The 72,089-nt window shown below is 44.6% G+C and overlaps 1 protein-coding gene across 1 annotated transcript; it reads right to left on the minus strand.

Annotated features, from left to right (window-relative positions):
* Positions 1 to 7,756: 7,756 nt before the first annotated feature.
* Positions 7,757 to 40,130, minus strand: LOC147668678 (uncharacterized). The gene is made up of 4 exons (XM_086948526.1): positions 39,925 to 40,130; positions 38,593 to 38,648; positions 34,345 to 34,361; positions 7,757 to 8,421 (listed from the first exon to the last, which is right to left on the minus strand). The coding sequence occupies exons 2-4, from the start codon at positions 38,600 to 38,602 to the stop codon at positions 7,978 to 7,980; spliced, it is 471 nt and encodes a 156-aa protein (XP_086804652.1). The 5' UTR covers positions 38,603 to 38,648; positions 39,925 to 40,130; the 3' UTR covers positions 7,757 to 7,977.
* Between the last annotated feature and the right edge of the window lie 31,959 nt (positions 40,131 to 72,089).

Here is a 72,089-nt window from a genome sequence, read left to right on the forward strand (position 1 = left end):
ACTCAGTCACGGTGTGGCACGTTGCAAATAGGCCCCTTGGATGGGAACATAAGCTGACACTCACCACCCCCCCTACGGGATTGTGCACAACTGGGTAATCTGTGAACATCAAAGGGATTTGATAAGTGGGACTTAATTTGCATCTTACAAATTAAAGATATTTGGGACAGGGAGGGAGTGAAATGTTTTGCCACTCTCCAGAGTCAACATGACCTAGCTGACACTGAGCTTTTCCACTACAGACAGATTAGCCATGCACTACATTCCCTCATCCCAAAGAACACATCCCTTCCTGAATCATCCCCGTTGGAGGATAGAATACTGGATGGCCACATCCCAGATAAGACTATTTCATTAATTTATGATGAGGAGTGGCAGGAGGCGATATCTTACCCCCGGGTGGTGGCCATTCCAGCCCGACTACGACTAGTTCAGCTTAAGATCCTCCAGAGGATATACATGACCGGCCCCCGGTTGGTGCTGAAGGGTAGTGCAAAATCAGGGGACTGCCGCAGAAGATGCGGACAAATTGGTACATTGATGCACATTATATGGGAATGCACTCTCATTCAAATGTATTGGAGGGAGGTACATACAGTAATGAGAGCGGTCCTTGCTGTGGACCTTTTCCATTTTCCCTGAAGCACACAGATGCTTGTTGAATATATGGGAGCCGGCTGATCTTAACACTTATCATATGCAATGGGCTACTTTGGGATTCTTAATCGCCAAAAGAAATATTGCACAGGCCTGGGGAGCGGCAGCCCCCCACTCTGGAGGTATGGGAAACAAGTATGGACTGGTGTATGTTCAGGGAAAAGGCAGTGTATACTGCCCAAGGCTGTCCTAAAAAGTGGTACCCGCATATGATCACCGTGGAACTCGTATCGGGGAGACATTTGAGCCCCCCACAGAGTACTGAATCAGATGATTTGCTCCCACCTTATAAAGGCCCATACTGTGTGCAATGTGAAGAGATACTCCGGCAGTGAGGCAGCTGCCCTGAACAGGATTGGTTCGAATCTCTCTGTGGATGACCTTAGGGCACCTATTCTCTACATTTTGGAAATCTTTTCGGGATACGGGTAATTCAGGCAATGTAGGACTAGTTCTTCCAGTGTAAGAGGCAGGGCTGCTCTAGCTGTCGGGAGTCAAAGTCTTCCTCCTGCTTCCTACGGACTACCTTTGAAGTGTCATTAGGCCTCATGGCAGGCTTTTTGTAAAGAAGATCCAGTATATAATTGTTAGGTCATCTAAGTACATCACTAAAAAGTTCCCTTGGTCTAAATGTCCACATTTTCCTACAGTCTGACGTAGTTCCTGTTTTAAGAGCATGTCTAGTGCTACTTAGATTATCCTAGAACTCTTTTCAAATAAAAATCCTGCATGGCTTCAGGCACCCTCTGGCAATTCTTCTGCCATCCAGATTCACCTACTGCTAAACAGTTCAGCTGAGCCTACTTTAAAGGCATTTTAGGTTCTACTGGCCTTTCCACATAATGCTCCACAGAGCAGTGGAGATATAGTCTGGAATTAATCCCCTTGTGAAAGCTGATGGCACAGTTAATCCCTAGGACATTTGAGGGCAGCAAACATTTTCACCACTGCCTTTCTTACTGGGCATTGTGAGTGTTCCACATCAAATGCCAGGATTCTAACAGTGTAGGCAGTAACGCTAAGAGGCATGAACAGATGGGAAGCCATTTAGTCATACATTTTAATGCTTAGATATCTTATTAAGCTGGCCCAGTTATACAATATTCCACCTCTCATAAGTACCAAAACAACACCAGCTATCTAATGACTTACTCCATATTTTATCTTTTGATCTTTTTGGGCCAATATGAGATTCAAATTTTTTTATTTCTAGCCTTATGAAAGAGGAGTACTGCAACTGTTAGCGGTCGAGAAAGCGCTCTAAGATGCGTGACATATATTATGAAGTATGGAAAAAATATAATGCTCTACAATTTCAAACTTTTCCAAATGGAACATGTAGGGTGCCCTAGTAATTTAATGTTGCCTTACAATAAGCTAGTGATATCTTTCTATTTCCAAGTGGCCATAAGAAGCAGTCCAATCAATGCTACAATAGCATGGACTGTATTTCAAGAAAAAGGCATTCAGTTTTAGCACAGTCCTCCCCATCCGAAGAACGACCTCTGGCAACAGATCCTTCTCCCACCTCGCCGCCAAGACCTGGAACACCCTCCCTACCAACTTACGGCAGAACCAGGACCTATTAGCCTTCAGAAGACTCCTCAGGACCTGGCTCTTTGACCAGTAGAAGCACCCCCCTCTCCCCCCCAGCGCCTTGAGACCCTCACGGGTATGTAGCGCCCTTAACCCCTTCGATGCTCATGACGAGCTCAGCTCGTCATGAGGCACGGTTGAGCTGTGCTGATGATGAGCTGTGCTCGTCATGAACAATGGGAATAGAGATCATGCAGCACAGGAGGGGAATTGCTGCAGCAGCGATGGTGTTAACAAATGTCCCGATCAGGGCCGGCCCTAGGCATGTGCAAAGTGTGCACCTGCACAGGGCCGCCAAACCCCAGGGGCCGCCACGACGAGGATCGGATCGGAAGGATCTGATAATCGTGGCAGTGGCGGCCCCCGACTCCTGATGGTTTTGTTCCAGGCAGGGTGTAACACAGACCCCCGCAGTGCGGGTGGCCCCGAACTGAAGGGGGCCCCTCAGCACAGTACTCTCTTCCGAGAGCTGACGGCCTTAGCCTACCCAGAAGCTAGTGTGTGCACGGATGCCTCTGCCACCTGTGTGACGTGCGTCGGCAGGGCCACAGCAGACTTAATTTGCCAGCAGACTCAGATGTATGTAACAGTTAAAATCCGATGTGCACTGCTCTCAGTGCTACAATGTTACTTTATATCTGCCCTGCCTGCTGCGTGGAGACCCGGGCGGGGCCTGCCAGCCGCCTGGCTGCCGCAATTAAGTTATGTGGCAACTTGGCCGTGGCGCTGTGTGGGGACGTGACGTCACGTCCTGCTGACAAGGTTCGCGCCGAGAGTTAAATTGTATGAAATTGGAGGTGGAGGCCGGCTGAAAATGGTTAGCGCCGCGGCGGCGCCAGAATCATGGGGCTCGGCTGGTTGCAACCGTTGATCATCGCACACGCTGCACGGCCGGGCCCTCGGCACTGTGGGGCAGAATCATTTTATGGCTGCCAGCGAATACTTATTTCCGAGCAGGGAGCTTGCTGCTTGGCCAGGCCGAGTGAGAGTGCTGCCACCTGAGCCTGTGACCTTCACATCACGGAGTTAAGGAGAACCGATTGCAGGGGGTACAGGCAATCGGAAGAATCTGACTACTTCTTTGTTCGAGTTCGAGCTGTCTGGCCGCTCTCTGCTCGGACCAATGGGCTGCCGGGGAAAGCAGTAGTCACAGGCACAACGCAAAAGGCTGCTCACACAGAATGAGAAACATCAAGATAAAAGATCAGCAGGACCAGCTGGGTGAGTCCGCTCCTCCCCGTTCCCACTCCCAGATTCACTGGCAGTCTGTGTGCTAACCAATTACATCCCCTTACTTCGTTCGTACATATGATTTTTATGAAAAATCGTATCGGTTAGTACTGCCACTTTTGCCTTCCTTTTTCAAAGATATAATAATTTGTTTTCAAGCAGAGTTCAAAATAAATCTAACTGATCTGTGTAAATATTGAATTTAGAAAGACCGATATTTTTAAATCCAAAACGCTGTCATGTTTGTCTCAAAGTCTGTGGAGGACTCGGGAGGCGGGCGGCAAACCCTCGATTGGCATGGTGGTAAAGTTGAAGTGTGTTCAAGCTGTAGTACTAGCCATCCAAGTCTGTTTTAGTTTGCAGTGACTCCCTCAATAACTTCGCTTTCTGCAATTTTCAGGTTTGGGTTGAGGTTTCAGCAGGGATGGCTGTTCCTTTCATCCTTCTGATGACATTTTAACTCAGCACTATTGTTGAGATTGGTATGTGTGCCTGACTCAGTGCCCGGCGCATAAGTAGTTGGTCCGTTGGGCTGACTTAAAGACACGTTAGAGCTAACGTTTAGCTTGGGGCTCGCACTGTCACACCCGGTATTTATGTCCTACTGCCTCCTTCCTGGGTTGGGGATGTAGTTTATTTCACTTGGGCCCGGGTTCTGTCGCAGGCAAAAGAAAGCATACATTATTATTGGTAGCTGTGTCAGCCCGTGTCTTATCAGCGCTCGTGGCTGCTCAATTGGTTTTAAGATAGTTGCCATCTCCTGCAGACCGTGCCAGACACATGTAGATCAATGAGGCAGCACCTTTGCTTGGCTATATGTTCTGGCAAGGCGTCTGCCCTGTAACTACGCTGCACGATTATTTAGATTTGCCACGAGGTAGAATTTACAGCAGCCCTGAGACGGCCCTAAGCACAAGCATCACTGCGACGTCACCAGTGAAGCACTGTGCCAGGCAGACTCGCTCCTCCAGGCACTTGTGAGCTGGCTGCCTGGGGAAGGTGTGCACTAAGTTTCTCTGAACTCTGATTCTGTACTGAAGTTCACTGTGAACTGAACGCTGCTGGCATATATTTAAACAGTAGTAGTAGTAGGCCATAATTCCAATTAGTTTACACCAAAATAAGTCGGAGAGATAGTTTTCTTAGTTTATATTTCACTCATTTGAAACCAAAAAAAATGTCATGCGTGTAGGTTAACTTGTTACATCCACAAAGAGTGAATGAAGGCATGAAATAATTTGAGATGACTCATGTTCAGTGACCTCTTAAAGTTTCTTGTTGCTCAAATGGGTGTAATTTCTGCTATTTATGTGTTTCATTTGCTTGCGAAAAAGTGTCACTCATAGTCATTGAAATGTCACTCATAATTACACTGAAATTATGAAAATGTCACACATAGTCATCTGAAACCTTGGCAGCTATGCTCGAGCTGGGGGCTGCGAGGAGGGTAGAGAGCAGGTGGACGTGTCCTGAAATGAGCAGGTGGAGAGGACGAGGGGCAGAGACAGATCGGGGGCGAAGCCTTGGAGGGGGAGAAAAGGATAGGAAAGTCTGAGAGGGGAGAGGAGGTGATGGTGAAAGAGACAGACTGGGAAGGGTGATCAGTGAACAGAAGGCAGGTCACAGAGGTCCCGAAGAGCATGAAGGAGCTGATTGACATAGAACGAGAAGGGTAAGAGAGTCGAGGAGAGAAAGATGGATGGAGAGGAGACAGCAACACAGAGAGAGAGGGAGTGGCCGCCCATTACAGAAGTCACTGTAATTGTATTTATATAGCGCTTACTACCCCTGACGAGGCACCGCCGCGCCGAATAAGGAGATCGGGGAAGAGTAAATAAAAAAAGATACTCAGGAAAGATGTGCTGAGAAAGTGAAGAGAGTGTTGTAGAAAGGACAGAGAGAGAAATAAAGGTCGACACTCAAGAGCTGATAAAGGAGAAACAGATAGAAGAGTTGGCACTGATGAGAGAGTGTACAGGACGAAGAAAGAGATGAGGGAATAAGACTACAGATAGAGGGAATGACATAAAAAGCTGCGAGGGCACCGAAGAATTGGGACTGGGAGAGAACAAGGAGAAGTGAGGGACTCTGAAAGAGAGACGGAGAGGGATGGATGGAGACAAACAGGGAGTGTGAGAGGAAGTGATTGAGAAAAAGACGATTGAGTACAGGGTGGGTGGAGGAGACAGACTAGAGGGAGTGATGAACAGAGAGAGGCAGCAACAGAGAAAGAGAATGATGGGGACAGGAGTGGACATAAGTGATGGAGAAGAGACCTTTGTGTGGTCAAGAATGGAAAGAAAAGAGTGCGAGAGATAAAGATGGAAGGAAATGACAAAGCGAGAAACAGGGAAGAGTGAGTGCGTGATAAAAAGGAAGTGATGGAGAGACTCAAGGAGATGATCTGATGGAGACACACAGGGCGGAGAGTGAGTGATAAAGAGTGAGCGATGAGAGAGACAAAGAGGATAATCTATGATGGAGACACAGGGAGCAGAGTGCTAGAAACAACAACAATATTGTCTGATGGAGACACGCACAGAGAAGAGTGAGTGATAGATAATGTTTGATGGAGAGACAGCGAGGATATTTTGTGATGGATACACACAGGAAAGTGAGTGATAGGGTGGAAGTGATGAGAGACTCGAAGGGCATCATCTAATGGAGACTCATAGAGAGTAGAGTGAGTGATAGAGAATGAGTGATGAGCGAGACAAAGAAGATATTATATGATGGAGACACAGTGAGGAGACTGAGTAACGAGAGGAAGTGATGAATAGAGAGACAACGACAATATTGTGTGATGGAGAGACACAGAGAGTGAGTGATAGAGAGGAAGATATGGAGAGAGACTTGAAGATAATCTGATGGAGACATACAGGGAGGAGAGTGAGTGATAGAGCAACAGAGTGAAGGAGGGAGAGAGACCAGTTATTGTGTGATAGAGACCCACAGGGAGTAGAGTGAGTGATAGCGAATGAGTGATGGAGAGAGACAGGGTATTGTGTGATGGAGACATAAACAGAAGCGAGTGAGTGATTGGGCGAAGTGATGAGATTGTCTGATGGAGACACGCAGGGAGGATAGTGAGTGACAGACACAGTGAGGTCAATCATCTAACGACTTTTCTGGACATATTATTCAAACACCTTCCTGAGCTCCGCCCCGTCCGGACCCCCTCTTCCGGGGCCCCCACCTACGCTCCCTGCACAGGGCCTCCATGAGCCTAGAGCCGGCACTGTCCCGATTGATTGATTGATTGATTGATTTTTGGCAGTGTTTCAACAGAGATCTTGCCACAGGATATGACAAGAACCCAGAAGTCCAAAACGAAGAAATATAATGAAAAATAGACTAAGCAGCTCAATTTCTTACACATTTCTCTCTTTCTCTATTCTTTCTGTTTAACTTACTTCCTTTTTGAGCTTGTCTTGTTATTTTTACATCACTTTCCTTATATCTTCCATTTGAATGCTGCTACATTCTTACCCTTTCATCCTGTATTGCATGACACTGTTGGTGGAGAAAATAAGGGAGTTACTAAGGCCACAGAAGCCCACCACGTTACATGGTATATTGATCTGTTTAGCACACCAACCGCCCAAGAGGTTATCCAGGCACTTGGGTAGATGCATAGGCTTGTGGTCCCCAAGGGTTGTATATGAAGAGCCAGGTCCTCATCTTCTTGAGGAACTCAAGAAGTGAGGAGGAGGCTCTGATGTGTTGAAGGAGGTTGCTCCATATTTTGGGTGCAATGTAGGAGAATGAGCAAGCTTCAGTTTATCTCTTGTGTACACAGGAATGTGCTTGTGTGAGACAGAGCATAGGTGTCTAGTGGGTTGATGAAAGTGCAAGCAGCTGTTCAGATATTCTGGTCCTGTGTTGAGTATGGGCTTTTTATGCGTGCATGAGAAGTTTGTATTGGCTGCACTTATATCATGTCCATGACCTATGGATTTAAGAGTATATTTTGATCCAGTGATGAGAGAGACAGAAGCCATAAAACTAAATTTCTCTCAAATCAAAAGCATTGTCTTCCCAACCGCTTGAAGTGAACCATGGTGTGGATGAAAATCATCCAGGTAGATCTGATTTTGATGAGTCTTAGTTTTCTGGACTATTGAAAGGAAGTTAAACCCATCTTAAAAAGTAAGCAATATGTTCCATGTGTTGACAATGCAATTCTTTGCTGTAATGCTCTGCATCATTGTAGAAAGAATGTTTTTACAAATCAATGATAATGTATTTTTTGCACAAAATGCACTGATGAGGTGATTATTGAGTCATGCATTTATTTTAAAGTATACATTGCAACTGTATTCATTTTAACAATCTCAAATCTTAATACCAAGATAGAACAGGATTGCATAGTTTTAAGGCTGTTTAATTGAAGAGAGGCATATTGAATGCCTATGTGGTACAACATGCATTGATAGATGAAGGCTTTTGTTTTCTGGATCACTTGTCACCTTCCCTTCTTAGAAATTTCCTTAGTTACTTTCCCTGCTTTTGACCCTTGTCTTTACCCTGGCACTTTCCTTCTTGTTCATGTTCTTGACCCTTACCCTTGTCATCTGCTTGGCCCTTTCCTACTTTGTCTCCATAGCCTTGCATCTGGTCAGCTTTTCCCCGACCATGTCCCTGGTCTTTCCCCTGGTCTTTCCCATGTCCATAACCCTCGTCTTTTCCCTGGTCACATCCTTCATTTTTTCCCTGACCATGTCCCTGTGCTACTCCTTGGCATGTTCCTCGAACTCCTTCTTGCCCCTGTTCCTGGCCATGACGTTGGCCTGCTCCATGGTCTTTTTCTTTGCCTGGACTGATTCCTTGTCCTTCTTGATGACCATGGCCCTTATCTTGTTCTTTGTCTTGTCCATGGTCTTGCTTTTGTCTGAGGAGGTCTTTTCGAACTCCACCCGTTCCTTCACATTCTTTTCCCTAGTGAGAAAAGAAAGAAAACAAGATGGAGAGATGGTCAGTTTATGGTTCACTAAAACAAATGAAATCTGTTTAGTGTAAAGCCCAGTTATTTAACAAATAGAAGCATCCACAATGGACATGCAGAATGCACAATCATCATGTTTATCAGGTGATCAGTGACGTAATGACATGCACAATACAGAACCTTTAAAGAACAAGCATGTGTCTCATTTGAACCACACCAATTTCTGCACATTTCGGCAGTTCTAGTGCAAGGATTCTCAGAGCTTTAGTTAAAATTATATTTTCCTACTTTGGGGCTCCCTCTCCTGTAGCAAAACTGTAATTTGTGAGATCTCTTGGTATAATTCAGCACCCTCAAATGGCAATTGTGATGGCACAGTAATGCAAATGCCCCTACTTGTCTTAATGTAGTACTGGCCCTGAATTTGGGAAGAGTAACAGCATGCAAGAGAATACCATTTTCATACATCTACATGCAGCGTATGAACAGTTAAATGACATGAAGGGTTTGTCTTTTAGTTTTTCATGTTTTTTAATTTCATATTCCCATAAACAGGTTACACCGTTTTAAGCACAGCTACTATTTTCCAAGTTTTGCAACACCAAAAATGTTGGCATTGATGACACAGTTGATGCCCTGGTCAATGAGATCAGAAACCACATAAGGTGCCATAGATCTAAGCAGATCATTTATGGGTGCTGTGTCCTCAACGCTAAGCCTATTATGCTCACAAGGGTGCAGAAGGGAAAAGTTGCTCTGACAACACTTATTAACCCCTTCACTGAGGCTATTCCGCCGCAATGCTAAGGGGGCGGGGCGGCCACGCGGCGGCCGCATGCTGGTGACGGAACCGCTCCGTCACCAGCGTCGGTGGCGCTGTGCTTATGACGGAGCGGTTCCGTCATGGCCCGCCCCGCTCAATAGAACGCTCAGCGCAGGCGCGGAATTCACGCAGCGCATGAGCAGCGAGCGGACCATGACGGAACCGCTCCGTCATCAGCACAGCGCCACCGCAGCTGATGATGGAGCGGTTCCGTCATCAGCAGACAAGGGGTTAAATAATAGAAAGAGCTGTAAATGGTTGCATGTACTTTCTGTTATTTACTAATTTCAATGTATCTAGAAGCTAAGTTTCTCCTGTTTATGTATTTCCGTTGCAAGAATATTATGAATGTTACTTAATAGTACTGAAAGTACAAACTGGGACAGATATTAAAAACAACTCTTATAACTCAGTGAGGATATTATTATTAACATTGGAGTAAACATGTCATTTTTGGTAATTAACTAAGGTTTTCAGGAGTACACATGTGAGGCAGAAGATATTTGTGATTTCTTGTTTACTAATATGAGACAGTAGTTCTACATCCATACATATGCATAGTATACAATTTCGCACAGGCAACTGTCTCGCATGAAAGCATCTGCACTTTCAAAAATGTTTGTGCCCATTGGGAGAATATTTCTCCTTTGTGAGAAGCCCCTATGCCTACATTCCCAGCCGTTTGTAGAAGTATTGCTCTATTACTATACCCATCCAGTGGTGACTTATAGGTAACGGTGGTTAGGGGGGCAAGGTCAGGGAGGGTTAGAAAAAAAAGATTTACCTGCTCGTTGCCCTTAACCAGCCGCAGCCTCTTCTTCAACCTTGTTGTTTTGCTGGCTCCGTACAGCAACCAGCTTCCCAAATTCAATCACAATGCTGCTGGCACCATGGCAGCAGCCTCGCAACTGATATGAGCACTGTGGTTCGGCGCTCAGACAGGGACTGACAGCCTGTGCATGTTCTCCACCCAGGCTGTGTGGAGGACATGCAAAGTGCGCATGACTGTTTGGCCAGTCTAATATGGCCAGGCAAACAGTCATGTGCACTTAAGGTGCAGTAACTAGGGGGCGTGACCTGACCAGCTACTGCAATGGGCACTTGGACTGAAGCTCCATAGAACCCCTGTGCATCGTGCATGAAATGCGGCATCAAAACCATACAAATGCCTGAAAACAGCAGTTGATCGCAAGTCGGAACAATCGGAGCACCACATGATCCCAATTATGCCCCACAGAGTTGCTCCAAAGCCTGTTTGACGACGAAAGCGTCCGCAAGCAACATGGCACCTGGGGTGCGGCAGGCTCTTTCCAGGGCGTAACATCAACTGGACTGCCACATTCAGAATCGGTCTGCAGGAGCATGCAGTGATCGGTAAGTGTGCAGACCAGCCCCGCCTCTCTGATTCGAGAGCTGCGATGCACCGGCAGGCGAGAGGCCACCCGCTGTGCACTGAGGTGTAAGACACATGGGGTTAGGAGAGCGACGCTCTTAGAATCGGAGGCCCTAAAGAGTGAGCTGGGGGCGGAGCTGATCTGCAGCGTGACAGGGCGCACATGAACTATTCTCCACGCATTACAAAGAAGAGTGGAACTGCACTGTCCCACAATTGAGGCCCCTAGTGCATGCTTAGCCTGTGACAACTCCACACAGCCGCTCACGCAATTCAATAAGCACACTGCCGCACACGCACTGAGGCATGGCCTGAGGCAGCAATTTACACCCGGAGGGGATGACGCGTAGAGACAGCAAACAGCTGCAACTGAAATTTGATGCACCAAAGGACCAAGGCATCGCACAAGCCAGCACAATGGCAGAAAGCGCATCCTCCGGTGCACAAGGCAAGGACAACCCTGCCAGACACCAATGCCCTGCTGCTGGAGCTAAGGTCTGGCTTCAAGATGGTAGACAATCGATTTGACCCCCTGGACAAACGACTTGATGGTCTGGGTGAGCGCATGCACAGCCACAAAGCTCTGTTAGACATAGCAGACTGGCGTATATAGAACCTTAAGCATGGCATAGCTCAGGCAACAAAATGGATTGAGCCGCTGGAAAGAGTCATGAAGAAAGTTGGCACTAAAAATGAAGATTTGGAAGCCAAAAGTTGCAGAAACAACATGCGCATAATGGGTGTTCCCAATTTCACCAACATGGGAAGGCTCGATCAGTTCACCGAGAGACTGCTGACAGAGTTGTTCGGAGCCGAAGCAATTTCCATCTAGGTTCATAGTAAAGCGTGCACATAGAACACTGGGGCAGAGACCCAACCCTGGCTGCCACGAGACCCATCATGGCTAGGCTCCTGAACTTCAAAGACCGGGACACGGTGCTACGACTCGCCAGGGAAGTGGGAAATTTGTCTTTGCAGGGATCAACCATTTCCATCTATCCAGACTTCACCGGGCTCGTGCAGGAAGCCAGACGCAGATTCACGGGACTGAAAACCACACTACATAACTTGGGCCTGCGTTACGGGATGTTATACCCTGCATGACTCAAAGTTGATGTCAACGGGAAAACAAAGGTGTTCGACAATCCTATGGATGTACAGAACGTTTGCAAGCAGTATTCCAGAGGAATGATTTGAACTGTGGAGCCTCTCCTGGCATAGCCTCACAGGGTGCCCAATCGGGTGCAAACGCGGATCTTTTCTCAGCCAGCTGAGTTCCAATTTGATTGAACTGAGAACCTATTCCAGCGACGAAGCTGTAAGCACTGAACTCTACAGGAACTGTACGTTGAAATATTGTTCAAATGTTGGACAATAACGTATAAGCTTGGATGAGGACACAGTTGGGCTAGATTTATAAAGAGAACGGATGCGTGGGGGGACCACGTGGCATTGCCAACCCCACAGTGGTTTCACAATGACATTCGATTGGGGTTGTTCGCCACGTTGGCACAGTATGAATGAACAGTTTATTCTACAAGGTAAAGGGAGTAAACCTAGCAGACAGCCTGTAGGTTTGAGTGGGGTGGGGGGGTAAACTAGGAGTTCGAATGTTGGACGTTATTGTTCTGTTTTGTATGGTCGTAACAGCACATTGCTCTAAAGGCTCGCAGACGCTACACTATTTACTAACGCATCAACAATGACACATTGGGTAGACACCTGTCGCTGCATGACAGTAACCCTGTTGACGTGGAATATAATGGGTCTCAATAATCAGAAAAAGGGTAGGCAGGTGATCCAATACATGCAACAGCACAAAGATGACATTGTTTACTTGCAGGAAACACACCTCTCACCAGCCCACCCACCGAGATTTGCAACCTCCTGGGGTCCCCACTGCTTTTTCTCGAGTTATAGTTCTTACACTTGTTGAGTGGCAATTTTGATAAATAAAACATTGCCTTTTGTACATACCTCCTCAGTTACCGATACAGAGGGACGCTTTATTTTGGTAGTGGGAAGACTGGTGGGTCACGAGGTCCTTCTAGCTAATGCTTATTCCCTGAACACAGATGACCAAGCCTTTTACACAACTTACAGTCTCAGATAGACTCCATAGATGCCTTACACCTTCCTGGGAGGAGACCTAAATATCCTACTAGACCCCAAACTTGACAGTACTGCTATGGCCCCAGTAAACATGCCCGGTCACTCATGCTGCTAAAAGAAATCTGCCATACCTATGCACTGACAGATGCCTGGAGGCAATTGCATCCGAGGCACGGATTACACACATTATGCGCAGCAATACAATACGTGGACGAGACTGGACTATTGGTTGCTATCAAATTCAGCTATACCATGGGTCCAATCAGTCACACATCTACCTCACGCGCTGTTCGACCACTCTCCAGTGCTCCTAACAATACACGCTCCGGGAGAGGAAGGCTTTGAAAGACAGTGGTGATTTCCCACCATGGTGCTGCGATACACAGTCTTCAAGGCCGAACTGCGCACTGCAGTAGTGAAATACTTTGCCCACAACACAAGATCAGTTTAATCACAGGCAGTCCTGTGGGACACCTTTAATCAGTGCATTAGAGGGATGAGGATTACTACCCACACTGGAGTTTTGAGACGCAGCCTTGCAAAATTAGAGGGCGAGCATACTAAACTAGACAGGGAAAATATGGTGGGAGGGGATGGAGACTGCCCTACATATTTGAGCCGCAGAGTGGACTTGCTTGCAGAACATGCTGAAGCTGCAGAGCGGGAAGCCTACTACTTAGGAAAATACATGAAATACACCCCCTTTTGTACCGCTTTGTTCGCCATAAGTTGGCAGGGTATGCTTAGACGTGAGTCCCTTGCTCACTTTGCCACTGGATTCAAGCAAGCCTGGCTGAAGACGGCTGTAATGCCAGAAACCGGTCCTAGGAAGCTTGAATCCGCTCCAGGGAAGGCATGGCTTGGCAGTTCGGGCTGAACTGTTCCCATGAGGCACAGGGTCAGACTGATTTGCATATGGCCATGTCTGAAATGGGGTGGCAGAGTGGGTAAAGAACGGTGATGGATTAAACCCAGATCTGTTGACTGGGTGTGAGTGTTTGATTGGTTCAGATGCTCCGGCCATCACCATCCCCTTTTGTACCGCTTTGTTCACCATAAGTTGGCAGGGTATGCTCAGACGTGGGTCCCTTGCTCACTTTGCCACTGAATTCAAGCAAGCCTGGCTGAAGACGGCTGTAATGCCAGAAGCCTACTACTTAGGAAAATACATGAAAGCCAGACAGTAAGGCGAGGGAGAGTGCTCTGGGGGCACACTCACGCGAATAATCTGACCAGATGGCAGCCAGAACTGCGTCACCAAGTCGCAGAGACAAGATGGCATGGCGGCAACTGGTACTTCAGCCATAGGGCAAGCACTACTGCAATAATACACTGACCTTTACACTATGAGAGCCATCGACAGTCAGGGGGAAATTAAGACATACCTAAATGAGATAGCTATGGTCTGGCTACCTGATGCCCATCAACAATTCCTAAGCAAACCCTTCTCCACCAATGAGATAGAGCAGGCCATAGACGACATGGATGGTTTCAAAGCTCTCAGCCTAGATGAATTTCCCGGAACCTTCTACAAAGCCTATAAAACTGTCTTGGCCCCCCACCTCCTGGAGCTATATGCGGAGGCGCTGGACAAGGGAATTCTACCCCCCTCGTTCAGAGAGGCGGTAATTATCCATATACCGAAACCAGGAAAGGATCCGGCAGTTGTACCCACGCTGGAGTTCTGGGAGATCTGTGACGCAGACTTGCAAAATTAAGAGGGCGAGCTTACTAAACTAGACAGGGAAAATATAGTGGGAGGGGATACAGATGGCCCTACATTTTGAGCCGCAGAGTGGACTTGCTTGCAGAATATGCTGAAGCTGCAGAGCGGGAAGCCCACTGCTTAGGAAAATATGCAAAATCCCAACGGTAAGGCGAGGGAGAGTGCCCTAGGTGCACACTCACGTGACTACTCCGACCAGATCGTAGCCAGAGCTGCATCACCAAGTTGCAGAGACAAGATGGCACTAGCCACTGGTACTTCAGCCATAGAGCAAGCACTACTGCAATACTACACTGACCTTTACACTACGAGAGCCATCAACAGTCAGGAGGAAATTAAGACATACCTAAATGAGATAGCTATGGTCTGCCTACCTAATGCCCAACAACAATTCTTAAGCAAACCCTTCTCCACCGATGAGATAGAGCTGTCCATAAACGGCATGGACGGTTCCAAAGCTCCGGGCCTAGATGGATTCCCCAGAGCCTTACAAAGCCTATAAAACTCTCTTGGCCCCCACCTCCAGGAGGTATATGCGGAGGCGCTAAACAAGGGAACTCTGCCCCCTTCGTTCAGAGAGGCGGTAGTTATCCGTATAGCAAAACCAGGAAAGGATCTGGAAAATGTGTCTCATACCGCCCGCTCTCATTGCTAAACTTCGATTACAAAATATTAGCCAAGATGCTGCCCACTCGGCTGGTCCTACTTATGGAGCAGATTATAGCACTAGTAGACCTGATTTATAAAACATAGGTCCACAGCTCTAAACTTGAGGACCTTCTTCTTGGTAGTCAACAGAATAGACCCAAAAGTCTGGACGGATGTTGCCTTTTTGGATTCTTAAAAAGCTTTGATTTGGTGGAGTGGCCCTTTTTGCGCGCAGTACTGGACAAAATGGGCATACTGAAGGGCTTCATTGCATTGATCAAACTGCTGCATGTAGCACCTTGAGCCCGTATCTGGTATAACAGCACAATCATGGAGCCTTTCCCTATATCTCAAGGCACAAGACAGGGTTGTCCATTATCCCCATTATTGTTCATAATCGCAATGGACCCTTTGATTCGTTACTTGCAAAAAGACATCTGAATAGTGGGCTTCTGTTTAAGCATGGCCCGCTGCTGGTAACCTTATATGCTGATGATGTGGTACTGTACGTTAGGTTGCCGGCCACCAATCTCCCACTAATACTGGTGGAAATTGAAAGGTTTGGGACTTTGTCTGGGCCCCACATCAATTGGGAAACGTCAGGGATATTACCTTTGATGCAAGTACATAACAGCAAAAACAACAGGTGATGGACAGAATGCAGAACAATGTCATACGTTCACCTCAGTACAGAGATCTGGGCCTAAATCCATCGTTTTTTTGCTCACCATGCCATTCCAGTTTAAACCCAGCCATATGCAAATCAGTCTTGACCCAGTGCCCCATGGGAACAGTCCAGCCCGAACTGCCAAGCCAGGAAACAAGCATCCAAGGACCGGTTTCAGGCTTTCAGCCCTCATCAGCCTGGATAGCTTGATTCCAGTGGCATGGAGAGCACAGGACTCACGTCTGAGCATACCCGTTCCACTCGGGGTGACAAATGCAAAACAACAGGTGATGGACAGAATGCAGAACAATGTCATACATTCACCCCAGTACAGAGATTTGGGCCTAAATCCATCGTTTTTTTGCTCACCATGCCAATCCAGTTTGAACCCAGCCATATGCAAATCAGTCTTGACCCTGTGCTCCATGGGAACAGTCCAGCCCGAATTGCCAAGCCAGGTCCTCCCTGGACTGATAAAAAGCATCCAAGGACCGGTTTCGGGCTTTCACTGGTTTTGGGCTTTTGTACCGCTTTGTTCGCCATAAGTTGGCAGGGTATGCTCAGACGCGAGTCCCTTGCTCACTTTGCCACTGAATTCAAGCAAGCCTGGCTGAAGACGGCTGCAATGCCATAAACCGGTCCTAGGAAGCTTGAATCCGGTCCAGGGAAGGCATGGCTTGGTAGTTCGTGCTGGACTGTTCCCATGAGGCACAGGGTCAGACTGATTTGCATATGGCCATGTCTGAACTGGGGTGGCAGAGTGGGCTAAAGAACAGTGATGGATTAAACCCAGATCTGTTGGCTGGGTGTGAGTGTTTCATTGGTTCAGATGCTCCGTCCATCAGCACCCCCTTTTGTACCGCTTTGTTCGCCATAAGTTGGCAGGGTATGCTTAGACGTGAGTCCCTTGCTCACTTTGCCACTGGATTCAAGCAAGCCTGGCTGAAGACGGCTGTAATGCCAGAAACCGGTCCTAGGAAGCTTGAATCCGCTCCAGGGAAGGCATGGCTTGGCAGTTCGGGCTGAACTGTTCCCATGAGGCACAGGGTCAGACTGATTTGCATATGGCCATGTCTGAACTGGGGTGGCAGAGTGGGTAAAGAATGGTGATGGATTAAACCCAGATCTGTTGACTGGGTGTGAGTGTTTGATTGGTTCAGATGCTCCGGCCATCACCATCTCCTTTTGTACCGCTTTGTTCACCATAAGTTGGCAGGGTATGCTCAGACGTGGGTACCTTGCTCACTTTGCCACTGAATTCAAGCAAGCCTGGCTGAAGGCGGCTGTAATGCCAGAAACCGGTCCTAGGAAGCTTGAATCCGCTCCAGGGAAGGCATGGCTTGGCAGTTCGGGCTGACTGTTCCCATGAGGCACAGGGTCGGACTCATTTGCATATGGCCATGTCTGAACTGGGGTGGCAGAGTGGGCTAAAGAACGGTGATGGATTAAACCCAGATCTGTTGACTGGGTGTGAGTGTTTGATTGGCTCAGATGCTCCGTCCATCACCACCCCCTTTTGTACCAGAAGTACATAACAGGGCATGTGGGGAGTTCCCAATCCAGTGGTACGAGACAGAGAACAAATACTTAGGCATGCACCTCCACAGGGCCAAGGAGCAGATACTGAGGCTGAATTATAGCCCAGCAATGGAAAAACTCCAAACACAGGTGGAGCATTGGATTTAATTGCCACTGTCCATGGCGTGGCGCATAGCCATTATCAAGATGGTGGTTCTACCCCGTCTGCTCTACCTTTTCCAAAACATTCCCATTCCACTTCTGAATGCATTCTTCATGCAGATATGTATGTTATTGATAAAACTGGTGTAGGGTGGGAAACAACACACAGTAAGCTGGAACACACTGACTTTGCCATACGAAAGGGTATGATTTGGGATGCCTGATGTACAACTGTATTACTTGGTGGCACAGTGTGCTGCTCCTGGCTCTGGTACCACCCTGACGCATGTGTGCCACACGCGAAGCTGGAGAGGGACTTGGCCGACCCTACCCCATTAAACTCACTGTTGCCAACTGGTTGTCACGAGACCCCCACGGCATTCAAACAGTGAACAATACGTGCTTGGCATGAATGCGGCTACTTAGAAAATTAGAAGAGATAACGCTGTAATCTCCAATGCTATCAATAATTGCCAACCCATAGCTCTCCCCTACATTAGACATGCTAACTAGATGCACCCTTTAGCGATTGGGTAGAAGTACCATTGGTGACTTGTTCCCTAATGGACATGCATTCTCCCGCACAGAAGACCCCCGGTTTTCAGCAGCTTTGTTCATGGACCACTTTATCCTGGCCCATATACAGGGAGCGCTTAGAGATGCTATACCCACTTATCCCATCGAATCAAAGGAACTCACACCACCTACACTAGTAATTACAGACCACAGTGGAGAGCACATCATTTCCCTATTATACAAAGCCTGTTTGGCGCTCATGCCACAGCATAACACCAAAGTAGGGGACACTTGAGCTGTCAATCTGGGGCAACCACTCACTGACAAAATTTGGAAAAGTTGCTGCAAACAAACAAAGCTAGTCTCCGGCAACCATAGACATACACTGATTCATTTTAGGATCCTAAAAATGGCCTACATCACGCCATGGCAGATGGTCCATATACACAACACTAGATTTGGACACTGTACTAAGTGTAACTTGCACGCGGCTTCATTCACACACATGACATCGACGTGCACCATAATAGCTTCATACTGGCATGACATATTAAGGGAGGAGCAACAGATGACTGAGCTACATCTGACTCGCTCCCCATTAATAACCTTACTAGGTTATGCAGAAAAGATACCCAAGAGAATGCACAGATTCATAGCAATGGCAATGCTACTGGCTAAAGGTGAAATAGTCATGTGATGGGGCAGTGAACAGAAACCCATGGTCAAAAGCTAGGTTAAGAGCATGATGCACAGTGACTCCACAAGTGAGCTATTCGCAGAACTCCAGGCCATGATATCTTGCCCAAAAGACATATGGTAACCACTGAGGGAATACCTATGGCAACAGGATGGCCCTGCCACACAAGCAAGTTAGGAGCAAAATGTTGCACTACACAGCGCAATAAGGTACATTATCACAACATGTAATATGTGTCATTACGCTGAACACCGTGGAATATGGTTGGGGTTGAGACATGCTACAGAGGGCAGGGAACGCAACAGGAATGTCAAAAGTGCAGCATGTGTAAGGGTAGGCAGACAAAATATAGATTTTTTAATATCGACCTACAATAATGTCCATGTTTTAATATCGAAGGGACAGAATATAGAAGGTAAGTCATATCTATTTTTTTAATATCGAGGGACAGAATTTCGAAGGTAAGTAATATCGATTTTGTTACTATCGATGTTAGTAATATCGATGTTACTAATATCAATTTTTATATGATTTTTATGTATATTATTCTGTATTTAATATGTTTTTTTAATGTAATTTAAGTACATTTTGTATTTTAGTACCGTAGCGGGTTGTGGATTTATAGGGGAATTGGGTGGGAAGTAATTTAATTATACTAAATGAATTATTAATTTTTAGGAATCATAAATTCATTTTAATGAATTGGTAATTCTTTTTTATTAATTGGTAATTCATTTTAAATAATTGATTAATTGATAATTATTTTCTGTAGCAGGTTATGAGTTCATAGGGGAATAAGGTGGGAAGCAATTTAAATGTAATTAAGTAATAATTAATTTTTATTAATTGTTTTTGCTAATTATATTATTGATAATTAATTGTTAATTGGTAATTGATTTTTAATAATTGGTAATTAATTTTTATTAATTGATTAATTGATCATTATTTTCTGTAGCGGGTCATGGTTTATACGGGAATAGTGTGGGAAGTAACTAAATGTAATTGAGTAATAATTTATTTTCATTAATTGTTTTTGCTAATTATATTATTGTTAATTAATTACAATTTAGTAATTCATTATTATAAATTGGTATTTATTATTCATTTATTGTTACTTAATTATTCATTGGTAATTATGTTTTTAATAATTATGTATTGGTATTTGTAAATAGTTTAATTTTATTTAATAATTATTTTTTTCAATAGTTTAAAATATTAATTTATTTATAAGTATGTTATTTTTAACTTCTACGCTATCCAACACTTTCCCTACTGTTGCACTCTCTGGAGTTGGAATAGTAATTTTTACCCCTACGCTATCCGATACTTTCCCTACAGTTGCACTCTCTGGAGTTGGAATAGTAATTTTTACCCCTACGCTATCTAACACTTCCCTACTGTTGCACTCTCTGGAGTTGGAATAGTATTATTACCCTTACACTATCCATCAGTTTCCCTACCGTTGCACTCTTTGGAGTGGGAATAGTAATTTTACCCCTACGCTATCCAACATTTCCTTACTTTTTTAAATTTGTTTTACATTTTTATTAATTTGTATTTATATTAATATTTTATGTATAAAGATGTATTTTTAATTAATAATATGTTTTATTATTTATAAGTTATTATAATAATTATTAAACGGTATTATTAAGTAAGTGTATATTATGTATTATATGTATATGTGTAATTAATTTTTTTATTAAATGATGTATATTAATTATTAATTTTAAATATAATAACATATTTTTAACTATGTTTATTACTTTTAAAAGTATTATTTAATTTATTTTACATATTTTTTCAACTAAAAAAACAATATATTTTAATTACAATACTTTTGACATCGATATTTTTTTCTCAATATTTTTGTACTTAACTTATTGAAGATATGATGTTGATATTGTTGACATCGATATTTTTGTTGCGAAATTTTCGTATGCCGATATTTTGTATATCAACATTTTGTCAGACATTCATGTGTAAGATATACACTGATGTTGTTATGTTGTGCATGCTTGTTGAGCCAAAAGAGGCAAATGGTTACAAAGGTGATAAAAATCGTGCAGTTGTGATATAAATGTTTTGAAGATGTCAATAAACATAATTTTTTTTTTAAAGTGCAGTAATCTCTCCTCCTTCCTCAACATTACAGGAACCCAGCCCCGCCTTGCCCTAACCTGACTGGAAAATACTAAAAATAAAATGATAATAATTTCTGTTATGATCATTTTATTTTTCCTTTTACACTGCTCTATGAGCAGTGGGGGAATGCTCCTCCACCTTAGCGTAGGAGACACCACTGTTCCTATCCTGGAATGGATTTACTAATGCTCTTGTAAATCTCTGACCTTTTCCTAGGGTAGAAGTTGGCTGAGGAAATGTTTGTGAATAGCCACAATGACATATATTTTAGAATGCTCCCAATCTGTGAGGGCTTTCCCACATCTCATTCTCAGTAAAAGATTTACTTGCTAGGAAAATTTAGCGTTCAGTTTTTTGTGCCTATAAAACCACAGTTTGCGAATCACGAAAATGGCTTTACACTTAAAATTGCTGCTCAATGTTTAAGATGCACTCTAATATGCAAATAGCAATGGCCGTCATTTAGGGGTCACCAGGGGTCACAGCTACAACCCCTGGCTTGATCCTTGCAACCCCTGGCACTGCCTTTGCGACACCTGGGTTGAGAGATCACAAATACAGTGGCAGGAACAGAAGGAAAACTGGGATCATATCAGCCCCTTTTCCTTGTTGATGCTTTTTCAAAACTGGGATGTTTTGATTAATTTATTTGTATCCGAAGTGTCTATAGACGGTATTGTTAGGAGGCATCCAAGGGGCTACAGATAAAACCTCAGTTACCACACTACATTAACTACCAGCACATGTTAAAAAAAATTAAGTACATGTCCACCTTTTTAAATATACTGCGCCCTGTCCACTATGCTGTAGGCCCACTAGGTTTGGGGCTGGCAAAAGGTTTATTTTGCTAGGTCACAATGGCAATTTAAAACAGCGCACACAGGCTGCAATGGCAGGTCTGAGACATGTTTGAAAGGTCTACTTAAGTGGGGAGCACAATAAATGCTGTAGGCCCACTAATAGCACTTAATGTACAGGCCCTGGGACATTGAGTGTCACTTTCCTGGGGACTTACAAGAAAATACATGTGTCAAATGGGTGAAAGTCAATTATAACATGTTTAAAGGAGAGAGCACAAGCAGTTTAGCATGGGTTAGCAGTGGTAAAGTGTGCAGAGTCCAAAAACCCAACGCAAATGGGTTATGAAAACAGGACCAGAAGGCAAAATGTTTCACGATGACCCTGCAGGAAGGGCTAAGTCTACAAAACCATTCTACTTTCTGCTATTCCACTGTACTCAACTCCACTCCACTCTGCGCCATTCAATTCTACACCCCTCCAGGGTACGCCGCTTCACTGAACCCCACTTCACTCTGCCAGTGCATTATACGCTATTCCTGTGTGTGCAACTACAGTCTAAGACACTATTATTTATGCTAGTCCAATGTACAGCACTCCGCTTTACCCAACTCTGCATGCTACTGCACACCATGCTGTTCCAATCTACTACACACCACTCTACACCATTCCACTCTATGCTATTCCACTCTATTCTATGACACTCTACATCACAACAATGTTCACCACTCCACTGTACACTACTGCAATGTATGCCACTCAACGGCATGCCAATCCACTCCATGCTAGTTCACTGTATGGTACTCTACTGTACACTACTATAATATATGCCACACCAGTTTATACCACTCCACTCCATGCTATTCCGCTGTACTACACCACACTCTATGCCACTCCATTCTGCGCTATTCCACTGTATAGGACTCCACTCTATGCACTAGACTGTGCACCACTCCAATCAACATTATTCCATTGAATGCCATTTCACTCTACTCCAATCCACTGTTCACTATTGTACGGTATGCCACTCCACTGTACGCTACTACAGTGTCCACCACTCCAGTATAGAACACTCCACTCCTCCCCACCTCACTATTGTATTGTACGCCACTTCAGTTTAAACCACTAGACTCTATGCTATTCCATTGCATGCCACTCTATTTTACACCACTTCAGTGTGTGCCAGTGCACTATAGGCTATTCCTTTGTATGCCACTACATTCTCTAGCACTCCACTATACGCCTCTCCACTTTACCCTATTTAATTTTTTGCCACTCCACTCTATGCCACCCCAGTCAACACTATTACACTCCACGCAGCTCCAGTCTACGCTACTCTACTGTCTGCTTTGTTTGGAATTTTCAGTTGCACGAACATCATTGATGTGGGGTGAGCAATACTAATTGATTTGGGAAGATCAATACTATTAATTTGGGAATAAGCAATACAGGCTAATAAGAGATGCGTAATACAGGCTGGAGTACTGGCAATATGCACAGATGGTGGGTGAGCAATATTGGGTGGCATATTGACATTACTGGTGGAAGGTAGTTATGTAATACTGGCTGATGGGGATGAACAATACTGGCTTAAGCATTGGCAATACTTGCGGATGGTGAATGAGCAATACTGGCAGCTAGGATGACCAATGCTGGCTGGAGTACTGGGAATGCTGGTGGATGTTAGATAAGTAATACAGGCTGATGGGGAGGATGAGCAATACTAGCTGGAATATTGCAATTCTGGAGGATGTAGTTTTAGCCACATTGCTTGATGGTGGATGAGCAACACTAGCCTTGTCTAAATGTAAATGTAAATGTATGTATACTTGTAAAGTGCACTGTTACCCCATCACTCGGGGCATCCTGGCGCTGTATACCGCTGGGGAACCCGTCCTGGCTTTCCCTGTGAGATGGTCCCTCCTGGGCACCCCCAAGGTGAAGCCAGGCATCCCCGGGCCTATCAGGGCCGTAGTGGAGATTAAGCAAGCTATTGCCCAGAGTTGCACCCATGGTTAGCGTAGGCACCTAGGCAAGAATTATCGAGTCCGCGAACATTGACCTAAGACCCTGCCGCGTCGGGAATTGAACCCTGGTCCCGGGCCGACCTCTGCTTCAGGGTCTGCCGCTTTTAACCAGTGAGCCACACTTCTCCAGGATGAATAATGACTGCTGATGGGGAGTGACAATACTAGCTGATGGAATATACAAAACTAGATGTTTCAGAATTGAAAATATCTACTGATGACCAATATGATCTGTTGATATCTGCACAGCACTGTCTATTGAGGGATGAGAATTATTGGGTTTGATGAAAAAGCACTAATGGCAGATATTGGCTAAGCAAATCTGGCCAATGGGGGTGACCAATACTGGCTGTTGGAGTAGCAGCACTATTGACTGCCGGAGTAATGGGAGTATTGGTAAATCGGGGATGAGCATACAGGCCATGGAGGATTGGCAACTAGAGGCTGCACCGTATGGGCTGATGTGGCGTTTTGTTAGAAATATGCTTATTTGGGAATCAACTTCATAATGCCGACAGGAAATCCCTCTCAAAATAAGCAAACAGTGGGCACCTTATTTTTCACACTCTGGTACCCTGGGCATTGAGCTTTAAAGGCTGTGCTGAAGGAAAATGTGTCAAAAATACTAAGTGGGCTTTGTAATCAAAATGACAATTTCGGATTGCTTCATCCTACAGATGCTTCTTTGCCAGCCAGTGTTTGCCCGGTGGGCTCATCCACAGCTCTTAGAATGAGCACTTGTTTTGTAGGCAAGAAAGGTCACTATCATTTAAATGTGTTTTAAATGAAGGGCATTTGCTTTTCTTATTACCTATGTTCATCCCTGTGTATACCGAGTCAAAGATACTGATGGGATACACAGAGAATAAGAACAGCTCCTTTATCTCATGTTCGTGGTCAAGGTTTTCCTGCCCTCCAATGCTGTGCAACCTTGTCACAGGGCTCTTGTCAGGACCTAATGGGCTCTCCCATTTGGCTACATCCAGCCTACTGAACCCTTTATTATGAGATATGGGTGGTAGTAAAAATGAAACCTGTCAGACAGAATAATAAGAATCTTAGGATACTCTGTTAAACTACATATTTATTAGGCTAAATAGGCTGGAGGCGGGACCACCAAACACAGCACATTATTCAATGAATGGGGACTTTTGCAGACTACCAGTGGGCAACCTACTTTCCCTCACAACAGTTTCACCATGTTCATTCATGGTCACAGGGAGGTAGATCTGTGGGTGCTCTATAAAACCCTTGCACCTCAATATTGTATGTGTGGTACGTTGGGCTCCCATAAAATATTTGTGCTTCAAGGAGAGTGGAGGTTGACTGATTCTTCAGAAGAAGGCTGTGTAATATGGGTATTAGCGGGACATTATTTCACAATAAAATAATCTCCGCTGTGATACTGTTGTGGGGCCTGACCATTCCATAACAAATGGAACTAATTATGTATGAACAAGCTTCTACTTAAATTAAAGACAGTGGTCATGCAATGTTTTTTAATGTTACTGTATACAACCAAAGCTTGTGCGTGGTGCCAATACACCATACTATCATCATCAAGAGGATATTTAACATCTCACTAAGTGTGGTGGCCCTAGCATACTATTTAAGGGCACTTGTGAAATGGCAAACCGTGTCTCCATAGACTGAGCACTTTGAACATGTACCCACGTTCCTGAGATGTAGATCTCTATTGCTTTGCAATGCCCCTCCCTGGGAAGACAAATACTAATTGCAGCACTGCGTCTTAGTCCTGTTCCTCCTGTTCTAGTAGAGGTATTAGTCTAAGGGGTATAATGCCTTATACCTGGTGGGTTGTTTGTGGCCTTTATGTTCATGATGCTAAGGCTTTAGTTGAAGTGTAAGAAGAAAGCTTTTTACCTGAAATATACATTGTAAGCTAGGGCATCTCCTCTATTGGGGTATTGAAGGTAGAACCCACCAGAAAAAGAAGAAAGGAGGTGGTTGCTGAAGTGCTCTATTATATTCTAACTGCTGAATTTCACATACAACAATGCCCTTCTCCACCCCTCCCCTATGCACACCATAACTTCAATTTGTCACTAACAGCCTGATTCATCAATCTCCCGTTTTGCGAGCCCCTAATATCGATTCATAAGGAATCGCTATTAAGGACTTGCAAAACGGGATTCATGTAGGAATTGCTAAATAAATAGCGATTCCTACACAATCCTTATTTCCGAGTAGCAAATTGCTAATCGCAAATAAGGAATAACTCCCCATTCAGTCCTATGGGCCAAAGGACACCCTGTAGCACCCCTTAAATGCAAATTGAAACAGGTGTTGCGCACACACATGTCCTCTCGATAAATAGCGGCCCGAAATTGCGAATTAGCAATTTAAAAATGGTTGATGAATTGCATTTAAGGAATCTCAAATAGAGATTCCTTAAATGTAATTCCTCGCAATTTAGCGAATTAGCAATTACCGATTTTTGCATTTGGGATGATGAATCCCAAATGCAAAAATAGCGCTCGCAAAGAGCCAGATTCTCAGAATCTGACCCTTTGCGAGCTGATTTCGGCTTGATGAATCAGGCTGTAAATTCACAAGTGTATTTGCGTGTTTGAAGGCATGGATAAGGGCAAGGCAGTCGTGAAATACTCAGATCTCTCCAGCTTTGCAGTAAGCCTTGGCAACAGTTCAGCAGAGCACAAAAGCCCCCTATTGAATTCTCCTGGGACTGCACGGACGTTTCACCAACTCCAGTCCAGGAGTCAGAAAAGCAGCCTGCAGCCCTCCTACTTTGTAGCCCAAGGCAGGCTCTGCAGCACTTAGCCATTTGGTTGGGTGTGTCCATAGTTTATGGGAATCTCTCATCCCCTCTGGGGCCAAGCTATCTCATGCGTCTGAGCTTCAGAGTGAGCATCTCAAAAACATCTGCAAGTGACAACTAGTAAAGCAAAATGTGGGAGAAAATGTTGGATATACGATGCAGTGTAGATGTTTTTTGCTCTGTGTTTATATTGATCTGCATGTGCATATGTGTATGGTGGGCATCTCTTGTATTTAATGTTGGCATCTCTGACATCTACTCTACACCTTTCATATACAGTGGACAACTGACATGTACGATGTAGGTCTGGGGCATCCTTGGTGTGGTTTCTCCTAAAATTTTACCTTCAGATCTCCTGTTTTTGCTGACTTTGTCTTTGCTGGCCTTTTGATTCTGAGCCCTTTACCACTGCTGACAAAGTGCTAAAGTGTTTGTGCTCTTTCCCTAAACATGGTAACATTGGTTTATCCACAAATGGCATCTCTAATTTACTGGTAACTCCCTAGTAAAGTGCACTACATGTGCCCAGAGTCTGTACATTAAATGCTGCTAGTGGGCCTGCAGCACTGTTTGTGCCACCCACTCAAGTAGTTCTTTAAACATCTCAGGCCTGCCACTGCAGAGCCTGTGTGTACAGTTTTAAACTGCCATGTCGACCTGTCTAGTTAAACCTCTTGCCAGGCCCAAACTTTTATTTTTATACATGGAGGTCATTTGTAAGGTAGGCCCTACACAGACCAAGGGCAAGGTGCAGTGTATTTGAAAAGTTGGACGTACTTTTACGTTTTACATATCCTGGTAGTGAAAAAACCCTTTTTTTAAATTTGTTTTTCACCACTGCAAGGCCTATCTCTTCCAGAGTTTAACTATGCAATTACCGTATTACATTTTGTAAGAGTAATTCCAATTGGAAACAGATAAGACCCCAAGTTTGATGTCACTTGAATCACAATTTAAAATCACAATTTATGGTGAAGTCGGATTTATTTTTAAATTGCAATTCTGAAAATGCCACTTTTAGAAATTTTGCATTTTTTTGGGTTTAGCCATTTGGTGCCTCCTGGGTCTGTGGCAGTGGGGATCCCAGCTGAAGACTGCCAAAGTCATCATAAGGCCTTGAGTCTTTCTTCTGGGTGTGCTGATCTTTCAGTGTCCCACTTATGATGACCACCCTCCTTCAGGTCATTCCAGCCACTGATGCCTATTAACAAACTGCATTCTGTAGTATATGTAGTAGCACTACAGTGATAGTACTCACATTCTACAACATGCTATTTCTAATGTACGCTTCCTACACTATGAGACCTCCGCTTCTGCCTCTCTGATCTTTTCTATGAGAAGATCTCCGCCAGCGTGGCAGAGATCTCTGAACATGTAAGTGTATGATTTAGGGGTTAATGTGTGAGGGACAAGGAGGAATGGTTGGAAAAAAGGGAATATCTGCTCCTTAATAGGAGGGGTTTAGGAAAATATAAAGAGCAATTAGGCATATACAGGCAAATACAAATGCACATCCACAAAAGAGTAAGACTATAGCCATCCACAAACTCCCTTCTAAACTTACTAAATTACAAAAAGCCACCAAACAGAATTTAATGTATTCCAGCCCACCCTTGGAGTAAGCATCACAAATGGCCAGTCACTGATACTGCAACACACCCCCATAGAAACAAATGCGGATTGTGACCTAAAATACCTACCCATGGGAAATTATGTCAAAACAATTACATTATTTCAACTTTTCAATTAAAAAAATAATTGAGTGTTAACAAATATACAAAATGGATACTTGAATATTTTTTTATTTACAATTTACCTTATATAAAAAAAATATTTTTTTTATTTTTAAACTTGTTTTAAAATTAAAAAATAATTTACATTAGTTAAACATATTTATTATTTAATTTCTTAACCGCATCCGCGCTCAGAGAATTCTGCTCGCATGCTCAGATTTTCAAAATCCCATGCTTCATGACGAGCTGGGCTCGGCATCAGCGTGCGAGGAGGCTACGCCATGACGAGCCCAGCTCGTCATGAGCGTGGAAGGGGTTAAATATTTATTACATATACTTAAGCTACTTAAGGATAGAATTTTTTTTATTTTGGTAAAAGATAATATTTATAAAATAAAGAATGTGGGGGCATGTCTATGCCTGCACCCAAGATGGCTGCACAGCGTTGAAGGTCCAGCCTCCGACTTCCTCCTGATATGGATTTTGTCCCGCCATCCGCAGCCATCGTAGGAGTGGCGACCCCCATCAAGATGGAGCAGCACTGCCCACAATGAAAATTTGCAGGATTGGAATGAAGGAGGAGGTGGTGTGCTGCTCTGCGTGGCGGGTAACCCGACTTGAGCCTCAGAGGCCACGTGGTGACAGGGACTGGGGGTGAGCAAGAGGCCTGTGGCTGACACTCGGGCCCATATACCATTGACTATTCCTTACTTGCTGTTGCTGATGCTGGGCCTGCGCACCTCTCCCACCGGGGGATTGCGTGGGAGCTCTGCCTGATGCCTGTGTAGAAGAGCGGGCCTGCCCTTGGCCCGTCTACCTTTATTCAGTAAAATTGGCGGCTATATTGGGCTGAGACCATGACACTTAGAAGCAGGGCTCAGACTAAACTGTGATGACCCCTTCAGACTGTAGGAGTCCCTTGAGCACCGACCATCCTCCCTTGTTTGGAGAAGCAGTCTTTTTGGCCTGGCTCCTTCTCGCTGGTGCTGCTCGGGGCCTTGTGGGCTGCCAGCCAGGGTAGTGGCCTACATTGCAGCCTATATTGGTGGCTGTCTCTGCCCAACCTTCCAGCTGGGGACGGAGTAGTGGGCCTGCCCACCGGCGCCTAAAGCAGCATTCTTGGACTGCAGGAGTCCCAGGCCCAACTACCCTCTGTATCCTAGTGACAGCACGGCCGGTATGCCTTTCTCCCTCCTCCCAGTTGCTGCCTGTGATCTCGCCTTTGCCAACCTGGGATCCTGCTGGCCCGTTGCCTGTTGCTGTGTGCAGCCTCTTTCCTCACCCGCGTGGGACCCTTGGGACATTTTGTGCTGGGCAACAGGTTTTCTGCCCAGAACAGGGTCTGTTCTGGGCAACAGACCCTCCGCACACCATCGACCATGACCCCCTGCTAGCCTGGGCCAGCGTGAGCGTCGATGACACCATCAAAACCATGAGCACAATCCACTGCATCAGATCCATTCCCACACCACGTCTTCAACAAAGCAAGCAGATCTATCGCACCCCACATGCACAACGTCATCAATCTCTCCCTCGAGACCGCGACCTTCCCAGAGAGCTGGAAAAACGCAGAGATCAACGCCCTACTCAAAAATCCTAAGGCAGACCCAAGAGACCTCAAGAACTTCCGGCCCATCTCTCTGCTCCCCTTTCTGGCCAAGGTCATTGAGAAAATCATCAACAGACAGCTAACCCGATACCTCGAGAAAAACAGAATCCTGGACCCTTCCCAGTCAGGGTTCCGGAGTAACCACAGGACCGAGACTGCCCTCATCGACGCCACCGATGACATCAGGACCCTGCTGGACAACGGTGAGACCGCAGCACTCATCCTCCTAGACCTCTCCGGTGCCTTTGACACCGTCTTCCACCGCACTCTACGCACACGCCTGCACACCGCAGGGATCTGAGACAAGGCTCTGGAGTGGACCAACTCCTTCCTCTCCGGCAGAACCCAGAGCGTCCGCCTCCCCCATTCCATTCCAAAGCCTCCGAGATCATCTGCCGCATACCCCAGGGATCCTCCCTCAGCCCGACACTGTTCAACATTTACATGGCCCCACTCGCACTCGTCACCCACCAGCACAACTTCAACATAATCCCCTACGCCGAAGACACTCAACTGATCCTCTCCCTCATAAAGGACCCCATCACTGCCAACTTCCACGAAGGAATGAAGGCCGTCGCCGACTGGATGAAGATCAGTCGTCTGAAGCTGAACTCGGACAAGACGGAGGTCCTTATCCTCAGCTCCAACCCTTCCGCCTAGGACGACTCCTGGTGGCCGACTGCACTGGGGGCAGCATCAACACCCACCGACCATGCACACAACCTGGGAATCATCCTCGACTCAACGCTCTCAGTGACCAAGCAAGTCAATGCCGTCTCCTCCTCCTGCTTCAACACCCTCCGCATGCTCCGCAAGATCTACAGATGGATCCCGAACAGGTACAAGAAAGACAGTCACCCAGGCCCTCGTCAGCAGCAGACTTAACTATGGAAAGGCCCTCTACGCCTGAGCCCCGACCAAGCTCGTCAAACGACTACAACGCATTCAAAACACCTCAGCACGACTGATCCTTGACGTACTACGACACAGCCACATCCCCCCACTTGAAAAACATGCACTGACTCCTCGTCAACAAGAGGATATCCTTCAAGCTCCTCATCCATGCACACAAAGCACTCCACAAGTCCGGCCCAGCCAACCTCAACAGACGGCTCTCCTTCTACATCCCCAATCGCCAGCTACGCTCCGTCGACCTCTCATGCGCCACCGTCCCGCGCTTCCGAAGAACAACCACCGGCAGGAGATCCTTCTCCCACATTGCCACCAAGACATGGAACAGCCTCCCACTGAGACTACAACAGACCCAAGACCTGCTGACCTTCAGGAGGATACTCAAGACCTGGCTGTTCGATCAGTAGTGCCCCCCTCCCCAGCGCCTTGAGACCCTCACGGGTATGCAGTGCGCTTTATAAATGATTGATTGATTGATTGATTGAGTTGTGCTGCTGTGCCCCTCCATTAACAGCCCCTGCTCACCTTCGCAGTGCTGTGCTTCTTTGCCCTAACCAAGGCCCTGCTGTAGGGTACCTATGTGGGGCTTTCTGACCTCTCTCGAGTCGGGGCCCGGGACAGATGCCGCAGCACTCGTACATGCTGTAGTGGAGGATACCTCTTTCTTAGATATTTCCCAGAGCCGGCTGTGTTCTGGACCCTCGACTGGGCCCTAGGTTGGCTGCAGTGCGTGCACTGACATAGGCATTTCGCCCTGGTGCCATGTCACTCTTTTTGGGGTCTCTACACTCACACTTCTGGGATCTTTCATCATGGTGGTACATCACTTGTACCCCCTATCACCCCTATTAACTCAGTGAGTCAATCACTGCTGACGAGCTCATCAAAGTTATTACTCCCTGGATGGCTCCAAGGTCCCCTGCCTGGATGGGCTTATGGGGTGTTTTATAACACATACAAGCACCTCCTCGCACCCCACTTTCAAGCCATGTTTGATGAATCATTGGAGGTTTGCACCCCACCACCATCTCTACACAAAGATGTAATCGTCCTCCCTCCAAACCAGGCAATGACCCCCTATACGCTCAATCTTACAGGCCTCTTTCACTGTTGAACTTTGATAATTAGATTTTGGCTAACATACTTGCATCCCTCCTGCGCGCTTAGTTTTCAAGCCCTAATGGAGTCTCCCCTCCCGTTCCAGCTGCTATGGCACTTCTTGATGCGGAGAAGGCCTCTGACTCCCCTGAATGGCCTTTTATGCTCACTACGTTGCGGAAAGTGGGCCTTCCAGATAGATTCACTTCCCTTATCTGGCTTCTTTACTCTCACCGTGTGGATCACATTCGGGCCAGTGGTTCAATTACCACACCATTTCTGATTACAAGGGGGATGCAGGGCTCTTCTTTATCGTCCCTATTTTTCATATTAGCTATGGACCTCTTGGTTGAGCAACTGCAAGAGAGGCACCTCCACCAAGGCCTACAGTTCATGACTGACCCCTTGCTATTTTCATTATTTGGCGATGACATCTTACTGTTTGTGCGACACCCCACGGAAAATTTGCCCCCTCTCATTTGCAAGATCACAATATTTGATCAGTCCTCTGGACTCCAAATAAACTGGGGAAAGTCTGAGCTATTCCTGCTTAGTGCAGCTACAACTCCCACATCGTGCAAATACCCCCTTCTGTGGTGCGAGGAAACAGTTAAATATATTGGCATCCATGTACACCGCAACAAGGAACAGGTCCTGCATCTTAACTGCGGTCAGGCAATTGAATGCCTAATAACAGATTGAGGTTGGATTAGTCTGCCTCTGTCCATGGCGGGCCACATCGCCATTGTCAAAATAGTGTGCTCCCTCATTTTTGTACCTATTTTTTTAATATCCCTGCCACTCTTACAAACACATTTTTTGCAATGCTGAAGAGCTTGTTACTTGTTCTTGTTTAAGTTGATCTGGGTTGAGTTGAAATGTTCTCTCACATGATGAAAGCATGCATTTTGCTAGGGCTACCCCTATGGACCACTTTGTTATGCGGCTATTATATAGCTCACTGCACACACAGCTCTCTACTTATCCTCATGCCCCTGATGAGTTTGTTCCTCTCACCACATTGATAGAACACGCAGATGGCGGATACTTAGTTTCTGTACTCTATTGTGCCAGCTTGACCCTACTCCCTTTAAGAGATGGCTGTCTCAGAGACCTGTGGGAGTGTGAGTAAGAACGTCCTGTGCCAGATAAAATATGGTAGTTTTGCCGCCTACAAACCAAATTGATTTCTCCCAACCACAGACATAAATTGATTCACTTCAAATTCCTCAGATGCACCTACACTACACCTAGTCTTTTGGCTAACCTGGAACCCTCCAGGTTCTCACACTGTCCTAGGTGCTGTGATATTGATACCTCACTTTGCCTACATGACCTGGGCATGTACTCACTTTGGTGAGTTTTGGATTGCTGTGTTTGCCCAACTCTCCCTAATGGTGGAGTTTACTGTGACACCCATTCCACTTATTGGGCTATGTGCATGATGTTCCTAAGGCGGCCTGTAGGTTTTCCGCGATGGCTCTTCTGCTGGCCAAATACAAGATTGCTCTACATTGGGGCAACTGGCGCACATCGATAGTTGATGAATGGCTTTGAAGCCTCACCTTTTGCGACATTACTGATTTGATTTGGTTATTTCGAATGCACAACTATCAGTCCGAAAGGAGCCTCCTGGTGCTGTGCGGGAGAGGGAAAAGGAGGACAGGTCCCTCACTTATATGAGAGATGAGCAGAAGGTATCTAAGGTTCCAAAGATCCAAGTCTTCAAGGACTTTCTGACTAGTACTAACACCTAGTTGCCATAGCTCGCCCCCCCAGACATAGGTGAACAGGCCTTTGTTGTCTGTTGTTGAGCACTCACATTCTCCCACCATGCTTGTGGGGAGCAATACCTCTTTGCTTACCTGTTGTTTTTTCCTTGTGGTATGGGATGCTCAAATGTGCAGTATATGTTGCAATGATGAAAACATTATTGGGCAGGTCTTTCCGCTATTGTCAAATTTTCTTTAGTACATATTTTTTTCCCACACCGTGGGCTGCTATGTATGTCATAAGTGTATTAAAAATGATAAATAAAACTTAAAAATAATACACAAATTATGAGTTCATGTCCTGTAACATTGTATTGTATTAGGTTATAAATAATTGTTTGAATTATTTTATGTTTGTAGTTTCCATTAAAATGTAATTTTAGGGGGTGTCAGGGGCTTACTATGCACGTATTTATGTGTAACATGTTTTACTTGGTTTCTTCCTATGGGCATACAGAAACGCAAATTATCCTGAACTATAATGTGTATGTATATGACCTACGTATGGAAAGTTACTAGTAGGAGCTCTAAACTTGTACATTCAGTATTAGACGTCTCCACTCCTTGATTTCAGAGGATGGAGACATTCAAGTCTACACTTAGGTGAAAATCTGCAGTCGGAAGTTGTGTCGAAATCTACTCTTCTTTTGAATCATTTTACACACTGTAGAGTGAAGGTAAATGGCATCATTTGAATCTGTTTGAGTTTTCATTTTAGAAAATTTGCACCATCTTAGAAGTAAACTGTACAATATCTTACCTGCTTCTGCTTTTGCGCTGCAAATTAAAAAGACAATGTTGGATTGAATTAATATTTGAATTGATGTTGTGTTTGAACAAAAATTCCATTGGTGCAACATGTTTACATAATGCATGTTTTCTTCTACTATTGGAAAGTGAGACCTCTGTGTGGTGATGACACCGAAGTGTTTCTAGTGAAATATTCATTTTTTTTATTGAAGAATGAACATTTTTATCAAAGAAAAGAAATATAATTTGAGAGCAGGTATTCATCAACTTGTGGGAAATGAAAATGCATAGAATGTGCTAAAAACAACTGCAGAAACATTTTCAGAAGTGGCAGAACACCCATTTCTTCAGGACCAGAAATAGTCTAAGTCTAAGGCCAAAGTAAAAAGGCAGTGGCAGTGAACAGTTAATATATTGTCATGAATTGTTCATCACTCTATTAAGGTTGAAACATGTAGACCATCTAGATCAATTTTTTCTTACAAATAGCCGCATTCATTTTATAACCATGTCCCAGGACCCCAGTATGAAAACATTTCTCTCCAGGCTTGGAGGGGGTCCTCAAGACAATTTTAACTTTTCTCTTTTTCCACTCCTGTCACTGAAATACCTGCTCTGCTGTAATCAGGCGTTGAAGCACACCTAGTATGCACTCGGTACCCTATGTGGAAACCCAATGAGGGTTTTCTATATGTTTAGTCTGTAATTCTATCAGGGATGCTAAACACTGCTGGTGTACACCTTTATATAATCTGGAAATTCAAAAAGATGATGACAAGAGACTCTAGCAGAGGGATGGTTATGCATTATAAACAGTTCTAAATAAATACATCTATGAAACACAGCTGCATTAAGCAATGATGTGCAATGGGAATCCATAAATATTTTATTTTGTTGTATATGTTGAAAAGATAGGGCATTAGAGCCAGTTAATCAATGTTTGAGGTGTTTACTTGCTACTGTCTTTTTTATGAAGTTTAAAAAAATATATATTTTGTAGAAAAAAATGACATTTAAGTTTATGTGTTGAGCAACAAACATCTTGTTCCTCCCTTCACTATGGATTTTAAATCAAGACGTTTCGAAAGGCTCAATTCATGACAATATATTAACTGTTTACTGACACCGATATGGTAAAGCACTCTATGAAACTTATCAACAAGTGATTAATAATAGCTAATGTATCTTTCAAGTAAATTGATAGTTTTTTCACTTTTTGAAAAAGTAAAATGCGAGTAGATGTTTTTCTTACAGCACAAACTAGATGAAAGGGGGAGTCTTTTATAGCATTATAGCCCGCCGTAGTGGGTTTTACCGGCTATTAAAGGCCCGCTCCAACGTTAAAGGCCCGAGCCGAAGACGAGGGACTTTAACAAAGGAGCGGGACTTTAATAGCTGGTATAGCCCAGTTACGAAGGGTTATAAGGCTATTAGAACATTCTGCCACTACAGGGCAGAATTTTCTAACAAATTAAACAAAGGCTTTAGGGAGCCCGAGAGGATTGAAATCCCCTCAGGCTCCCTGAAGCCTTTGTTCACAGACACAGTTGTGAACAAAGAAGCATTTCAATGTTGGAGCTCTGGGCGTATACCAGCCATTATAAGCCCGGAGCTACTCCATTGTTTTCAATGGAGCTTCCAACATTCCCATATTCTAATAATATATATGTCCATACTATGATGCATTTGTTACTTATGACATATATGCTTCATGTGGCAGACTGTGTTTGTGTATTGGAGGCTGATGAAGATGGCACTGGATTGGGAAAATATTCTCCCAAATGCTTGTTGATGACAGTGTTGTGACATCACAAAGGAACTACCCTCTGTGTGCTACAATCAGACATTGTACAGTAATTAGTCATTTTTAAGAGAGGCACTAGAGAGGTACCTGCAATTACTGTATCTTAGCACTAGTGAGTCCTTGGAGAGAATACTCCATAGTCATTTAGAGGAATGGGAATAGAGGGCTGACTCTTTGTCATTGAATCAGTGACGCTTTCTGTGGGGCGAGTCAATAATTCATGGTGTATCTGCAATACCCCTACTGGCTAGAAAGAGTCTGACCAGGAAGGGAAAACCCACTCTCCTGCCAATTTGTGGACTATTTGAGCAACTTTGAAACTGACATTTGTGATATCAAAATGGGTAAAATTGATTGTATTGAACACCCATTGGCCTATTGCAGAGTTTGGCTCGAAGATTAATGATCGAGTCTTTGATTGTGCTTCAATTTTGTATAATCCGTCTGTAAGGCTGCAATGATTTGAAAGTAAACCTAAAGTCCTACAAAGTCGTTACAAAAGAAGAGCAGAACTTTGGCTATTGCACTAAAACCCTCATTCGCTGAATGCTCATCAGCATAAATGATCATTCATCTTGACACTGTGTGAGCACACTTCCTATTAACCCTGCATTACTACCCTGTTTCTATGATTGTATTGTAGAATAATCAAATAAAGTTAAATTGTTGCTGGATTCAGTTCAGTTCATAAACTTTATTCAGCTGAAAAACGATACAGCCATATAAGTGCATAAATAAAACACATACAAATGCATAGATACATACAATAAAAATCCACAGGCAAATCATCCAAATCTCCAAATTGTTTAGTACGTAAAACACAGTAGAGTATACAGCCCCTGTCCTAGTTCAACAGCATAGTATATAAAAAGTACAATGTGAAACCACCTAAAATTCATATATACGATTATTCTAAAATATTCTATGGAACAATCATTAAAATATATCAATCGAAAAGGTCAGATAGGTCTAAGAAACAATAAAAAATACATAGTGCTTAATTCCCTAGCTGTCGCGATATGCTTTTTTTTTTACCTTAATGCCATTCAATATAAAAAGGGCAGCATTGTAACACACAAAGGGGTCACATGATGTCACCATGTACTTCATTGCAACTTTGTGAGATCTGATAGTCTGGGCATTAAACATGGGTTTCAAATAGAGGACCTGAAATCCTGATACAGTTTGCAGAACAATAGAAAGTGCAATGTGCTGTATTTGCTTTATCCATCACAGAGGCAGGTAGTCATATTGGAGGGGCAAGACCTCGTGTGAGGGAAGGCAACTAAATGATGCACAATACCACATTGCAGCCTCGCCAGCACAAAACGGTGCTTCATATTAGTTACTTCTAATAGGTTATTGTTGGCCCTCTCTTCCTATCCAGTAACGAATATTACTGACGATTTTTTCTCATCTAGTTCACGTTTATCCAACCAAGTTTGGAAAAATATGTCTTTAATCCTATTCGTGGTTAGTGGTGTAATCTGGTTAGGGTCAGATCAGATTGACAAATTGAACAATTTACCAAGAAGAGAGGTATTATAAGATAGCCAAGCTATACTTAGAGCCTTATCCAAAGCTAGACAGTCTGGGATAATAGTTCTAATGAAGCTAATTTCTTCCTCAGCTAAGAGTGATAAACATAGTAAAAGAGGTCTCACCAAAAGGTGGTCTTCTTAAAACTGCAGGCCAACCTCTTTATGAACAATAGTATTTTGTGCACAAAGTGGCAAACATAAAAGCCGTTTTAAAACGTGTCTTCCTCTATTTGCAGATCAAAGCCATTAACATGGCCCCCAAAGGCCTACCCCTGTTGGTAGCAGTAGTCAAGCCCTTGGGTTATATATATCTACCATTTTCTTAATGGGTCGGCTACCAAGTTTAGAGGCACATTTAAAAATCCCCTGGGAGACTCTACTCATTTTAGCTCTAGTATTCAATACATGCTATGTCCATGAGCCATTGCCTGCAAATATAATCCCCAAGTAGCAAAAAGAATTTAAAGAGACTATTGGGTTGTTGTCAGTAAGGAAGGTTCTGCACAGTTTCCTCATTTGGCCACATACCATGGTGAATGTTTTAGTTTTGTTGACCAAATACATTCATCAGTCTCTGCAGACCCACCGGTGTTCTTTCTAGAATGTACTGCATCATCTGCATAAAGCAGCACTGGTATTGGGTGTCTCTTAGCCTTAGGGACATCAGCCTGCAGTGACTGTAAATGGCTGTCCACCCCGTTATTGCTGGATTCAGATAATACAATGCTTAATACATTAGTTTGAGATTATTTTGATTTTTAATGTGTCTATTTTGCATTGGTTTATTATGGTGTGTCAATGATTTGTGCTGATGTGATTTATTTAAATTACCAATAAACCTTTCATAACTAAAAAAGAACATAGAGGTTGAGATTGTAATGACAAGCAGAGATTAAGAGCAACAATCACTTACAGTGGTCCATGACTTGGGAGGTTGTGGTCTGATGTCGCCAAAGAAAAAACAAGGGTCTGTGAAGGAAAAAAACTTACTTTAGAGAAAAACAAAACAATGAACAGGAACAGTAATCTTTGAACTGTAGCGATGCATTAATCAATAATAACATAACCCTAGATATATGTGGGCTTATTTGTATCCCTAATACCTGACAGGAGCTGTGAACGCACACTCACACAACAGCAAAGAATTATGCATCTGGTAAGATTTAAATGATGTCAACCTAGTTTCATTTGATTATTTTTACAGCAGAAAACAGGATAGTGAAATGTCTTTTTGCTGTTTAATGCTAAGGTAGCATGTAATACCGAAGTGTAATTATCGATATTTGAATAAACGTGCAGAATAAATTCAGTTTATTGACTAAATTATAGGCTCAGAAATCAGAAAATCTGAATTATATTCCAACAAATGATCTTAACCAGATTGTGTGAACCAGGACGATCACTGTTTCTCACATCTTGTCTTCCTTTATCTGGGTACAAGCGCCTAACTACTTTTACCAGGCGCTATACAACCGATGTGCGTCGGGAGGTTACTAGGATCCCACTCAGAAACCATCTGCCTGTTACATGGGGCCAAAGATAAGAAGATAATGTCCTCCTGCGACAAAGGGTAGGAGCTCTCCTGAGTATGGAGAAGTTAGCTAGTGAGATGGTGAACAAGGAAAGGCAATTTCGGAAATTGTGAGGACCTGAACCTGGGTTTTTGTCAAAGGGCTGCAGTGGTGGAACATGTCAGAGGAGATGACAAGCCTGAGATTGATAGAGGACAAGATGCAACAAGAGGGGACCGGGCACTCAAGACTCTAGTTACCAGGTGAAAATATTAGATTAAAGGAATTACAATATATTTTTAATTAACCACTGTGGCAGCAATCCGACTGCATCTGTTTTCAAATTTATATAATTACAAATATGCCAATAAAAATAATTACAATTTATAAATGGCCTGAAAGGGTTAATCTCACAGCAGTTACATTCTTCTGTTTCATTCTGTCGCTACGAATTTCTTTTTTAAAATATTTGGAGTTGTCTAGTTCCTCCAGCGACATACATTATCTTTTAGGCACAAAGTACTAACTTCAAAAATCAACTTCAAAAATTCAGTTTTGCACAGGTAAATATATCAAACACTTGCTAGCGAGTACTACTGACGCTTACATTATGCACTGTATCTACACGTGTGCAATTAAATCAAGCCTCTGAAACGCGCGGCCTGCTTGAAACATGCACCCACATCAAAGAGTTTCCACCGACACAAACCACATTCCCAGAGCTCATCTCTTACCTGAATGGACGGTCAGTCAAGCATCTGAAAACGTTGTCGAGAGGTTGGTATTTATATAGAGCGCTGGCAATGGGTGTGCGCCCCTTGGGCAAGACCCCGCCCTATCAAAGGCAGTTTGAGTCATTAAATGCAGTCAGGTGGTGGCACAGCACATCTAGATGAGCCAGATATAAACGGTTAAATTGTGATTATTTTTAATTACAATAATTATGTTCATCTTTCTGGATCTGAGGTTGGACCATGCACAGAGAGCAGATCCTAGTGGAGGAGCTCAATGCCGCCCATGCAATAAACCAGAGGAAGGCATCACCAGCTGCAGACTTTCAAGGTCGTGACCCTCCCTCGTCTGTGGCAGTGCTCTTTTATTGAAAAATGCTGCGTGAATCGTCCGGGCACTATACAGTATTATTAAGTCAGAAAATGAATGCCACTCCCTCGGTGGTATTTAAAAAAAAAGATCTGAGCAATTGTTCAAAGAGCAGAATGAAGCATCTAATCGCTGCCTCATTCTGTTTCTGTATTCAATCATCCACAGATTCCTGTTCATTGACTCAAACTATTGTTTGTGACTAAATGAATGACCATTACAGACAATATCACATATATAGAATTATATAAGACAAGCAACAGTGAATTACGAGGATTTTTTAATCGAGGGATTTTCGGGATTTTCTCAATGACATTGACATGAAATAGACGAGAGCGAAGGTCGAGTTGTCGATGATGTCACTCGGAACCACAAGGTAAAAAACATCATCGTAATTCACTTTTTACCCGTTTTTAATTTGAGGTTTTGTAAGGCCTCCGAGATCATCAGCCCCTTATTTCAAGTACTACGTAGAGGCAGAAGATTGGTAGGGGAGCTGTACGTAACATGGCCGCTCCTCCTTGCCCTAGATCTAAAAAAAAAAAAAAAACATGGTCTCCAGCCATCCGCCCCCACCCCCACCGCTCTCTCTCACCTTCCATCCATCTTCTCCAAAAGAAGGGTAGTAGTGTAGTAGTAGTAAGTTTTATTTGTTGATTAATTAAAATCATTACAAACAAGAATAGATAAAAGCAACCTACATATACAAACATATACTATGCACAGAGTTATAATCATATTAAAATAAGTTATAAATAAGTTATAATCATATTAAAGAAGGGCTCCCTGCTTTCTACTGCTGCTCTGTACTTCTTTTGTGACATAGCAACAGTTGTTAACAAACAAAATCTGTTACCCACCCTTGCTACATTATGGCTGTGTGTTATGGGTTTAGAATCCATTCATGCTAATGAATGCATAGCAACTAGTGTATGCATTTTTTGTGGATTGGACAACAATTACTTGATCAAAACATCCTCATCACAAGTAACTTTGGAAGATATCTTTGATGTGGCAAAACGTGAGGTCTAGGCAATGCAAAGCTGCACCCAGACTTGTTTGTGGGCTCTATGTGATTTAGATTGAAATCAAACTTGATGAAAACTACTTCTGGCAACGAACTGGTTTCGGCAAATGTGTCACCTTCTATAGCATTCACCAGGTTTACAAAATCAGTCTTGTGTTTTTCTACTCAGATTCTTTCTTTTTTTCCAGCCCATCTTAAATCATTCTCTTGTTTCGTTCCACCTGTTCCCCCACTCCTTGCATCAATCCTTCAAGCTCACGCCAGTCCCCTACTCATCCTCCACTGGTCTCTCTGCCAGTGTTTTTTTTTTGCTTTTCACAGGGGGTTCCTTTGTGCACCTCAAAAAAACTCATTTTACATTTTATGATATAATATGCTCTCCATCATTCCCTAGCCGTCTACCCACTTAGCTGTTAACCTACCTGACTACACCTGCAATGCCAGTGTGGCTGTGGCCCCCGGTCCACCTGTTGTTTATTTGTGCCTGCCAGATTCCTACTACCATTTCCCCTCCCTTCTTTCCTTTTAGTACTTACCATGTCTCCGTTTTTCCCTTTCATCTTATATTGAAAAAAGAAGCATTTATTCTTACAACTTCTAATTCTTATGAATTGCAAGTTTTTTGTTTGTTTTTATACACTGGACCTTTGATTTTATCGGGGTTTCAGTATAAAGTTTCCACAACAATTATTAGGCTAGTGTGGAAATGCTATTTTGTCTTGATGATAACTCACTTTAACAGCTTTTTCAGTTGTCTGGTTTTGTCAAGTTGCTGCTTTCGACTTTGGAAATTCATCTTAATGAGGTAGAGCCATCAGTTGCAGAGGACAAAGCATTTATAAGAGTACATGCCTCCATCTTGAAAAACTAAATACAAACATTACTTCAAATGTTTGCATAATTTTGATTAATATTATCTGAATGAACTCTAAACAAGCTCACAACCAAAGAAATGCTTTGTATTAAAGTCACTGGGACTTTTTTGGTGAGTTTGTAAAGAAATATTATCTAACTTATAATAAAAAGCGGGGAAACAAAATGCTTTAAAAATGTTTCAGCAAGTGGATCTGCAGGAAGGAAATGGAAGGTGGCTACAGTTGTACACGATCACAGTTCATCAGCCACATCAGTCCAAAGCATATGATTGCACTAATCAGTAATGATTGCCTCAGGAATACCTGAACCAACACCTCCCACTCCACGTACCCACCAAACAACTCATCTTCGCCGAACTGGCCTTCGCCACCGTTCCTCGGATCTGCAATACCAGGACCGGAGGAAGATCCTTCTGCTATCTGGCTGCCAAACCTCGAACACCTTGCTTCTCCACCTCAGGCTATTCCCGCCGCGAAACCCAATTTTGGAAGGATCTCAAGACCTGGCTCTTCGATTGAACCTCAGCGCCCATCGCAACTTGCAGCCCGTCCCTCTATCCCACAGCGCCTTGAGACCCTAGCAGAGAGTAGGCGCGCTTAACAATTACTGATTGATGACCATATGAACTATGCATCATAAAAACAGACAAAAAGTGTATTCTGGTCAGTGTTACAAAAAAGGAGCGACAGGGGTTGAATAATTCAGTGTGCCCGGAGACAGTCCAAATAGATTAAAGGACAAAAACCCTCACTCACCCTGAGGTGTCATGATTCCTTATAGGTGTTTAAATAATTAAGTGGCATCAGAGGAAAGAGATTGGTCAAAAAAATACGTCCTGGTGGACCTATACAATTGCATTTTTGTCCCCAATGGGTAGTGGTTAAAATAATTGGGTATTGTTCAATACAATATGAACATCACGATGTTTCCGCCTACAGAAAACCCTTGCCACACCTGTAGAGGCATTCATTAGGACCAAAGATTACATTCTGCAGGAAAACAGATGAAGGAAAAAAGAAGAATATGGATACATACAACGAATGGTGCCTCATTCCCTGGCTGCTGGACCTGTGGCAATCAGGAAATAAAAGGCACACATAAAAGGACATAAACTAACTCGTGCACAAACAAAAGTGACACATCTCTGAGTATGGTGGTTGCATACACCCACTGCCATGCGGCAAATGTGAATAGTGGGTCTGCATTGAAACATGACACGATCCTTGTAACTGGCAGCAAAAAAAAAACAATGGGGGATACTTTAATTTAATTTCACATTGGGTCCGAGCCTCAACTCAGCTCTCATAGTCACGGCATGACAACAACAGTAGCCATTAAAAATGTAAAATGAAAAAAAACTTTACAGTTTAGTAGAAGTAGGATTTGATTCCTAACACACGGGTGCAGGGATTTAGTTCAATGCACCATTACTGAGAAAGGAATTCCAGGTTACTTTAGCCCCAAACAACACACTGAACCTTCCTGCAGGCACAGTGTCAGTGCTCTGTGCTTTTTGAGTTACTAACTGTAGCGCTCTAGTGCTCCAAGGGTCTCCCCTGAGCCCCGGAAGCACTACCACCATGTGTATCACCTTCTGGCCAGGCGTGGCCAGAAGGTTATAAATAAAAGGGCAGGAGTGGCACGGCACTTCCTGTCCGCACCAGTACTGACTGGGTGCGTGTCTAATTATTTATATATAGTAGCCTAGGCCTGCACGCGGCCAAGCAGCGTCAACCGAGTGTTTGGGTCCACCATCCCCACACTGGCGACGAGGGTGGGATCTGTTCACCCAACGCGGCCCGCAGATGCCGCATGTCCAGCTCGGCACCGCTCGAGAATACCGGCAGCAGCGCCGAGGCCAGGCGGAGAAGAAACCGGGACTGACCCGCAAAGCAGAGGAAGAAACCACCCACCGGTAAGCAGCATATGCCAGAAACTGCGTGGCGCACCGGTAGCGGGAACCTCAGGGCAGCTCGAGCGGCAGGAGACGAGACGCCGAGCCGAGAAAGCTCCGCCGGCAGGCCCAGCAGTGCGCGCATGCGCAGAAGAAGCAAGGCCGACGCACGGAGGAGACAAGCTCCGCGTAGGCACACGCGGTGAAAGAAGCACACGCGCACATCATAGCGCGAAGCCCCAGGAAGGCCAAAAGAAGACTCGCGCTGGGAAAGCCCAGAGGAGAAACGGCAGCGCGCGCGGAGCGCGATCAAAGTAGAGAGAAGAGGTGGATGGAAAAAACAAGCACGAGCAAGTGCAAAGCAACCAAGGAACAGCTAGAAAGCCCACAGACAGCTCAAAAGGGGCCCTAGATCTGGCAGTTGAGATAATATAACCGTGGAACCAAACAACTAGCACAGCTAAGACACAGCAATAAACAAGCAAAGGCAAAGGCAAGGAAGAAAATAAGGACAAGGTGAAAAGAAAAGAAATACCACGCCAGCACCAAGCCCAAATATGTCCAACACCCAAGGAGGAGCAACAGGAGGAGCACCACAAGCAGCAGCTGCAGCACAACAAGCAGGGCCCCCAGCTCAAGCAGTGGTCCCCATAGCTTAGCCTCCAATTCCATCAGCACATTCCCAGATACAAGCCCTGCCACCTTTCAGTGAGCTAATTGACCCAGGCACAGCAGCGCCACGTTGGGCAGTGTGGCTAGGGCAACTCAACAACTACTTCACCGCCACCATAGAAAAAGACAATGTAGTGAAGAGGTCACTACTACTACACTTCGGAGGCACAGAACTTTATAAGCTGTTCAAACACCTGCCAAATACCGGGGCCGACACGGACTATGACGCGACAGTTACAGCGCTGAACGCCCAGTTTGATCTCCAATTGAACCCCCACTATGAACGCTTCAAATTCCGGCAATCCAAACAAAGGGAAGGGGAAACAATGGATGCGTTTCATGCGCGCCTGAGAGATCTCATATGCACGTGCACAGAAGACGATGAAAAGAAGGAAGTAACTGCACAACTCATTCAGGGGTGTCGCAACAAACACCTAAGAACTCTAATTACGAGGCAACCACGCATATCCCTCGAAGAAATATTAATCCTCGCCAGATCACATGAGCTATCAGATGCCCACGCAACCGCGATGGAAGCGGCCCTAAATCCATGCTCAGAGACAGGAACAACGGTGAGGACAGAAAAAGTAGACGCAGCTCGCAACCTTAGCCGAGGAGGCAGAGGAAGATGGCCGACCACAACGCAGTGCCGAGCGCCATGCGGGTACTGTGGCAGAGAGGAGCATAATCAAGATGGCTGCCCAGCACGTGGAAAGACCTGTTCCAAATGCGGATTGCCCAACCACTTCGCGAGCGTATGCAGAGGAGGTTTTCGCGGACAAAGTTTTTCAGGGAAAAAGACAGCCACCGGAGCCATAAAACAACTATCACTAGATGACGCCGCGGCATCACGGTCGGCCAAAACACAGCGACAGCCGCAACCACGGTTTGATGAGTCGTCCACCGAAGAGGGCGATGAATGTTACTACGTATCATTTGTCAGTGAGCTGAATAAAAGACGAAGACCTCAGCCGAAGTGCCAGATACAAATCGATGGGTCACTGGTGACCGGAGTCATCGACACAGGTGCCACTGTAAATGTAATGGGCATCCAACACTACAAGTCCCTGAAACGAAGACCAAAACTAGTTCCCTCCAAGGCCCGAATCCTCACCTATGGCAGCCAAGAGCCACTTCCGTTCCGAGGGAAGATGTTGGTACAGGTCAAAGCGGAGGACCAAGAAGTAATGACAACATTCCATGTGATAGACAAGGAGGCAGACCTACTAGTTGGGAGCAACACTGCAGAAGATCTCTGCCTTATTGCGTTTGCAAACGCAGTGAAAGCACTCCAGACGGAAGACATCTTACAAATGTTTCCCTCGCCTATTGAAGGCCTTGGAACCATTAGACGCCCACCTATCAAGTTACACATACACCCCGCCATACAACCAGTAGCACTGAGACACCGGAGAATCCCGTTTCTCAGCTGAACCAGTTAGAGGCACAAGGTGTAATTGAGAAGGTGTCTGGACCAATACCATGGGCATCCCCCATGGTGATAGCAGAGAAGCCGCGCCAACCTGGAAAAATCAGGAAATGCATAGACATGAGGATCCCCAACAAAGCGATACGACGAGAGCGACACCTCACGCCCACCTCAGACGACATTTTGACGGATATGAATGGGGCCCAATGGTTCTCCAAGCTAGACCTTAACGCATGATACCATCAGCTGATGCTAGCGGAGGAGAGCCGCTACATAACGACCTTCTCGACACACCTGGGACTAAGAAGATACAAAAGACTAAACTTTGGAATCTCGTCCGCTGCCGAAATCTTTCAGAACACCATCAAGGAGATATTATCTGGACTTCAAGGGGTACTAAATGTCAGCAACGACATTTTAATCCATGCCAAGACGAGTGAAGAACACCATCACAGATTGAAAGCCACACTGCAGAAACCTGCGCAGTATGGTATAACTCTACACAAGGAAAAGCACCAATTTTTCAGGAAATCAATTGAATTCTTTGGCTATATATTTGATTCAGAAGGAATCAAGGTGGATCCACGCAAATCACACGCCATCAAGAACGCCCCTGCACCAACCACTGCGTCGGAAGTAAGGAGCTTCTTGGGGATGGCACAATACTGTGCGAGATTTATCCCCAATCTAGCCACGATTGCAGAACCCTTAAGGAACTTAACCAAGAAGAAAAACTCTTGGAAATGTACCGACACTGAAGATAAAGCATTCCATCAGATCAAGACTGCCCTACTAGATATGTATGTATGTATGTATTTGAGCTTGTATAGCGCACAGCTACCCGGCGCTTGCTTAGGGAACCCGTCCTGGTATTCCCCTGTGAGATAACCCCGGCAGGGTATCCACAAGGTGAAAGCCAGGCATCCCGCCGCAAGGGGCCGTTGTGGAGATTAAGCAAGCTGTTGCCCAGAGTCGCAGAGTGTGAACCCGTGAGTCGAGAAGGCACCGGAGCGAGAATTATCAAGTCTGTGGAATTTTTTTTTTTTTAGCCCAAGACCCGCCGAGGCAGGGAATTGAACCCTGGTCCAGGGCCGATCTCAGCGTCCGGGTCTGCCGCCTCTAACCCCTGAGCCACACTTCTCCACCCCTGAGCCACACTTCTCCACCAGATAGCACCACCATGGCGGATTTCAACACTGCCAAACCCACAGAAATATTAGTAGACGCTAGTCCAGTTGGTCTAGGAGCCCTAATTTCACAAGAAACAGAGCCAGGAGTATGGGCCCCTCTAGCGTTTGCAAGCAAGGCTCTAATAGCGACGGAGTCGAGATATTCACAAATTGAAAGAGAAGCCCTGGCAGTTAAATGGGCCTGTAATCACTTTCACCTCTACATATCTGGGCACCCATTCAGAATGGTGACGGACCACCAGATTCTGATACCTTTATTCCGAGGCACAGCTCCTCACCCCCCGCCGAGAATAGAGCGCTGGCCAATCCAAGTTCAACAGTATCAAATGGACCTAGTTTAACGCCCAGGAGCAAGAAATCCGGCGGATTTTCTCTCACGTCACCCCTCTCTGGAAGGACATCATACCACTGAACAGGAGATTCAAACTGAGGCATTCGTGAACATGCTGTCAACTGGATAATGCCCCCGAGCCCTCACAGCAGATACCATCATCTCTCAGTATGACAACGATGCGGTCATTCAACGCGTGAAGGAAGCCACACAATCTGGTTCGTGGGAAAACTTCCTGAAGAATGTCAGTGGCTGGAACGAGGCGGACAGAACACGCCTGACCCACAACGACCTAAGCAGCGCAGATAACTGACTTATACTTAGGGGTTCCCGAGTAGTAATCCCAAAAGCATTGCAAGAAAGAGCGACAGTATTGGCTCACGAGGGACACCAAGGCACCCGAAGGATGAAGGCCCGGATGCGCGAGAAAGTATGGTTCCCCAACCTGGAAGAAAGCGTCGACGCAGTAGTACGGCAATGTCGGGCATGCCAGATAACCAGCAATCCAGACGCTCCAGCCCCAGTGATCACAGAGGACCCTGCTCCATCCCCATGGTCGTGGCTCAGTCTAGATTTTGGAAGCTTCCCAGATGGGAGAGTCACCGTGGTGTTAATTGACAGCTACACAAAATATCCCAGCGTGGACCTAGCGGCGTCCACCAGCTTCACGAACATTCGTCCCATTCTCAGCAAGTCGTTCGCCATGTTCGGAGTCCCACTCGTCATCAAGACAGATAATGGACCCCCGTTCCAAGGAAGCGACTTCAAAGTATTTCTACAAAATCTGGTCATAAAACACCATAGAATCACGCCTCAGTGGCCTCAGGCCAATGGCAAGGTGGAAAGATTTATGAGGACAATAAACAAAACTCTGCGAATAGCCACCTCGGAAGGGAGTGACCCGGAAGAAGCGCTACAGCTATTTCTAAGAGAGTACAGGAGCACCCCGCACAGCACTACGCAACGCTCACCATGGGCACTGATGTTAGCCGGACCGAGAAGAGACTTACTCCCCATGGCAGATAATTGGACTCCAGCGCCATACTCGCCAGCAAGTACTCAGGAGCGGAGGAGAAGGACAAACGAGAAGGCAAGCTACCAACGACAAGCTCAAACAAGGACCCTAAATCCAGGAGAGACTGTATTGATCCGGACCTGAAGACCAGGAGGAAAATTTCGAACACCGTTCGAACCAGAACCCTGGACTATCAAAGAATCAAGAGGCACGGCAATAACAGTCAGCCGGAACGGAGAAGAAGTAACCCGAAACATATCGTGGTTCAAACAAATACCACCGACTCAAGAACAACCAAACGTCCATGAAGAATCTGCAGCAAGAGAAGAAGGAGGAGGAACGGAAGAAACAAGTACACCTTCACCAACAGCTGCGACGGACGCGACAGTCCCGTTCTCACCGGAGTACCCTCAGGAATCGACACCTACGAGAGGCAAGTGGCGCTACAACCTCAGGCCCAACCCCAGGCCCAGCCAAAGACTGGTGGACTTTGCATGTTAAACATTTTATTCATAACTTTTCAAAATTCCAAGTTGGGAAGGGATGTAGCGCTCTAGTGCTCCAAGGGTCTCTCCTGAGCCCCGGAAGAACTACCACCACGTGTATCACCTTCTGGCCAGGCGTGGCCAGAAGGCTATAAATAAAAGGGCAGGAGTGGCACGGCACTTCCTGTCCGGACCAGTACTGACTGTGTGCGTGTCTAATTATTTATAAATAGTAGCCTAGGCCTGCACGCGTCCAAGCAGCGTCAACCGAGTGTTTGGGTCCACCATCCCCACACTAACAGTCCCTCAAGTTGTTCAGGGAAGTAGTGGTAATTCAGACCCTATTCCATTCTTAGAATAGCACATTCAAACATTGCACTAAGAAAAGACACTATGGGCCCGATTCACAAAGGTAAACTTAGACGTTTGGTCTAAATTTAGACCAAACATCTAAATTTACAGCTTTGGAAATTCATAGAGGGCATTTACGGGCGCTATCTTTATATCCACACTCGGGGCACAGATCAGCCTCGAGTGCAGACATAAAGATATTACTCGTAAATCCCCTTTGTGAGCTCCAAAAGTCGTAAACTTAGACGTTTGGTCTAAGTTTAGACAAAACGTCTAAGTTACCTTTATGGGTTGGGTCCATTATATTTAAAGTGTTTATTTTACCCGTTTCTTGCTGTTCCTTAGTACATGAATATTAACCACACAGAGTATAATTAAAGCAGCATTTATGCATGCCCGTAGCAGCGAGAATAAAACGAACAGTTCTAAAATGCTAGCAGCCTACCACCCTGAAGTTATTTCCATGCACTGCACTATAAGAGCATGAAATAGCTCACATAAGAAAATGCTACAGGACCGATTGGTAAGACTGTCAATGATGGATGTGAGATTGTGTTTGTGAAAGACAGCATTGAGACAGAAAGTGTTAGAAACTGTAGATGCTTTCCTGGCTGTTAATGAATAATCGGACAAAAAGAAAACAAAAGATAAGAAAAAAGAGGATAAGAAAGAGAAAGAGAAGAATGTGAGCGATGGGATGAGTTTCTGGACAGATTGTTTACTGGGCATAACCACCTCCATATAACGAGGGCCATTTGCAAGCACAGGCAGTAGGGGCAGGAGAGTTGAGTGTCAGATGAGATGAGGCAGTGCCCATTTCATCAGTCAATCAATCAATCAGGGTTGGTAAAGTTCACTACTCACCCGTGAGGGTCTCAAGACACTGGGGTGGGAGGGGAGGCAGCCCCATTGAGTGCTGGGGTCATCCAAAAAGCTAGGTCTTTCGATACTTCTTGAACTGGGGCAATGTGAGAGATTGCCAGCCAGAGGTGTCGGGGGAGGGTGTTTCATGCTTTGGCTGTGAGTTAAGAGAAGGACTTTCCTCCAGTTCTGGTCTTGTTGATGCATGGGACGGTGACCACAGAGAGCTGGGCTGATCGTAGGTGCCTTTTGGGTGTGGAGGAAGGACAGGCGGCTGTTTAGGTATGCGGGTCCAGTGTTGTGAAGGGCCTTGTATGTGTGGGTGAAGAGTTTGAAGGTTGTTCTTCTTTCAACTGGATGCCAGTGGAGATCACTGAGGTGTTGGGTGACGTGACTGCGACGGGGTATGTCGAGGATTAGTCTGGGTGAGGCGTTCTGGACAGTCTGGAGTTTGCAAATGAGTTTCTTGTTGATTCCAGAGTAGAGAGCATAGTCCAGTCTGCTGCTGATGAGTGCTTGCATGACAGTTTTCCTGGATGTGGTTGGAATCCATCTGAAAGTCTTTTGAAGCATGCAGAGGGTGTTGAAGCATGTTGGGGCTACAGCGCTGATCTGACGGTTCATTGTAAGCGATGAGTCTAGTACGATGACTACGTTTCGTGTGTGGTCCGTCGAGGTGGGGGGGATTTTGGAGAGCAGTGGGCCATCAGGAATCGTTTCATGCAGAGTGGGTGGAGACAAAGATGAGAAATTCTGTCTTTTTTGAGTTGCGTTTCAGACAGCTGTTCTTCATGCAGGTTCCAACGGCTTTCATCCCTTCTTGAAAGTTGTGTTTGGTGATTTTGGGTTAGTTGGTGAGGGAGAGGATCAGCTAGGTGTCGTCGGCGTAAGAAACAATGTTAAGCTTGTGCTTCCTGACAATGGTTGCGAGGTAGGCCATGTAGATGTTGAAGAGGGTGGGGCTGATGGAGGAGCCCTGTGGCTCTCCACTCTTGGTCTCTTTCGGTTCCGAGAGGTAGTGAGGGAGTCTAACCCACTGAGTTCTGCCAGTGAGGCAGGAGCATATCCAGTTGCTGGCCTTGCCGCGGAGGATGGCGTCATGGAGTCTGGTGGCTAGGGTGCGGTGGGAGATGGTGTCAAATGCGGCCTAGAAGAAAAGGAGGATGAGGGCTGCCTTTTAGCCCTGGTCGAGGAGGGAGTGGATGTTGTCCGTGGCGGTGAGTAGTGCAGTCTTGGTGCTGTGGTTGCTTCGGAATTCAGATTGGGAGATGTCAAGGACGTTGTTAGCTTTGATGAAGTTTGATAACTGGATCTTGATGGCCTTTTCGATGACCTTGGTTGAGAAGGGGCGTAGAAAGATGGGTCTGAAGTAATTGAGGTCCGTCTGGTCCATGAGGGCTTCTTCCGGAGGGGGTTGACTTTGGTGTGTTTCCATTCATCGGGGAAGGTGGCGGTCATGAAGGAGCAGTTGATTGCCCAACGTAGTTCTGGTACGATGGCAGAGATGTGGTGTGAGCTGGGGTCTGAGGGTGCTCCGGAGAGGATGCTTTTCATGGTCTTTAAGGTGTTTTCTGTCATGAGCTGGATCAATTTGAGCAGGGTCTGTTGGGTGGCGTCGCATGAGGGGGGAGCTGGAGCAGTGAAGTGGTCTTGTTTGTCAAAGTTGTCGTAGATCATCTTAATCTTGTGGTGGAAGAAGTTGCTGAGTCTGTTGCCGAGGTCTTGGGAGGGTGGGATATCTGTTGTTTCGCTGCAGGGTTTGGCAAATTCCTTGATGATGAAGAAGAGGTCTTTGCTGTTGTGTGTGAGGATTCTGTCTTGGAGGGATTTCTTCCTTGTGGATTTGATGAGTTGGTGGTGTGCGGTGGTGGCTGCTTTGTAGGGGGCTCGTCTTTCTGGGGTTTTGTTGTTCCTCCATGTCTTTTCAAGTCATATGCAGGAGCGTCTGGATTCTTGGAGTGCTGGGGTGAACCAGCTTGCTTTCCTGATGTATTTTCTGGTGGCTCTCTTGAGGGGGGGCAAGTGTGTTGGCGCAGTTTTGATCCAGCGGTAGAGGTTGTGTGCTGCGGTGTGTGCATTTGGCGTAGTTGGTGATAGGGTGCTGATGAGGGCAGAGGTGAACTTGTCTTCGGTGACTTTGTTCCAGCTTCAGCGGGTGAGGCAGTGGGCGTACTAGTGTACGGTGGGTTTTTGAAGGAAAATATGGATTCAGTGGTGATCTGTCCAGAGGAGTTTTGTGGTGTGGCTGTAGGATACACTGTTTACTCGGGTGAAGACGGGGTCGATTGTACTTCCTGCCATGTGCGTGGGGCGTTGACTAGTTGTTTCAGTTCTATGTTGGCGAGGTTCTCTAGGAGGGTGTTGGCGTTTGAGTTGTCGTGGTTATATAGGTGGAAGTTCAGGTCTCCGAGTAGGATGTAGTCTGTGGGTGCAAGGGTGTGGGGTGCGATGAGGTCAGTGATGGTATCGGTAAAGGGAGTGCGGGGGCCTGGCAGCCTGTAGATTAGGATTCTGCAAGGAGTCATTTTGGAATTGGTCTGGATCTGGAGGTAGAAGTGCTCCATGAGGGTCATAGTGTTGTCCCGGAGGGTCGTAATGGTGTTAGGTTACCACCCACCTGAAAACCAGGTTGTTCCATTGGGGAGATACAATGCTGAATCCCAATACCCCCATGACCCTGTCTTCGCAAAAGTGATTAAAACACTCTGTGCCAAGGGAGAATGCCAGAGTAAAGGGGTCTCAGACAAAAAAAAAGGAGAAAAGATACTGCGACCTCTGGTTCATAGTACTTCTGGTGCACTGACAAGCTTCTCCCTTCAGTTTCGTTTTAGCACTATTTCGTAGCACTCTGCTTTTGTCTTTGAACGATAAACGAGATATAGGTATGAAATACTGGATCCAGATTACTCATATATCAACTAGAGAATATTATCAAGATACGTTCAATGCCTTCTAATATTTATTAACCCTGGGCGGAGTTCGCGTAGTCGCGCTACGTGTCAGGATCCAGCCGAGGCATGACATGTGATGCGCCTGCCGAGTATGAGAAATCGGCAGAAGAACGGACTACCTGTCCCAGAATGCCCATGGGAGGAGAAGCCGTTAAATAGGAGAAGCGCGCACTTCCTAATGTGCGTAATTCTGTCCTTGAATTGGAGTACCGCGTTGGAGAACGCCTACTGGATACTGGTTAGTGATCGTGGAGCCCGGAGGGAAGAGGATTCTCCCGAAGAGAGCCGCTTTGAATGATTACAGTGTCCGGACCGCCGTTAACCGGGTTCAAGGGAACCGAGGTTGGGAGAGGATTCACCCGAGCCGTCCCGAAGCCCGTAGCGGTTCAGAAGTCAGGTAGGGAGAGAGGAGTTGTGCTCAGCTCCGTCTCTCAGAATACCGCAAATTACTTTGTAACTTCATGTTCTGATGCTGGGTAGGAATACCGTGACATAACGGTTCAGTACCTCAGCCCAGAGATTTTCTTGTGGTGTAAATATTTCTTGGAAGTTCTTCTCTATTATTAGTTCTCAGCGTTTTGATCCCCCGGTGAGGAGGAGTGCTGAAGGAGCAGGCTGGTTGTTTAATTTTGACTTGCAGACAGCGTGTTGATCCCCGGGTGAGGAGGAGCGCTGCAACAAGAGTATTCACGGCGACGGTTGTTACACCGTGGAAGCCAAACTGTGTTTGAACACACTTTTGTTTGTTTGCTTTGGAGTACTGTGTTTTCAAAACTGTGGAATAAAGGGGCAGTACATTTCTTTGGCATTGCTGCATCATGTGGAAATGAAGCAGGATTTAATGTCTCATGTTCAAAGGAGGCTGGTCAGTCTTCGCGTTTGGTTATTGGTTATAGGATCTGATTATACAAGGTATTTGAACTATTAGTGAGACCTAATGAGAGTAGATCATGTAAAGGTTGTGTTTAGTAATATGTTTATTTATGTTTTACAGATCCTTTGTGCCTGCTGCCCCTTCCCGTCCTTTGTCCCCTGCCTGATCTGACCAGAACTCAGTGTTTAACGAATTGAGTTCGGAACGATCTGGAAGTGGAATCATTATCGCATCATACCAACCCTGAGGAGCTGGATCATAACACTACGCGAAGTTCCGCAAAGTGGTAAAAACACTCACGAGCTTCGCATAGCTCTGCAAGCATGTGGAGATGCTTGTTGTGCCAGTTCGCGATGCGTTTTTCCTGTTCGGGAACGCTGTGTGCGTTCACACGGGGAAATATCTCGCGAACCTGCCCATGCGGTCGCCAATAGGTGCGGTCATCTTGTTTTTCACTTGTACCGCCCATTCACGAGGCTTATTTCCTGTTCCGAGTCATGTATTACGTGCTCCCACCCATTTGCGATGAGTATTTCCTGTTCGGGAACACGTATTACGTGTTCGCAATGCTTTTTGTGTGCTCGGGGGAAATATCGCACAAACTTGCCCATGCGGTCGCAATTGGGCGCGGCCATCTTGTTTTTCACTCTATTGCTATGGTTCTTGGCCTGCTTTTCTATCCTCCGTCTATCTCTGCAATCCTTTGCTTCTGTAATCTTTTTTATTTACTATCTATCTCTCTATTTCCCTGATTCTATATCTTGATTTTTTTTTCTACGTTTTGTGACTTTTTCTACTACTTTTTCACTCTTTTTCAATAACTTGCTTTTTTCATTTCATTTTACTTACTTTTCTATTTCCTCCCTTTTGTCCCCCCCTCTGAGTCCCAGAACCATGGCCAAGGGAGAGGGCAAGGCCAAGGACAAGGCTACTCGTAGCCGCAGCCACGACCGTCTTCCCTGTGGAAGGCGGCGCCCACAAGGGGTACAGGCTAGGGACATCTTCACTGAGGCGGAGGTGGTCGCACTTGTTTTTTTTGTGCAGTACCACCTCCCCTCAACCCTAGCAGCAGGCGGCAGGCCTGGGTCCGGTTACGGTCTCTGGGAGTATCGCCAGCGGTGGGGAAAGGTGCACCGGGCAGTGTTTTGCTTCTCTGGTGTCCGGCGCACTGATACTAACCTGACACACCGGTGGTCCAATATCCTGGACCGGGAGCATGACCTGCTGGACCTGCTAAGAGTGGAGGTTCCGGGGCTTGGTGAGTAGCTGTTTCATATTACTACTTTGTGTTCTTCTGCTCTGTGTTATATATATTGTGAATATATTTTTTTCCAAACAGCAAGAATGCTGCTGCTTGCATTGCAGGTAAATTACGTTTAAAAATCTTCTGTGATTATTTTGACACAGGTGCTCGGCGCTACTAAACTTACTTGTCTGCAACTTTGTGCTTGCTTTGCCTGATTATGTAAGAGTTTACTTTAGAGAACTTATGTTTGGTAATGCTAGAGAGACTCTAGTCCTTCCTTTGTCCTCCTGCCATTAAGAAGAGATAGTGGTGGATTGATAGGTTTAGTTGCTTATTAGTATTAGTTGATACATTTTTATTGGTCTTCATGACGCATCCTCTGTCACGTCACGTGCTGCTGAGTGCTGCCTACACCAGTCCTTAGTAGAACCTTTTTTAGTTTGTTGTGGTAATAGGCGTATCACTAGCAGAATATCAGCAGTAGCCAACCAACAATTTGGTGTATGCAAAAATGTATGCATGTATCCTCCATCTATGCATTTTTGAGGACTAAAATAAATGGAAATGCTGACTTAGTGAACAATTGGCCCTCCTGGACTAGTTGAGCTAGGTTTAGTATTCTGGAATCAGAATGGAACACTGGATTAGTGTTCATAAATAATAACTAGACAGTCCGTGAATCCCGTAATACTAGTCGAAAAGATAGATAGGTCAATTTTATTGCAATTATTGTTTCCACAATGTTTTTTTGACCGTTTAAAAAAAAATGTTTCACACCAATCATCCATGTTTGTCTCTTTCTTTCTTACATCTTTCATGATCAGCACCCAGGGGCAAGAAGACGGGGTCGTCGGAGTCGGCGGGAGCAGCTGATGGCCAGGACCGCTCCTCTACCGAGGGCTCTGCTGCTGGCCCCAGTGAGTCCTCCTGTTGTTAATATTAATAATTATACTTCCCTAACTTTTACTGCACATTATTTTTTCTGAAATATTTTTTCGGTTTTCTAATTCTATTTTTTACAAAATCTTCGATCTAGACTATCTGTTTCTAAATCTTTGTTATCCCTGCTTCTAACTGCCTCTGCTATGACTCTCTGTACTACTACTATTGGTCTGTCTGTAGCTAAGCTTGCCCAGTTGGACACTCTTTATTTGAAAGGTTTCAAATAAAGCTGAGATTCACCAATAGCTCTAGCCACTGAGTCCAGTCCTTTGGGTTGTCCTCTTCTAGTCTTCTTAATCTTGAGGCTTTGTGACAATTCCCACCAACAAAATGCCCAACCAGATATTTTTCTATTTTTGATAGGATAGGACATAATACTACTGTTGTAGGGATTCTGCACATACAGAACTATGCACAAGAAAATAGGACGTTGGAGAGAGATTGGACCTTCCTCATACCTCAGAACCCAAAATCCCATGACTGACAAGCTATAGTGTCTCACTAGCTCCCCAAAGCCCCAAAGATACCCAATTATTAGACAACCCAAAACAAAACACTCCCGACCTCTTAGAGTTGCGGAAGCAATACACACCAAATACCACAGAGTCTATGTAAGTTCACAAGGTTTATTTTCAACTAACAAGCTCTCTACGTTGTTCTATAATGCAGTATATGAGCCAGCACCAACAACAAAATGCATAAGATTAAAACAATAAACTTAAACATTGTTACAACTACAAGTCCATAGAAGACAAAAGTGGAAATCATGATAACTGAACAGTTGTGGAAGAACCACCCTTCCATTGGTAGAAATATTGTTTATATAAATGAAGATCTCTGAGCGAATTCTGGGGGACTCCTCACCTCAGACCCTAGAAGTACTGGTTACTTCATAAGCTCTGCAAAGCTCTAGTTCGTAGAAGTGAATCTTCTGTCTCTTATGAGAAAAATGGTGCGCGTTAGTATAATGCAACCATTTCTCAGTCTTGCCAAAAAGTGAGGCATGTTATGGCTAAGCAATACGGACTGACCAGAACTCCATAACAACATGGCTGGTTTTTCAACCATGTATGCAGCGCTTAGAAAGTAGCAGTATGAGCTCATGTGGGAACAAAGGTGTCTTACACAACAAGCTGTGAGGTTACATGCGCAAAAATAAAAGATACAAAGCTAAAATGGTTGCATGGCTCAGGCTAACTTAGCAAAGACTAGAATGACTCTAGGTATGATCTAACACTACTAGTGTCTACTCTACTCTAGTACCCGATTTGTACTAGTGATTTATGTTGTATATGTATGTATTAACTTTTTTAAAATCTTGCTAGTAGAAAAGAATAAATGGGGGAGATGTATATGGCATCTAAAAAATGTGTAAAGTTTTTTCTAGGCGTACTACCGACCACCAGTGCTGGGGCCAGCGGCCCTAGCGACGCGGCCACTTTGGAGGGAGCAGGAGATGCGGCAGCTGCAGGAGGTGAGTCAACAGCAGTGGCGGGCGGTGGTCAGTTATATTCCTTACTTATTGACATTACACTCGCTACAAGGGTGTACACTGTACTGTTGAGACTTAGTAAGTAAGAAGTTATTGTGAACAACGGTTGAAGAAGACACCCTTTACTTAGCATTAGCAATAGCAATAGCGACGGGAGTAGAGTAACCAATGGCCTTTTCTATCTGACTTCAGCTCAGCTGTGAATGTTTTATGGATCAGACAAGATGACCTTGATGGATGGGTTGAACGAATAGGGAAAGAAGGGTGGAAGGGTGGATGAAGGAAGGACAGGCGAGGTGCAATATTTATGACTGGCAGAACAGGACACGTGGGATGCATGCATAGGTGGCTGATAGGAATTAGATGCATGGGTGGTTGAAGGATGGGTGGAAGGTGAAAGAAAAGATGCCTGCCTGGGTGGGTGAAACTGTATGGGTGGATAGCAAGAGTCCTCCGGGGTGTTTGGGTCAAACTCAAAGCCAAGGCAAGAAAGGAAGGACGCATGGGTTGTGGTTTAAAAAAACGAGAATAAATGTTTGTTGTTGATTAAACAAACTACATTTTTTTTAAAGATTAAGAAGAATGATAGATGTTTACTTTGAATGGATGGATGCCTGGATGGTATTCATCATAGATAGCATAGGTGGAGACTGTCACTGGATGAAGAGTCTTATTTTAAAGAGAATGCAAAACAAACCATGCCAGAGTAGCAAAGCCGAGGAGAATAGAAGTTGTATTTTCAGAATACTCCCTTGACTCACAGTAGTTTGCAAGCACAGCATATATATGGTGTATGTATGTAGTTATCAAGTGCTTTCCTCCAACTTTGAGGACCACTCCCTACCTATGTTAATTTATTTTCAACCATCCTGCTATTGGTGGCCTATCGGATGGTTACACAATCAATCAAAACAAAGTACCTCATGTTGTCCCATATATAAGCAATGATCATTGGATCAGATATCATCTGCCTTTTTGTAGTAGTTAGAGCAGGGTGAAAGTTAAAATGAGCAGTTGCCCTTGATGTAACAGAGTATGGCCAGTGCCACCATAATAGAAAAATATGAGCTTCCCCACCTGCAGACAGTAGTAAATAAAATTAACATCAGTCTGCGTCATGACTTGAGTATGTTTGTCTTGGGTGCAAGCTGACTGAGCTGGTATGCCGTCTATAACAAGGTTACGTAATTTCGCTAAACAAGAGCGAAGAAGAAGACTGGTGTACTGTGTACTCAAGTCCATAGTGCTAGTATAATGCCTGAAACTGCCACAAACGTTAGAGGCTGAGAAAGTTTCAGGATAGATGCATACCACAAATGTTATGTACTGTGCTTGCTAGTGCTACTGTGCCAATATGTGTTGAATTAATTTTGTGTTACTGTTTTGCTAAAAGTATTGGTTACAATAGTCTTTCTTTCTTGATTTAGCTCCTCCTTCCCAAGCACAAAAAACAACCAGGAAGGAGTTGGCACCCGGAAGCTGGAGTCCATCTGCCAAGAATACCGGTGGCTGGTGGTTCCGGCAGAGAAGGAGGAGGAGGCGGCAGCAGCTGCAGCCTCCTCCAATGCCCCGGGCCTCTGCCAGGCCCTTCCAGTGGTTCGGCGCCGCGGTCAGGTTGCCGTCACCCGCAGCACTACAACATCCAACACTGCTGCCCCCTCCTGTGTATGCAACTGCAGGATATATTTGTGCCACATGCTCCTCCGAATGGCGCACCTAGAGGAGCACTTAGAGGAGCAGAACAAGAAGATCAAGGTACTGGAGAAGGAAATCAGAAGAGACCGCCGATAAGACCCTGTTGGATTGCCCCCTTTTTAATCCATTTTTTGGTGGGTGGGAATTGCGTATTGGGGTTTATTATTATGGACAATTTGGACATTGGTTGGACTTTCTCGTTTTGGACATTGGTTGGGGTTAGGGAGAGGGGTGAGTCGGTGTTGTGGGATTTTTTATATATTTTATTTTTGTTAGGGGATTAAATTATATTTATACTTAAACATAGCATACATTGTTAATGTTTTGTGGGGGGGGTTACGTCACATGGTTTTCTTGCTGCTGCTGGGCCGCAGTCAGTGTTTGATTTAAATAATTTGCTGATTTTGTAACACACAAACAGATAGCTGTGGTACCCCTCAATGATTGACTTGTCCTACTAGTACTGTCAGTCACTCCTCCTAGTCCATTACTATACCTCCCCCAAACTTCTTATCTGACCTGTGATTGATATTTAAGTTAGGCACAGCGATGGTTGCATGGCGAGGATGGTTTGGTTTCCCAAGATGCCATGGTTGTGGTGGTAGTAGTAGACATTGGCAGAAGCATTTCCAAAAAAAAGAAAATGAGAGTCAGTCGCCTGAGAGAGACTCTGGGAGGAGTAATAGAACAAAGTACAGTACAAACACAAGAAGACTGCCAAACAATAAAAAAAATGTTGATTAGCAATGCTAAAGTAAAATAAAACATAATGGTGGGGGTATAGCCTAGTACAACAAGTTACAAACTGCAGTTGTGTTGAGTCACTCGACACAAGCGTAACCTTTAGTGCTGTGTAGGAGGATGATCAATACAATCGATGCTGGAAACTGATTATGATGGATTAGGTTGCTTTGGAAAAAATTGACTTGCAAATATACTGAGCATGGGTGGGCAAGCAGAAGAAGATCCTCGCCCTGACTTGAAATTGAATTAGTGTTGCTTTCACCACATCACCCCAGCAAGCGTGTAATCAATTATTGGTGTACATTAAATTTAGTCACACCTCAATATAAATCACACAGCCCGGGAGAAGAGGGATAGGGTTTGAGGAATGGGTAGGAAGGGGGTTCTGGGGAAAGGCTTGACGCTACACACGGACAAACAACAAAACATAATCTTGGCAGACGATGATCATATTCATAATTCTGTTAAGAGAGAAAAAGGAAATGCATGCATGATGATGATGATGACTTGGTGGTTAATAAGTATTACTTACTAACTAGACTAGTAGAAAGTACAGGGCAGCAGTATCTTATACATTTTTATGCAATGTGCCATGCCTGTCTGCCCTCAGAGACTCAAATTACATAAATGTTGTACTTCTGTTGTACCGGGCTTACTTTTTAAAGCTAGCAAAGAAAATCGAAAAGATAGCTGTAGGGATCAATTATAAGCAGAGAGCAAACAACAACAACACACAGTTGTAATGATTGAAGAGAAAAAATTAATCAAATTATATAAAAGATGATGAATGTTGACTCTAAAGTGTTACTGTATCTTATCCCGGTCAAATTGGGAGTTGCATCTCAGCATAGCTCTTGGTCCTCCCTTCCATGTACGCTGCGTCTGTCAATCTAGGGTGCCACTGCCTGCCTGGCTGATGTAGATTGCTAGGTGAGTGTGAGTTGTTTTTCTCTGTTTGGCACAGGGTAAAGACCAGCCAGTGAGTGTAGATGGGAAAACAAAAGGGATATTTAAAAATCATAGAGAAAAAAAACCCCATAAATTACGGAGGAGTGCAAACACTTTCAGAGCGGCATGGCTAAATAATGTCTACTCTGTTGTCTGTTTCCAGCATTAACCTACAACAGCAACAGCAACAGGACAGAACAGGCCCACGGCGCCCACCCAACCCCCACTTAGTTTAGATTTTAACTGAGCCAGACAGAGCACAAATGTCGCATATACAGCAACATAGCTTTTTCCAAGGTAGGAAACTAAAACAATGGCATGCACAGCTGTCAGTCATACCACCACTACTACACACTCGTGGCTCGACTCCACCACTACACAGGCATGTAGGTCTGCTGTGGTTGTTGCTGACTTGTTTACCTTTTATGCCACTCATGAAATGCCCTAAGTTATTCCATTAATCATCTCTGATCTGACTGCAAAGATATGTCACTGCAAAGATATGTCACTGTGGTCTTTATCATGGTATTGTCCAACTCAGTCTGTAGTGTACCGAGTGAGTCCAGATTCCATATTCAAAAATGCAATAGATCGGCCTACAGTAGAAGTACAATTGTTTTACTAAACAACAAGAAGGGAAACATTGACTTGAGTCACTTTTAGTGTGTAGATTAAATATTAGTGCACAATTAATTCACTTCATGCACAACAAACAACATAAACACCAATCACTCAGAGTCAGAGTCCAATGCATGCCATCATTATTACCTGTTCCTTGTTCTCATCTTAAGTTAAGGGGCAGTCTCTCTCTGCTTTGAGAGGAGGATAGCTATAGTAGTCATCATGTTCCACTTCTTTTGGAGGGACTCGATGAGGCAACATTTTTGGGTACTTTTCTCCATCCAATCATCATCTGACTTGAGGGAAATGGATTAAGGGCGAGTCAGGAGGATGGAGCAGGACTCGGAGGAGTGGACGTAGGTGAAATGCACAGAGCTGCAACTCCAATATGCAAATAAAAAAGACTGGAAGATGGTGGCACTGGTGATGGATTTGTTGTGATTCGAAGTTTCGAACCAGAAAGACAGAGAGACACACACAACAAATACAAGTAAAATAAGGAAGAAAGAAAGTAAGAAGTTCAAAGCCTAGTTGTCAGGGAAGTATAGCTCGTCCTCAAACTCTGGTGGTTCAACCAGAAGTAGGTAATCATCTAAGACACTACTTCTGTCACCTAAGTTGATGTCCTCCACTTCCTGGGTTGATTCACGTATTTTGCAATTCGGTGGTATAAAGTGCTGATTCATTTTGATCATGGTTAACCTCTCCACGTTTTTAGGTGAGAGACTGGTCCTTCTCACTGTTACAATAGCACCAGCAGCACTGAAAACAAGCTCACAAGAGACACTAGCAACAGTGAAAGCCAGATAGTTTATCGCCAGCCTGCTGAGCACTGGCCAATACAGCAATGGGTTTTAATCAATGTAGACCTCTGTTGGGTCCTCCAGATAGGCCTGGACCCTCTGCTCAATGTTCAGCGGAGCTCCACTTTGCTGGGCCTCTTTTGTATTTGCATCAGCACTGGACCTAGCAAACCCTTGCTGTAAATACCAATCCCCTGCCGATTGTACTGGGGCTAATGATCTGGTTCTTGCTGTTGTCGATAGTGTTGATGACAGCTCTGAGCCAAATGCACTGCCCTCAGGCTCTGAAGTTGAACTTGACGCCAGATGCCCTGCTGCAGTACCTGTTGTGGGTTTGAGTAGCAGGCCTTTAATTACCAGCCATTCATTTTCCAATTTACTGGCTGCCTCAGCTATCCAAAGTTGTGTACTGGGCAACATCCACTTCTGAAAAAGGAATTAATGTCTTACTGTTCAGTGCTGATTTGTACCATGGATCCGGAATTGTGGCACAAATGTAATGTTTTGCTGAAACAATGCAAGTTTGCACCCTTGTATTTTCAGCTAAGCGACAGGATAAGCTCTCCACCAACTCATATGCTTCATTTTTTTCCTCCACACCTGTGTACGTTTCAGACACCTCCTTCAGCTGTTGCTCTAGCATGTGCAACAATGGGATAGCTTGGCCCATAGTACAGTCCTCCTTGCTGACTTCACGTGTGAAGAGCTCAAAAGGAAGTAGCATCTCTATCAGGCATTAAACTAGGCCCCATTGGTCCATCTGAACGGTCATGCCTTTCACAGTAGCACCCCCTCTTTGCAAGACATATTTATTGATCGGTGTTAAACCCTCTTGGGCGCAGCCATTTAGAGACCTTGCTGTTAAACTCTTCCAAAATGTTTGCAGCAGTATGAGAGTTCTCCATGGCGAACATGGCTACATTTGCATGTTTCCGAGTAGCATTAAAAATCTCAGTAGTGTCAACAACACCTCCTTCAAAATTTTTTCTCTAACCTCGAGAAAAGAGATCCAGTGCGCAGTGATGCATATGAATCAGTGGCCTGGCAACTGGTCCACATGTCTGTTGTCAGGTGGACGTTGTGAACAACACCCTGCTGCAAAGCTTGTCCAAGCAATTCCAGCAGATCGTGATGTAGTGCTGAAACAGCAACTCTGGCGAAATAGGACCTGCTGGGAACCTTTCATTTTGAGCAGATGGCTGTCACAAACTCAAGGAAACCTACCCCTTCCACAAATGAAAAAGGGAGAAGGTCCAGCGCTAACATTTTAGCCAGCTTCACATTGTACAAACGTGCCGTTGGGTGGTTGCATTGGTACTGCACCTCCGACCTACGCATGCTGACAATGGTAGGCTGGATTATTTTCCTTTCTGGTGCTGCTGATGCAGGTGACTTCTTGAACCCAGTTAGCCTCAACGATGCACTATTTTTCATTGCAGTACTCTGTTGCCTTGGTGTCTCAGCCTGATTCTTACTACGGTGGCACTGAGATGTTGCTGAGGATGTGGGCAGTACTACTAAACTGCTGGGGACAGAGCTAATTGGGCACCAGAGAAAATGTCTCCCTCTAGTTCACCTTCCTCCACCATCATATCGTCTTCTACTTCTTCATCCACACCAACAGCAAAGGGGGCAGTAGTACTTTTTAGGCCTTTAAGGTGTTCCTCCCACTGGATCAAGTGTTTTTTTTTCAGATGTGTTGTTTGGCCTCCGATACCATAGTTTGTACCAAGCTTTCCCTGACAAACACTATGCCGACAAATTGAGCAGATAGCAACGTTCTCCTCCTTACTACTAACCGAAAAGAAGTTCCAAACTGGGGAGGTGAACTTTCTTGCGCTGCTGGAGGTGCCACTTGCAATGCCGGTTGAACTGGAGGATGTGCCTGGAATTTGACTCTGGGCAGTGCCATTACTACCTACTGAGGAGGTGGTTGTGCTGGATGTAGGTCCCTTCTGGGCCTTTGCAAATGCAAATATGGAAGCTGGAGGTGGTGTTACCTGTCTTGGTGGTATCCGTGCTACATGTCTCGCAGCACTTTGGGATAGGGTAATAATGTTGGTCTCCATCTCCACTGGACCAGGAGTGATGTTCATGATGACTGGCTCGTCATCATCCGCCTCTTCTACATCTACCTCCATAACTCTAAGCCTTTCTGGAACGTTTCTTTTCCCTAGCCTAACCCTACTTTTCCTTGCTCGGGATCTGGAAGACAATGGATCTTCTGAAAGAGTGGCTTGCTTCTCTTCGTATGCAGGAAGCTCCATTTCCTGAACTGCCCCTACTTCGGGAGGAACAACTACTATTGTGGGCTGTTGTTGCAGCTGTTGTTGCGGCTGTTGTGGCAGCAGTTGTTCTGGCTGTTGTTCTGGCTGTTGTTACCCACTTATCTGCAGAGTTTCCACCTGCGTTGATTGGGTACTGCTTTGCGATAATGACATTTCAGCATCACTGCTCATTGGCGTTTGCGCAAGTAGACTGGCTACCTCTGCAACACTCAAGGGCTTGGGCCTAGGTTGGTGGGGTGCGCCGGCTGATGCAGAGGGGCTGCTCACAGCTTGGTCCCTGGACACCGCTGATGCAAGCGTAATTTTTGGTTTCCCAAAAAACATATTGACCGGCACACTAGTCTTGGTAAGCGGCAGTGCCACTTCCTTCTTCAGTTCCTTCTTTCCACTGGCAACTTTCTTGGTACTGGAGGACGTGGAACCTTTCTTTGGGGCCATCTACTTCCTTCCGATGTCAGCAGGACGCAGGTGCATATGTTTCAGAGATGTCTGTGGTCACACGTGGATGTGACTTGGTACGCAGCAGGACTTCTGTCTGGCAGTACAACGGGTGGTGAAGACACCTCCTCCTCTGTCTTTTTGTGCACCTAAAAGCAAAGAAGCCAGGAGAAGAACATCAGTGAAATGTTGCATTTGTTGTTGTGGTTCAATTACTACTCATACAAACAAACAAATATGATATGTAACTTAGTGTGTGCTGGTCACACTTCTTAGTGTTATATTATTAAATTGTATTAACTCAGTTTAAGTTATAAAAAAAAAATAACAGTGTAGCCATCTGTGAGACTTTGACAACAAAGGCTTTCATGGTATACTTATTGTGGACACTCACGAAGGATAGGAAAGAAGATGGCCAAAAACAAAAATACAAATGTAATGGAAGTAGAACCTGTTTGGCATTAATTTGCTCATCACGTCATTCAGGGAGCTGCAGCTGGCAAAGGGGATCGAAGAAATTACCCAAGAGGAACAAAGGACAGACATGCAGGCCTATATGGCAAAAGCAGCACACTTCTAAACTACCACCTCAAAATGACCACCAGCCACATGATCACTCACAGTCAAACAGGCAGGAAGCCTGGAAAAGAATGAACGCAAGCAGGCCTATATTGCCAGACAAAGAAGGCATGCTAAACAACACAGCTTTAATGCAAAAATTAAAATCCACAGGGCGAAACAAGGTTTGCAAGTTACACAACAACCACACCACACACACATCCAACAAAGGCATTTATTTAACTCACACCAAAAAAGTAAAATACCTCAAAAATTACATTATACATTTTGCAATTAAATCCAATGCCATCCATGCCCTATACGATGTTTAAATTTAACAGACACCACAGAAACAGTTGTTTCTTTTCATGCACCCATGACTAGCTCTGGGCCTACTGGATGATGAAAGGCCTATTGGCAGACTTGGCCACAAGCTTGCAGGCCCAAAAGCACACTGGCTGCCTCCACAAAATTGCCGCCAGCCACATTTCCATGCCACCCACAGCAACAAGAAAGGGAAGACTAGGCCAAAAGGAACGAAGGAAGCACGTGCTGGCCTATATGGCAAAAGCAGCACACTTCTAAAGGCATGCTAAACAACTCAGCTTTAATGCAATAAAATGCAAAAACAAAAATTCACAGGGCTTAAACAAGGTAGCAACCACACCACGCGCACACACACACACACACACACACACACACACACACACACACACACACACCCCCACACACACACAACAAAGGCATTTATTTAACACATATCAAAAAAGTGAAATACCCCCAAAAATACAAATTTTGCAATTCAACCCAATGCCATCCATGCCCTAAATGATGTTTAAATTCAACAGACACCACAGAAACAATTGTTTCATTTCATGCACCCATGACTAGCTCCAGGCCGAATGGATGAAAGGCCTATTGACAGACTAGGCCACAAGCTTGCAGCCCTATGGCAAAAGCACACTGGCTGCCTCGACAAAATGGCCGCTAACACATGGCCAGGCCACCCACAGCAACAAAAAAGGAAAGACAGACCATGCAGGCCTATGGCAAAAGCACACTGCCTGGCTTCAAAATGGCCGCAAGCCACATGGCCAGGCCCACAACAACAAGAAAGGAAAGACAGACAATGCAGTCCTATGGCAAAGCACACTGCCTGGCTTCAAAATGGCCGCCAGCCACATGGTCACTCACAGTCACAACAAGCAGGAGGCCTGGAAAACAATGAACTGAAACAAGCGTATAATGGCCAGGCAAAGGAGGCATGCTAAACAACACAGCTTTAATGCAATAAAATTCAAAAACGAAAATCCAAAGAGCTAAACAAGGTATGCAAGTTACACAACAATCACACCATACACACACAACAAAGGCAATTATTTAACCCACACCAAGAAAAAGTGAAATTCACCAAAAAATACACATTTTGCAATTCAATCCAATGCCATCCATGCCCTAAATGATGTTTAAATTCAACAGACACCACAGAAACAGTTGTTTCACGCACCCACCATGACTAGCTCTGGGCCTACTGGGTACCACAATAAATTAATTTTTTTAATAATGAAAAGTACAAAAATTGTAGTTGCAGCAACTGCAATGCCCCAATCAAACAAACAACATCAAATTCAATGATATATGATGCAGCAGACACAAAGGGTGATCCTTCCAGCTCCAAATCCAAATGAAAAGTGAACAGGACATGGACGAAGCACTGGGAGGAGCCTGCTGGACAGGAACAGGACGTTGGAGACTGTGGGGCACTTCCTTCCTCTCCAAAACAAAAGTAAAAAAAGAAAAATGACTCCTTGCACAAAAAGGTACAGCCAAATGTCAATCTGAGGAGTTTTTTTCATCCAAATCATCATTTTTTAGAAGGTTTTATGCTGCTTGAGATATATTCTTCGCCACATTGCACATTTTGCGTGTTCGGCAATGTGAGCTTCACTAAACTTCCGCGGGATGTCCGATGGCGCATCCGACTGACGTATTCTCGATCGCACACTCTTGCGGGATCGCGCGGCCGGCTATCAAAATCTTGTGGCGCATGCGAACGGATAGGAAAACTTGTCGGCGAACACAGGGATCCCGGTAAGTTGCTACTGCATGTGTGAAAACGTATATTGAAAGCTTGAACAAGGGAAAAACTCCAATCCACCGCGGATTGCTGAGTTTTTGGTAACTCCGAGGTCCTACCTGGAACGCGGAGTTGCCAAAAATTCGCAAACTCCGCAAGCGGACCAGATTTTACCACCCAGGCTTATTATTTATACCTCTCTAATAAAGATTGTGATTCTTATAAATCATTGCTGTTCATCCAATCATTCGTGAAGACATTCTTTGGTAGTGTTTCTTGATTACACCTTATGCTAGGAAAGAAACGGAGCATGTCAACCTTTACAAAAGATTAATTTTTGGCATAACTGTCTCTCCTAATAGTCCAAGGAGTAATTGACAATAACTTATTTTTTATAACAGAGTTCTTATTCAAATAAGTCTCCTGTTTTAAAATGCACAAGAAGAAACAACAATTGTTAACCATACCATTGAGTCTCTCTGCCAGGAGTTTTGCAAAGATTTTGTAATCGCAATTGATTAGAGAGATAGGCCTATACGAATCACATAAATGTAAAGCTTTCCCTGGCTTTGGAATTATTATGACAGTGACCTCATCCCAGGGGGCTGGCAAATCTGCGTCCATTTAAAAAAAATTGGGAAACAACTTGGTTAAATGTGGCACCAGAACCTCTTCTAACGTTTTATATAACTCCAGAGGCAGCCCACCCGGTCCTGTTGCCCTACCGGATTTCCCTGCCGTTAAAGTTTTTTATCTCTGTTGGCACTATTCTGCTGTTTATTACTGAGCTACTTGACTCAGAGATACCTTGAGGGGAACCCCAACCCAGCCATGCCTTTAGATCTTCCTCAGTGACTACCAGGCCCTCTCTATATTATTCCCTGAAACAGTTTTGGAAAGTTTGCTCAATTTCTTTAGTTTCAGTGAGGATGCTACCCGTTAACTCACATCTGACTTCTTTAATAAAAGATCTTGCTTGCTAGAAGCGTCCCGCACCCCTATCCATATTCAAAATGAGCGACTTTACTCACCTTCCATCTCTTCCTTAGTCTTTCCTCCACTAAACTGGAGAGGGCCTCTTTTTCCACAAGCAAGGAATTTTACAGAGCCACTTTCTTCTGTTCCTCTGTCGCCGCTAAAAGCTCCTGTTCCTGTTTTTGAATGAGGCCCACTTTCAGACTGACTTCTGTAAAAAATTCCTTTCTTTTCCTTATCTGAATACTGGTTACTCTTCCCCTTAAAAAAGCTTTGTACGTATCCCATATTACGCCTGGTGGTGCATTAGCCAAAATTACTCAAACAATTCTCCAGTTTCCCCTTTCAGTGTCCCTACTACTGTCTCATCTAGTAACAGGGTATGATCCAGAGTCCACCTTCTCGGAGTTGGCCCTGCCGAGACTAATAGGACCAGAGCCACTGCTGAGTGATCTGAGAAATGAGATCCCACATGAGTGATTATTCCTACACAATCCCTTATCCCTTGATCCACTAAAAATAAATCAATTTTAGACTGATGTCTATATTTTTTGTTGTTACATATAAAGCCCTTCTTAGCTGCCATCCTTTCCCTCCAGATATCGTACAGTCCCACTTGTACCATATTAATGTTAATAAAGCATTGCATTTTACTACTTATGCCTGACCGGGTTTTGACCGAACAATCTAATACATTGTCTAAAAACACATTAAAGCCACCTGCCAGGATGACGGGATCAGTAAACTTCAATAATTTCGTCAGTAGCCCCCCCCCCCCAGTGGCATTGTATCAGCAATATTAGGCCCATGGTATACTGCCACTGTATACCTTTGATTACAGATTTTAACCCTTACAATGACCCATCTACCTGCACTATTTACAATGCTGTGCTCTACCAAAATATGTGGAGTATTCTTCACCAAAATTGCAACTCCCCTTATCGTCAGTTGCTGGGTGGTACACACCACCTTCTGTACCCAGCCTCAAGCTTTAAAAACTTACTTAATTTATTCCTCTGTTAGGTATGTTTCTTGTATGATAATATTTTGTACCCGGGACATCGTCAAGTATTGGAGAATGTTTTCTCTCCTTCCTTTTACTCTTAGGCCATTAACATCCCATGACAATAGCTTCTCTCTGACTTCCTGATCACCTACAATTTCTCGTTCAAACAATGCCTCTGAGCAAAGGCTTCCTAACACTTTCTCTTGTAAATGAGGACCAATTATTTTTTTTACAAAACAAATTGATCGAAAGAGGGATAGCATGTCCACAGAGTATAAACTTCATATTTCTATTTGATTTGCCATATGCTTTAGATGCCAAGTGAAGGAGATGAAGTGTGTCAACAGGCAAAGGTAAGAAAAGACTGGAGGTTATGGTCCTGAAGGCATTTCCACAGTATCAAAAGACAAAGTGCTCATGGGTAAGGTCGCCACTGCTATCATATCTGAGTCACGACATTGCAGACAAAAAGGAAATTTAAAGAGCAGTGTGATATGTTACAAATGAGATTGCTTTAATAAGGAGTATTAAACACAAAATATGACCATGGAAAACATAGTTTTACATGGTCATACCATACAGGTAGCAAGTGTAAAATAGATTTGAGTGTGTAATAGAGGTCAAAGAGTACATTGTCTCAGTGTAGTGTAAGGTGTGCTAGACCACGGAAGTCTGGCTTAGGTGATGTGAACACACATAAGTTGTTGATTATTCTAACAGTTTGAGCGATACAGGAACATGATCTCATATATTCGATAGAGACACCCAGGAAATGTCTTTGTTGGGGTCCCTAATATATGTCTTTTTGCAAGAGACAGTGACTAAGTTCATGAATGAGGGACAGAAATCTTGAATTTTCAATGACCGTCCACGTTATATAATTTTCCGTGAAGTTCTGACAATAGGAAATGTATCATCATTTTTGTCATGGAGCATCAGCATCTTATATTGCTCCTAAGTTCCATGAAACATGTTTTAATTTTTCATGTGGTCATCTCCATGTACCAAAGTATGAGAGGCATGTGATGAGATAAATTGCCCCTCGCTATTGCAATTGGCGTATTGGTATTGTATCCATGATGTGGTCAGACATAGATCAAAATGGGTCTCATGTTCAGAGAATCCGTAGGTGCCACAAAGACCGCTGGGAAAGTGTCCCAAGACTCTTTTAAGGCAGAAGACCATTACCTGTGAGACAGCAGGGGTGGCATTTGGTGTAGAGTGTACTATTAAATCCTCATGGATGTGCTATTATGCAATAGAAATGGTGGTTAGTAGCACATGGATGTGAGAAAGATAAAATAACACAAGAAACATAATATGACTGCTATTGAGTACACAAGGGTAAACAAAAGCTATGAAAGAAGGAGCTTGACTTTCCTTTTGTCTAGCCAATGGCATCTGTTAATTAATATCTAGCAAACCATTTGTTTATTTGTGAAGGAGTTGCACTAGTGACAACTGCTTAAAGTGTTAACAGATACTTTGGTCAGGAATCAAAAGAGGGACATGAAGGTGATAGAATAGGATTTCATGGTGTATGCTGTGTGTGTATAAAAGTAAGAGAAACAAAAGTTTGGTTCCTTGTTTCAGTAGAGACCGGGAGGTTGCGAAAGCACAGGTGGCCCATCATCACCATAGATCCTTACCTTGTCTTATGGATTGGATTTTTTCCATCATTCATCAGTACAGGAAGTGACATCACTGCATTTCCCATCATACATCTGACCAGGAAGTAACATCAATTAATTTCTCATCATCTATCTGAAAAAGAAGTGACATCACTTGATTTCCCATCATCCATCTGTACAAGCAGTGACACCACTAGATTTCCTGTAATCCATTTACACAAGTCATGTTTAAAAGAAGCCAGGCAAGAGTACTATATTTCCCATCATGCCTCTCTGCAGTAATTTACATCACTGCATTTTCCATCACCGAATTACACAGGAAGTGACAACACTGAGTCTCCCATGATCCATCTGCACAGGAAGGAACATCCCTGTTTT

The sequence above is a fragment of the Lissotriton vulgaris genome, unplaced genomic scaffold (assembly GCF_964263255.1).
Source record: "Lissotriton vulgaris unplaced genomic scaffold, aLisVul1.2 SCAFFOLD_1827, whole genome shotgun sequence".
In the NCBI taxonomy this organism is placed as follows: Eukaryota; Metazoa; Chordata; class Amphibia; order Caudata; family Salamandridae; genus Lissotriton; species Lissotriton vulgaris.